This window comes from Acinonyx jubatus, chromosome A1, assembly GCF_027475565.1.
Source record: "Acinonyx jubatus isolate Ajub_Pintada_27869175 chromosome A1, VMU_Ajub_asm_v1.0, whole genome shotgun sequence".
NCBI lineage: Eukaryota > Metazoa > Chordata > Mammalia > Carnivora > Felidae > Acinonyx > Acinonyx jubatus.
Genome location: NC_069380.1, coordinates 156,996,251 through 157,068,339, shown reverse-complemented (window position 1 = coordinate 157,068,339; position 72,089 = coordinate 156,996,251).

Genomic DNA, 72,089 nt, shown 5'->3' with positions numbered 1-72,089 from the left:
GAGCATTGAACTAAATGAACCCTAGGCCCTGGGTATCTGCCCTACTTGATGCCATCACAGTGGTTAGCTTCATGGCTCTAAGAGCTGATATTTAGTCAATAGGCCCAACTGTGGACACACCAGGTATTTAAACCAGTTTCTGCTGTCATCAGTCAGTGCCCCATCAGAATAATCCATTCACCCAACAAATATTTACTGAATTTTTAATTTGAGCATGATGGTCACTAGGCCTGAATATGGCTGGCTCTGCTGGCAACTTAATGTGTGACTCTAACCCAACCATTTAACATATCTGGGTTTCAAATCTGGAATACTCAAAGTCCTTTTTGTTCAATTGATCTGAGGCATCAATGATTATACTGAACTCAGTGAAATTCACTTTTTAAAGTTAAAGGAAGTAATATTTTTATAAAAGCCATAGAAATTAGTTTTAAATTATAAATAAAGATGAGTAAAGCCAGTTGCATGAGGAAAAGAGTACAGCCATTTAGTCTTTGAATAAATGTCCAGTTATCTGTATAATCTCATTTTCCAGTTTCTAGCCATATTTATACATTCGGTTGATTGGAATTTGAGTCTTGAAGAGAGATCTTGATTTGACAGAGCAAATATAACATGTGATCTTGGAAATAAATAATTCCATTGAACACTGCCAACCACAATTCCACTCTTTTTTCAAAGCGCCAGTCAGGCTCTAACTCCACAGCAAACAGATGAGCATGTGCTCTGTGCCAGGTCTGGGAGAGCTCCCTGGCACACCAAAATGTGTCAAAAATTATCCTCACCTTCAAGCATTTTAAAATGCAGGAGTGTGACAGGCACAAAACCCCAGCAGGTCTATAAAAGGCCATGGCTTGCTGAGTACCTATATCAGTGGCATCACAGGAGCAGCCACTGTGCGGTTACACAGAAAAGGGCTGCCAAAGGAGACGGGATCTAAGTGTCCTTGATTTTTTTGAAAATCAAAAGCTAATATATACATACACCATAATATATACATATATTATTATACATACATATAACACGCATTTTATTAAAAATCAAGAGCTAATACATACATGTATGTAATAAATATGCACATGTATGTTTATAGGTGTATGTATACAAGGTGAGTGAGAATGAAAAGACATGAGGACCCATTCTCATCATTAGATTAAAATATTTAATTTATATGAAGTGCTTTGAACAATTCCTGGCATATAGTATGGACCACCAAAGGATGAGCTATTAGGTTATGGGAACCTTCTGATGCTGACAAAGTCCAGTGCACTGGTGAAAGCAAGTGATGACTGAGCTGCATCATACTCCCAAGCCTTAATTCTCCTGCCCCTCTCTCTGGGCATATCTACCTAGCAGAAACTCAATGGATGGGCTTACTCTTCTGGAACACAGGGTGGACATATGAACCAGTTAGGTCAAAGCATCTCACTTTCCTATTTTGGGGTCCTTCAAATGGCCAGTAATACTGACCACACTGGATTTCTTCTCTACATTTTTCTCAAATCTGTCATTGTCCTACTTTTTTCAACAGTGCAAAATTATTTTTTATGCAAAAAGAAAAAGATCATTGATAGAAATGTCATTGTGTGAAAAGAGATAATGTCTCTGAACAAATTGGGTAAGAACCTTAGAATGAAGTCATTAGGGATTTTTAAGTACTTTAATATATGTTAACAACAAGAATTAGCTGTAATTTTATTTTTAACATGTGATCTGTTGAGTAAATTTTGAGATTTATGCATACTATTTTTCCTGTGAAAATTTTCTTGGAATTCTAACAATATACAGTTTCTGATTTTGTCTTTTAAAAGCTAGTTGCAGATAAGATTTTGCTCTCATGCAAAAGGTTAGCATTTGCTCAATTAAAGAGAGTATATTCTTTGCAATCTCTAACAAATTCCTTTATTAATTTCTCAAGAAAATTCAGTAGTAGGTGTTAGGAAATAAAACTTATTTTATTCTTTTTAAAAAAAATCTATATAGGGAGTTAATAATCTTGTTTTTTGAAAAAAAAACTTAAAAGGAAATGATACTTTTACAATGAGTCTGAAGACAGAACAAAAAAAAATTAGTCTTTCGTAATTTAGAAGAAAAGACAGAGGGAGATGTATTTTTATGTTGTCGAGAACAAAACCTCAAACATTCCATCCATGGCACAAATCTCAAAACCTTTCAAAAAACAATTAAGTGAAGCACATCTGAATGTGCTGTGTTGTGAAAATGCTGAATGAAAAATCTGTGGTGTATCCCCACTTCACTGCAGGTGAGGGCTGCTGCTGCTTTTCTAATGAAGTATCTTCCATCAGAAAGCTTTCAGCCAAAAGTAAGAGTCCTTTCTCTAACTGCAGATGTGTGGCAGTAGGCATTATCTGAGCCAGTAGAGAAGCTGTTCACCAGATTTTAGGAGCTAAATATTACAATAAAAACCAGTCAGTCCTGCAGTCACAATTTCTACTCAGCTTTGACTAGCAAGCGGGAAATCCACTTGCAGGGTCCTGGTTCCCCTCTGGCTTCTTTCTCAGCTTTTGCATTACCATCTCCACTGTTATTTCCATTAACCAATTATTTCCTGGGGCAGAAGAAACCTTAAACCAGCAACTCTTTCATGCTTAATCTGTTTTCAATTGCTCGATGGTACAGCTATAATGGTATTCTGTGCTGTTTATTTGTAGACTTTATTAACCAATTTTTATTAGCTATTAATTTGAAAAGCTTGTTTGTTAGTTTTTGTAGGCCTGTAACTAACCCATGCAAGATTTGCAGAAGGGGAGATAAAGACAAAGGAAGACCAATGCACTACAAGAATGGGAAATAGATGCAGGATTACACCCTTCAATCAGGAGATTGCTGACTACATCAGAACAGAGCCCCAGTAAATAGAATGGTTGTGATGAGACCTTGTCATAATCAATGCTGTGAAAGGATTACTGAAGACATTAATTCAGAAATGAGAGTATCAAAAGTGACCTGAATAAACCAGCAGTACTCTGTAGCAAGATGAGCAACCAAGAAAAAGCCAGACAAGTCACGTTCTACTTGTAAGACTTTATAAGTACTTCTCAGTGCCTCCCTCCACCCACTAAAACATGGCCCCAGTCCCCAAAGAAAAGCAATGACCCTTTATAATGTTTTAGTTACTCATCGAAACACAGGCTTGTGACTTTATGCTTAATGCCTCTCAGTTTGTGAAAATCTGGGGAATTGGCTTGATGTTTTTTCACCAAATGTGAGAAGGCAATGCTTTTCTGTATTTCCCTCCCAGCTTTGCTGATTTTGCAAAACTCTCTCATCCTCTGTTTCTCCACCTGCACATCAGGGAAACTGCAGCAGCCACCAACCTAATTCATGGGGATGTATGAGTTTTTAATGAGACAATATTTATATAGTGCTTTGAGCTTCTAGGGAAACTCTGCTATATAAATACTAGCTATTCTCAAGGTACTATTAGCATAATCTACTGAGTAAAATGAGGACTTTTATTAAGGATAGCAAACAAGAAAAATGGTTCTTCAGCAAAACTATCGGGGGGGATTACCCTTAAAAACATTAATTTATCCTCTTTCTCAAATTCCTGTTTTAGTATGAATGACAAGTGGGGAGTAGGTAGGAATAGGTCCAACTCATTTAAGACTCACTAGACCCCGGAGCACATCTAAAACTGGGTGCCTACTTTAGATTTGACCTCTCAGCAAGGAAAGAGACACTTGACGCTTCTTATTTAGATTTAAAATAGAAGTTGCTAAGTAAGCAAACACAATTGGAGAAATACCTGATGGTATAGCTCTTTCACTTTTGAATTAAATAATATTTTCTTTAGGCGTCATGTTCCATGTTGATGGCAAAAACTGGAGAGTGTAATGAAGAAGGAGATAAAGGAAGACCAGTAGACCATGTGTTAGGGAGAGACAAATACAAGTTGGCAGCTATAGGAATAACATTCGCTTTATACTTCACAGTTAACTAACATATCAAATTCATTCATTCCATAATACCATCTTTGAAGTCCCTGTTATTATATTAACCTCTGCATCAGTTTGCTAGGACTAACCACAGGCTGGGTGGCTTAAAAAACAAACTTATTTTCTCAACAATTCTAGAGGCCAGAAGTCAGATATCAAGATATTAGGGCTACCTTAATATCTTTATTTCATCTGACATCTCTTTAAAGGCTGTATCTTCAAATACAGTCAGTCTTAGGTATCAGGGGTTAGGACCTCAATATATAAATTTAGGGTTGAGGAGAACACAATTCAGCCCATAACATCCCATTTTACAATAGAGAAATTAACATAAAGAGGGTAAGTGATTTCTTTAAGAGCTTTAGACCCCTTAAATCAATTATCTGATGGCTCCAGTCTTGAGTCTTGAATTCTGACTCCTGAGTCCTCACTCTTGTGGGATGGAAGGGCTATAAGGGTCTTTGTGTGGGAGAGAAGCCATTCTCAGAAGTCAGAAATGGTTTTGCATGCCTTCAGGAGACAAACTAATTCAGCTGAAGCCATTAATTAAAAAAATATATCTATACCATTTTAAAGGGAAACAAGCATAGTCAAATATTATTTCTTGTCATTCAAAAGTATTCCTAAATAGGCTAGTCATAGGCTTATAAAAATAACTTGGGAGGATGGCAGGGAGGGATTTCTTGGAGATGGCAGGGGCAGGTTATCATTATTCCTACTTAATCATACGACACGTAGAATTTGCAGTTACTCCTTAAAATACTTTTCCAACTCTATGCCCATTTGATAGTTCCATCATATTTCCATATATAAGATTTTATTCCCCCCAAAAGAGTAGTTATTTCCATCTGTTTCTTCCACCACCTCAACACAAGACGTAAGGAGGCACCTACTGAGAGGGTCCAAACATCTGGATAAAGTTTATCAACCAAATGTTTCAGAAAATGCAAAAGAAATGTCCAAAGAGTATTAAGGCACGGAGTGTTAAGGTATGGCAGGTTTAACAGCAGTGAGCTGGATCGCATTTTCTCAAAATTCATTCTTTACTACTTGTCCAAAATGACCCCCTATCCAACTTGTTTAAAAACAAATGTTCCCTTCCTGTGAGCATTTTACATTTAGTCTGTATCATTTTTATTCATTTGATCTTGAAAATCCTTGAGAAAAGGGACAGAGCCACCTTCTAGACCAGAAAGACAAAGTAGGCATCATCAGACCTGTTTCTACTCTTAACCACTAACCAAGTCATTGAGCCTTGTTTTTTCATCTGAAACTTCCAAGTAATAGCGCCTGCAGGGCCAGTTTCATGGGTGTGCAATAACATAGGGACCCAGTCTTAAAAGGGCCCCATGTTTGGTTTAATGCTCTGCTGACATTGTTTTTGAAATTCATCATCATTCTTTTGAACAAGGAAGCTCACTGCTTCATTTTGCACTGGATCCACAAGTTCTGTAGCCAGTCCTTCATACCTGTTCTACCTGCTTCACAAAGCCTGAAAAACTGCTTGGTAAACTAAAGAGCTCTAACTGTATAGGATAAGTCAAAGTTCACTTTCACAGTATTCGAATGAAATAATGAAGAAGTACCTCCAAATGAAACTAGTGGTGGGAAAAAAAGCCTGGAAACTTGGCATCCAGCCCTGGACTTGTCACTGTCTTGGTGGCTTGCACAAAGCATCTACCTCTTCATACCCTCAAGAGTTCATCTGAATGATGATTTTTTTGTTTCTCTTCTCTGGTGACATTAGTGGCGTAGTGCCATCTGGGAAGATTTAAAAAAAATTGTACACACACACACACACACACACACACACACACACAAACCAGTTCTTGCATCTTACCCTCAGAAAGTCTGTAATTTCATTGTTCTGAGGTAAAGTCTGAGTAAACTTTGGGTATTGGCATTTTTTAAAGATCCTAGATGGGTTAATAATGTGGAGCAACTAGAAGCTGAGTATATTTTGGTATAACTACTTGAAAAATGAGTCGTTGTATACACTGAACACACACATGTACCATGGTTCAGAAATTCCACTTTGGATATATGCCCAACAAAATATTTACAGCAATATTTATGGCAGCACTATTTGCAATATCTAAAAACTGCAATCAACCCAAATATCCATCAATAAAAGATGTAAATAAATGGTGGCATATTCACATACGAAGCATACGACAATAATGAGAATGAAGGCATTACTGCTACTTACAGACTCTCACAAACCTAGTGTTGAGCAGGAAAAAGAAAAAAAGACACAAAAGAATATAAAACAGTATTATTTATTTCATGGATATACATTTCAAAAATATGCAAAAATATTTTACAGGATTCAACATCAGGACAGGAGTTACTTTTATAGGGCAGTAATGACTAGGAGGAGTAAGAGGGCTTCTAATAAATAGGAATGTTCTGTTTCTGAATTTGGTAATGGTTACATGGGTATATATTCATTTTATGAAACTTAATAGAGCTAAACACTCATGGTTTGTACATGTTATATTTCAATAAGTTAATATTAAAAATACCTGCATAATTTTAACATGCAGCCCAAGGTTGAGAATTACAAGACTAGACATCTACAATGTTCCTTACAACACTGAGCATTTTTCTTACACTTTTCTCAGATCTTTATCTCTTTTAAGATTAACAGTAATAATGCCCCTCATGTTTCACTGGTACTTGTTTCTTTTCACTCAATTCTCACATGTTCACCTTCACTACAAACAGGTCCCTCCATGTGCTGGTTCTGTAAGTTTTTTAATATGATAGTTAAAAGGTCAGTGATTCAATCATGCACAAACTGTTTGATCACAGAAACAAATATCTCTTTATATCAAAGTGTTTAGTTACTCATTTGTTCATTATACATTCCACAGATAATCAATAAAGAGAAGGAAGAAGGTCTTGGTGCAATAACCTGGTACCGCTATATGCACCAGGCTTATGCAAACACTGTCCTGAGGACAGCAGAGTAAGTGTGCTTCATTTTGTCCAGTTACCCTGGAGATTGCCTGTCTCCTCAGCAACTCATAGAAACAGATAACAGGCAGTCCACTTGCTCTCTGCTGATGAAGAACATGTTGGAGAAATCTATTCTAAAAACCAACAAAACACCTAGAACTTAGGGATGAATTTATCAATAAAGATCAATAGTGCTGCTTGCATGTTCTATAGCTCTGAGCACCCAGTCTAAATGTGCAAGTCAGGTAATGGCTGCACTGCTGGCATCAGACCCTTTCAGCCTTTTGCTCCTTAGAAAACAGAATCCAAGAGATTTGCATGAATAGGATCATAAACACAAAGCCTCCACTTGCTGGATAGCACTCAGAACTGCAGGGTACTCAGCTACATTGCTGTCTCAAAGGGGTTCTATAGCCTCACTGAGATCCAAAAACCCAGGACAACATGAACATGTCATGACCACAATGAAAGTTTTAGGGATTTTTCTCAGAAAAAAAGAATATTAATAAAAGTATATCTATTGTGGCACACTAATCGCAAATTTAAGGTAATTTTCTTGTGAATTCAAAGGCATGGAAATAAGAAATGAGGCTTGTGGCTGATTACATTTTACACTTTGGTAGCAGAGGTGGCATTTACACTTTAAAGAAAAGGGGATTGCCTTAAAGGCAACTAGAATGTTTAGAGTCTGTTTAGAGTCCCATGCTCCTCAAGAGGAAAGGAATACCATGTTTATATACTCAAGCTGCTAAGGTTGAACTCAAAGCAGTAAGAGGTGCGATAAAAACCTTAAAAAAACCACATTTTTTAAATCAACTATGTTCAAGTCCCAAAACACATGGTTTCCTGGAGAAATTGTCTAAAAATTATGTAAACTTTGCATACACTTTTGTTAACAACACTCTCATTCTAACAACCCTTCAACCAATAAAATGAAAATCTCTCCAAAATGTTTTGAAATTTATCACAAAAATTCACAATAGATAGGAATGTTCGGTTTCTCAATTAGGTAATGGTTAGATGGGTATATTTAATTCGTGAATCTAAGAACATATATTAAATAAGGGAAAATTCTCTTTCTCCCTTTCTCTCATTGTCTCTCAAAATATATGTATTCCAAAGCAAACAAAAAACTTAAGTATTTTGGCGTGCCTGGGTGGCTCAGTCAGTTGGACCAACTGTTGATTTTGGCTCAGGTCAAGATCTCACAGTCATGAGATAAAGCCCCTGCAGTGGGCTCCACACTGAGCTTGGAACCTACTTGAGATTCTCTCTCTCCTTCTCCTCTCCCTGCTTGCACTCTGTTGAGTGCCCTCTCTCAAAATAAATAAATTTAAAAAAACTCCAATATTGCCCAATAAGTTTTTAAATTTGTAATTATAAACTTATAATTGCAGTTGACTAAATTTTTATACAGGTATTATTAATTTGCAGTGGGGATCAGTATTGAGGAATGTCTACTCCATTGATTTAAAATTATTTTTTATGGGGCACCTGGAGCCTGTTTCAGATTCTGTTTCCCTTTCTCTGCTCCTCCCCTGTTCATATGCACTCTCTCAAAAATAAACTTAAAAAAAATAAAAAATAAAATAATTTTTTAGGAGCACCTGAATGGCTCAGGCAGTTTAGCACCCAACTCTTGATTTTGGCTCAGGTCATTATCTCACAGTTCAAGGGTGGGAGCCCTGTGTTGGCCTCTGTGTTGACAGAGCAAAGACTGCTTGAGATTCTCTCTCCTCCTCTCTCTGCCCCTCCCCACTCAACTTCTCCGTCTCTTTATCAAAGTAAGTAAATATACATATAAAAAAAAAACTTTCAAAATTATTTTTTAACTCCAGATTTAGTAATATCAATGGATCATATTACTCTTCATTAACAAAATGTTCAATGAATACCTACTATTTATAACACTCTGTCCTTGATGTTATAGGAGATAGAAAGATGCCTAAGCAAGGCCCTTACCTTCAAAGTACCTACACGTTTTAATGGGTGAATACCAAAGAAATAATGTGATACATGCAATGAATACTTTAACACTTCTGACTCTGAGTAGCTCTGAAGTTAGGCAGTTACAGACAGGTTTTTTAAATAGACTTTATAGAGTGATCAACTTAGATAACTGAAGTGTCTTCCAGAGAAAGGGAATGATATGAACAAATTCACAAAACGATGTTCTTCAAAATGGGTCCATTAACAACCTGCATCACAACCCCTTTAAGAAATCCCTTCTGGGTTGAGTAAGTCATTTTAAAGTTGAAGAATATACTATTTTATTTTAATTCCACTTTGGTTAACATACAGTGTTATATTTTTTTAGCTGCACAACATAGTGATTTACAATTCCATGCATAACCCAGGATGCATCACAAGTGCACCACTTAATCCCCATCACTTATTTCACCTATCCACCCCCCCACCTTCCCTATACATTTTTATATAGTATGTCAAGCAATCACTAACAACAAGAATAAAATGCAAATAATATACTCAAATTAAAGACTAATATAGAGAAAAGTCAAGGAGGCCTGGGGAAGTGGCTTGAAAGGGTTGATTGGAAAAAGAGCATGGACTTCTTTTTGTAAACATGGGAAACTTAATTAATTTGAGCAGTGGAACAAGGAGGTCAAAGCATTGTTCACTGATTCAGCAATGGTGTGAAGGACAGAATGGAGTATGTAGAGTAAGAAATGCAGAGTAAAAAGTGAGATGACCACTGTTGTTGTCCAGACATGAGGGACTATGTTCAGTTGGGAATGAAAGTGAGGCAAAGGAGGGAAATAAATGGATATTAACACAATTAGAAACAGACTGCAATGTTCACAACAGAAATGGAAAACTCTCATGTCAGTCTATCACCATGTTGAGTGCAAGGCATAGGCTAAGCTACTTGACCACAAAATAGCTGTTTCCCCTTATCTGATTAATATTTCCTTTCTTTAAGGGTTGCTATTTCTTTACCAATGATAATTCTATCAGCATTTAATTCCCCCTTTCAGATAAAAATGATTAAGAATCCCAATTACTGAATGCCATTGTTTTTTTATTGAGATGTAATTGTCATACAACCTAAGTTTAAGAAGTATAGCTTGTGAGTTTGATATATTTATGTATTACAGTATGATTACCATCATGGGAATAGCCAACACCTGTTAGGTCCCATAATTCATTTTTTTCCTTCTTTCTTTTCTTTCCCTTTCTTTTTTTTTTTTTTTTTTTTGGTGGTGAAAATAAAATCTAGTCTCCTAGCAAATTTCAGTTTTATAATATAGTATTGTTGAGTATATTCACTATGCTGGCATTAGATCTCCAGATCTTATTCATCTTCTAATTGCAAGTTTTTACCCTTAAAAAAATCTGCATAATCTTTTATACACACACCCCCAACTAGCCCCCAGTAGCCATCATTCTACTCTATTTCTATGTGTTCACCTATTTTTAGATTCCACATATAAGTGAAATCCTACATTTTTTCTTTCTATATCTGACTTATCCCACTTGATGTAATTAATGTCCTCTTCTTGATAGTATTTGAGAACAAGAGTGTACTTCCCTAATACCTCCTCAGAATCATCCAGAACAAGCCCAAACCAACAAAAAACCCATCCAACTCCCTTCACTAAAATATTTCTGAAGTTTTTCTAGAGTCTCCCTTGCTGCAAAGTAAATAAACCTAACTTTGACCACAGTTATGTTCCACAGTGGACTTCAATATATAGGATATCAATAAAGACAAATCAACAATAAATGATTGGTCAATTGAATAAAGAAGATAAAAAATAACTTCAATGTATGAAGACTGAGCAAATGTAATAATACCTTGAAAGAAAAAGATATTAGAAGTATGAGCTAATTTTAGACTTGACAAACTTGAAGAGACAGCATCACATTCAGAGAAAATTTTAAGGACATAACACCTTTATGGGCCACTAGCAGTGGAAAAGATATTGAGAAGAGGAAGAGATAAAGCACCCTTATGCCGAGGTGTGCTTCATCTCCACCTTCAGCCCGACACAATACCCTCCTCCTTTTCCAACCCTGTATAGCATTCAAAGATTAAGGCATCCTCAGTTGTTTCTGACTAAGCATTTTTTTGCACAGCATCAATGGAGAGATCAGTAAGTCATTATGTAGATTATGTTATTCAGCCTTAAAAAGGAAGGAAATCCTGCCATTTGCAACAACACAGATGAACCTGGAGAACATTCTGGTAAGCAAAATAAACCAGACACAGAAAGGAAAGATAAATATTTCATGATCTCATTTATGTATAAAATCTTAAAAAAGTCAGAGTAGTGAGAATGGTCATTATCAAGGACTGGTGCTGGGATAAACGGAGAGATTTTGGTGCAAAGGTACAACCTTTCAATTGCAAGATAAGTTCTGAAGACTTCATGTAATGTATAATACATTGCATTATAGATCTCCAATGTTCTTAACACACACAACCAAATGTTAATTTCCTTAATTGAGGTTATCATTTCACAATATATACACCTATTAAAACATCACATTGTATACTTTAAATATACATATAATTTGTCAATTTTATCTCAGTAAAGAGGGGGGAGGGGGAGAAAGTCAATGAAAGCAATGAGCTAGTCTCTTTTCTCTGCTGTGTTCCAAACACCAGATCTAGCACATCACATAAGCACTCAATACATATGTGTTTAATGAGTGAAGGAGAACAACAAATGTGCTAGACCACAGAATGCTGAGAATTTGGTTAATTCCCATCACTGCTCTAACTGTGGGAGCAATGGATAGAGTTTCTAGTGACAAAAATAAATACGTAGAGTTGAATTCAAGTATTTTATAACTGAATCCAACAGAAACCTGAAAGACATCAGGCACACAGGATCTGAGGGAACATCAGCATTCAAAATATGCAACTCAGACAAACAGATGTGGATTCAAATCCCAGTAATACCGTTTCATGTCCCAGGATGACTACTATCAAAAATAATCAGTGTTTAATGGGTATAGAGTTTTAATTTAGCAAGATGAAGCGTTCTGGAGATTGGTTACACAACAATATCAATGTACTTAACACTACTGAGCTATATACACTTAAAAAAGTTTAAGATGGTAAATTTTATATTACATACATTTTACTACAATCAGATGGGAAAAAAAAAAAAACAATGGCACCTGGCTGGCTCAGTTGGTTAAGTGTCTGACTTTTGATTTCGACTCAGGTCATGATCTCTTAATTCGTGGGATCAAGCCCTGCATCCAGCTCCTCACTGACAGCAAGAAGCCAACTTTGGATTCTCTCTTCCTCTCTCTCTTTGCCCCTCTTCTCCCCACACCCTTCTTTCTCTCAAAACAAATAAATAAATTTAAAAAAAAACAGCAACAACACATGACAAGGGAGAAGGATGAGTTGTGTCCACTAGAGATTACCCTGACTCAGAACTAGGCCAGCTTCCATACTGTCCAATATGTAGTCTCTTTAGAGTAGTGCTCTACAGCTATAGTTTTGTAGACTGTATAAACAGAGTGACCAATTTAAGGTTACTTTAGTAAAAGCTGTTGTCCTCAGAATTATTTCCCAGAAAAAAGGAGTCCCTGGCTTAGTACTCCCAAACATGAAGAACAGACAGCTGAGAATGTTCAAGTAGTTAAAGATGGGCAGGTGTCACAAAAAAGAACATGATCCAAAAAAAAGGTAAACTTCAGGAGAAAGCATCAAAGCAAGAATCAAAGAATTTGGTTGTTGTGGTAATAAGGTATGCAAAAATAACATGAAGCTCTTAACAATTAGAAGGAGTACTCCATGTAAAATAAAGTCATTATTCCAATCTGTCCAGTACTGGTTAGATGATGCAAGAAAAGGTAAACTTCAGGAGAAAGAGTTTGAAGGTAGAGAGTTTCAAACTCACATAAGGGAAATAAATCATCAGGAAAGTATGCCACACTTCTACAGGAGTGGAAGAGCAGGTCATCAAGAGGTGAGGAGGTAAGTTACATCTGACAGGGAATAGCAGCCAGATGCTATATTCTGACCTAGGCATCAGGCTCCATTCTTCCCGTCTATTATGGAAAATATGTACCAACCTGCTAGTTTCTCAGGCACATTGACACACAGAGGGGAAAAAAAATCAAGTTTGAGACTAAGTGGTCAATGCAGGACTTGGAAAAAACATTTTTAGTATGTTCATGGAATTCAAAGTTATATTAATTAACGATATCAAACACTGAGAGTGAAACGAAAAATAGAGGAAACAAATAGTGATAATTCTTTTAAGAAAGTTGTTTTGAAACAAAAGAGAAAAATAAGGTGTTAGTCTTCGAGGTCATCAGGGACAAGCTTTAAAGATAGCAATGTTTTCTTTCCTTCTGTGGTAGGCCTCCCTTCCCAAGATACCGACATCCTAAGCCACAGAACATGTGAATATGTTACCTTTTATGGCAAAAGGAACTCTGGAGATGTGAAAAGGGTCATCAAGGAGCTAAGAATGGGAAGATTATCCGGATAGACCCTATCTAATCACATGAATCCTTATAAGTGGAGAACTTTTCCAGGCTGGGTCAGAAATGCTACATTGCTGGTTTTGAAGATGGAGGAATGGGGCCATGAACCAAGGAAGGCAGGTAATCACTTGAATGAAAAGGCATGGAAACAGAATCTTGGACTCTTTCCAAAGCCCTTACAAAGTATTTTCTGCTCATGAATCAAAAATGAATTTCTGGGTTCTCTTGATAGAGAAAAGCCTCTGAAAAACTCCACCCTAAAGATGTATTGGGTGTATCTATTCCCTCTGTTAAAAACATAGTGGTGCTTTTCCATATGACATCAGCTTTGAAGCTTGAACAAAAATTTGGAGGCAATAACAAAAGTCCTTTCCTGGATTATGGGAAATATATATGATATCATGTAAAGAACAAAATAACAATTATAAATTGAAAATTTTAATTCATTAATTTAAATTGATTAAATTTACAAAGTGACTTATCCTGAGGCATCTCAGTGGCTCAGTCAGTTAAGCATCTGACTCTTGATTTCGGCTCAGGTCATGATCTCAAGGTGCATGAGATCAAGCCCCATGTTGGTCACTATGCTGACAGTGCAGAGGCTGCTTAGGATTCTCTGTCTCCCTCTGTCTCTCTCAAAATACATAAACATTTTTTAAAACATGATTTATCCCTCAATGTAAAAATAAAAATATACCATTTACAAAAGAAATACTAATATATAAATATGTAATAATTATATGAAAAATATCACAATATGAAATGAATATAAGGCAATAATGTCCACCTATTAAATTGGAGAAGATCAAAAGAATCACCCTACTACTATCATATGCAACATGGGGTTGGAGTAAATTCTATTAATTGGTATGAACTTACAGATTCTACAGATTAATTTTTTAAAAATAAGAAATGAAAAAATAGTCATAGGGATTTTTATTGCAGCATTATATAAACATAAACATTTGGAAGCCATATTAAAGGCCAATAGTAGAGGATTGGTCAAATCAATTATAGAATGCCTGTAAATAGAATCCTATATATTTACTAAAATAATACCTATATACACATATATGTAAAAATATTCATAGTGTATTGTTAAATTATAAAAAGCATATTGCAAAATAATGACAATGTGATCACATATATGATATACATAAAGAGATTATAGAATTAGTATAAATTTATACATGCAGACACTACCAAGCATCAGTAGCTTTTATTGTCTTTATGCTCTAAACTTTTCTATAAGTATTAATTTTGTTGATAGAAAAAACATCAATAAAAGTTACACAGATGTTGTTTTCAGATTTATGTTGACTTAAGAAAATGTGGGATAATGATAGGAAAATAAGGAGAATACATAATTTTATACACAGGATGACTACAAAGAAGTAGAAAATTTTGAGCAGAAAAGGGCTATAATACATTTAAATAGTCAGAATAGTAATCTCTTGGTTACTTTTTTCTTTTACAGTTTATAAATTTCCTATAAAAAGCATATATTATCTTCATTAAAAAAGTTATTGTGTTTATCCTTTTCTGACTTACTTCACCATGATTTCACTTATATGTGGAATCTAAAACAAAACAAATGAATAAACAAAAATTTGCACAAACAGACACATAAATACAGAGAACAAACGGTTGCCTGAAGGGAAGAGGGCTAGGGAGATGGACAAAATGGGTGAAGAGGAATAGAAAGTACAGGTTTCTAGTTAAGGAATGGATACATCATGGGGATAAAAGGCACAACACAGGGAATATAGTCAAAGGTATTTTAATAGTATTGCATGGTGATAGATGGCAGCTACACTTAGGTGAACATGGCATTATATATATAAAGATATGAGTCACTATGTTGTACACTTGAACCTAACATAGTATTGTCAACTAGAGTTCAATTTTTAAAATGTCATTTTAAGGCTTTATGTTGTTGCTATTGTTATAGTAGTCTCTCTAGCTGCGTTGGTTTGTAAACTGAAAGTTGAGAAGATAACAAGATTTTTATTGTTTGCTTCCTTTTTTTTCTCTTATATCACCCACTGCTACAATTGTTAAAAAGCTTGCAACTAATTGATTTCCCACTTAATCTTTGCTTTTCTAACAAGCCCACGTTCTTTTCTTCAATCCAGCCCCTATTATTACTTGTTTCTATCTCTTCTATTACAACCTAGCATGGGTTTCTTTCAAATATGATTCATTATTCTGAAATATGAGCATTAATCACAACAGAGAAAGAGTTACGTAGGTCAAGTAGCAAAATCTATGATTTTATAATGCATTGTCTAATATCAATATCGACAAAGGGATTTCTATGTGGAAAGGATATCATCTAACAAAAGACACAAAGATGAGGTTTCTGACATCCCAAGGAAAAAAAACAGGAGCCATGATTATTAAGACTTAGCAGGAGGGAGATACAGCTCTGAGTCACCAAACTAGATTAGGTCCTCAAGGAAATCTGTAAAATTAAGTCTATAAAAGCTGGTCCAGCTGGTTAATTAGCACACTGTACAGCAGATTATGTTTTATAGTTTGATTTTTAAATTCAAAGCTACAACCTAATAAGTCAAGTCAATTATATTACCAAGGACTTGATGACTTCTTCCTTCTCATATGAGCTCACCAACAATCGCTAAACTTCTATTTATACACAGTCAGGGCCATTTTTGTTATGTGCCTGAGTTCTCAAAGCTCCATGTTAAAGCACCATCAGTAGACAGGGAAATGCTTCCAGAACTGCTAACCCACAGAATGCTATGCTCAGACCCCAACTAGTGCCAACTGAAGGAAATGATTCATTAAGGTTGTAATTACAGCTATGAAACAGCTGGTTATGGGTTCTTTCTCCAGGCCTGAGCTACTTTCTAACATCTGTTGTTAGTCTGAGTGGAGAATGCATTGGCATATTCTTAAGAATTCTTTCCTAGACAGGAAAAATGTATTTGAGAGGGCTTAGGGTGATCAGCTTAAATAACAAACAAGAGATCAAATGTTGGGGGGCCAAGATGACCGGTATGAAAACTTGAACATGCCACTGTGACATCTCTCAGTCAAGACCAAAACCCCCATGTCATGCATATCATACTAAAATGGGCTCTATTGCCCATCGGTTCTTAGCTGCTGCTGCTATTCTCCAATTGCCTTGGCTGTCCACTTCCATTTCATTACAGAGCCTGTGTGTTTGCTTTATGTAATTCATAAACATTTTTCTCTCTCCATCCCCCCCACACTTCTCATTTTTTCCTGAATATGCTCTGTATTTTTCTATTTTCTTATATTTTCTCATGCTATTTCATTAGCTCAACATGCCTCTTATTTTTGCCCTGCCATCTCCTTCTGTCAAAATCTTATTCAGTCTGACTTACAATCCAAACTGGATTTTGTTTTAAGATGAATCAGTATAGTATAGTTGTCAAGAAAGATTGTTTGGTCCCCTTTGTAAAAGTTCAATTGTTTTGGCACTTCTTACCTGCATGATGTTGGGCAAATTACTGAACCTCTCTGTCAGTTTTCTTACCAATAACATAGGATAATAAATGGATCTTCTATAAGAATAAAATGAAATAATACTTACATATTTCCTAAAACAGTGGCTGGCAGGTACTAAGTGCTCAGAAAGCTGTTTTTTGTTAGTTTCAACAGCACAAAACTCTACCCAAAGGAGTATTTGTGGAGAAAATATTTCAAGACTGAGATCACATAAAGAAAAACTGATCACATCTTTTCTGATGCTATCTTCCAACTAGAATTAATAAAGATATTCAAGATTCCATTCAAGTGCTACCTATCTCAACTATAAATATTCATCCACATGTTCCTGAAACAAAATGGTAATTTCATTGACTCTGGGTGATTTAGATTATGTGTAAGTCCTTTTACTGTTTGGTCATTCTGTGTCAGTCCTATAATTAGGTGCTATCTCACTGCCACACAGCTTTCCCTCACATTTCCATAGTATAACCTTTAAGAAGGTATTTAACATATACAACATCCCCAACTCCTGACATTAATCACACGATAGGAGGTACAATGACAGGAATGAATTAGGTTTAGTTAACGTTATTAGGACAATTAGCAGTAATTACCACTGTTATACAAATGGAAGGATCTTACCATTGCTTAAGGAGATAGGTGAGGAGAATGATTCAGAATGAATTTTAAGGATTAGATTTTAATCTGAACAAGTTATTTTGAAGATGCTAAGCAAGGGACAGAATTTTGATACTTCCATTACAAATTGTTTCATAACAAAAGCATAGTTTCGAGTTTTGTTTTTTGGAGGTTTGAATTTGTCTGACAGTGGATTACCTCATCTTTTAGGATCAATAAACCACTTCAAGCTTTAGAATTAGGTTCCTCTTTCAAGCCATGACTATAATGAGATGACACAGCAAATTGCCTAAGGAAGAAGATAACACTAAGAAAAGCAAAGTCATACCAACTGAATGTCAGTACCATTAGCATATGTTAGGGATGAAAGGAGGCACTGTATGACTTTGCTTTGTAGATGCATCTAGTAAATAAATTCTTATATATTCTGACCTTTCAAGTGTTCTACTCTGGAGAATAAATGAATTAAAGAAAAATATAAAGGGCATAGATTTTGCAGAGTATGTTATTACTTATACATTCTGAAAAAGATATTTTCTACCAGGTTCTGATATTTGCTAAATTTCCAGATTTCATGCCTGTGCTTGTTTTTGAAAATTACATGTTTTGTTTTGCTACTGTAATTGAGTGGGAATAAAATTCAATTGCTATTTTATTGTTTAGTTGAAGTTAGGGTCAGTACAGTGATCTAGAATTCACAAATTGGCATTCCTTACTAGAAAACTGCCTATTTGCAAATGTGCATCTATAGTAACATGGTGAGGCTCTCCAATACCTACTACTATTTTTTTATGGTAGAATTGAGCAATTAGCCAACTAAAAAACAGCTTGATTTTGTTCTTAAAGTCTTAAGTTTAGCGTCACTTCTGGGACCAAATAGATGGAACTGAAATATTTTATCTGCCTGACTCCTTCAGATACATGACCATCCTTCACCCGGAGACTATCATGTCCAATCAGGCAGAATGGCTGGAAATGCAATACTGGTCTGTGAAAGAAGTTTTGTCCTTTTTACCATGAGCTGCACATATCAGTGTGGATAGAAAGGATATTTGGGTAGTCTGAGGGGGACAGAGATGTATTCTAAAATTACATCATATTTTATAGCCACTAAATCTAGCCTATGGATTCATCTTGAAACTTGAATGTTAATCTCAATAATCTCTCTCCCTTTCTCAGTCAATTCCTGTCCATTCTAGCCTCTAAATAGATCATGATTCCATCCCTTCCTTTCCATTCTTCTCTGGGGAAAGAAACCCAGTTTATGCCACTGCAGCAATCTTAATGTATTTCTGTCCAGGTAAAGAAGATGAAAGCTTTTTGAGGATGGGCAGTTATGTTGACATTTGTAAATGAGGACACAAACCATCACTCATAGGCATGAATTATGTAACATCCAATGCCTGTGATACAGTAAAGGCATTAAATTCTAACAGCCCATTTTTAGAAATTTTAGATTCAGTTATTGTGCTGAACTGGCTTAATAGATTAACCCCTTGAGTACTCAGGGATTATATGTTGGGAAAGATGAAGACAGGGTTGCTATAGGGAGTATGGGACCAGGGATGGGGAGAGATGACGGCAGAGAGAATGACACTTAGTCCCATGTACCAAACAAGCGACAATAGTTTTACAGAAGATATAACTTTCAGATAAACATTAGGGAAAGCCTTTGGAAAACAGATACCCGTTTCCAGTAAGAGAAGCTTTATTCTGTGTTTCAAGAATCTCTTTTTTAAAGGATAGAACCCAGATTTTCCTCTTACCTTCACGACTACAGACAAGCTATACATGTGGGTATAAGGAGGCTGGCCATCACCCACTGCAGCATTCTGAGGGCCTGTAAGCAGCTGGTATCTTCACAGCAGAGTATGGCCGAGGTTCAAGGAGATGTCACAAGTTACAAATGTTCTTAAGACTTTGGTACATCAAAATCTTCAGAATCAAAATACAAATTCCTGGTCCCCACTCCAGATTTTGAATTACACTTCTATTATTTGAAAAACCATGGATGAAAACCTTGGTTCCAGCTATAACTACACAGATGAAGTAAATAATAATTGCCACCTCTCATTGAGTACCTGCTCTATGTTAAGTACTTTACTCAGTGTTTTATATGTGTAGTCTTATTTATTTTAATGTTCATTTATTTTGAAAGAGAGGAGAGAACACACACACAAGTGGGGGAGGGGCAGAAAAAGCAGGAGAGAGAGAATCCCAAGAAAGCTCTGCCAGTGCACAGCCAGACATGGGACTTGACCTTGTGAACCATGAGATCATGACCTGAGGCATAATCAAGAGTTGGATGATTAACCGACTAATCCATCCAGTTGCGTGGAGGTAGTGTCATTTAATATTTAATCTTCACTATACTAGCATGAAGTAGGTGTTGTTAGTGCCATTTCAGCCATAAGGACTCTGAAACTCAAAGAGTAACTTGTAAGTGACAGAACCAGAATTCAACCTAGCTCCTATTGATACCACATCCAAGCCTACCACAACACAATACTTCCTCTTTAAGATTCTGTCACTGTTGTAACCCTTACATAGATACTTACTTAATGAGCTTGAATGGGGAGTTAGGGAGAGGCTGGATCAGCAAGCCTTACTTCCTTTAAACTCTTATTAGAAAACTGACGTTTCTCTTTTTAAAAACCCCTCAAGATAAGGCTAGAATGAAGTTTAATGAGCTCACAACAACATAACAGAATTTTTGTCTGTGGATTGCTAATTGAAACTTATTTTAGGAAATTCCACCATTTTAAATGGCTTCCATACCCTTCCCAGTAGTTGATAAGTAAACAGATTTCTTGGATTCATCCTGTGCCCTGAGGCCCACTTAGGGATCCTCATCTCTTCATTCTTACTACATCTTTCAGATCTGTTTCTAGGCCCTCCAAGTTCCAAATTAGAGGTTCATCAGGCTTTTCTGTGTATTTCCTACTTTGTGCTGATGCCAACAGTAAATTTTAATTAACTTAACTGATCAGGACATACCAGCTCTACTCTTTCATCCTTTTTTCCCCACTCATTCTCCTCAGGGTGAAAAACTAGGTTCATCATTACTGGAATCAAGGAGTAAAATCCCCTCAGCAGAGCTCTGTTAGAAATCTTAGAGTTAACCCCATGGTGGGCCCAGCTTTTTAAAAAGGTACTCAGAAACTCCACATTTTTGCTATATATTATATCAATATCTATGTGCCAATTCTTAAATGACATTTCTAATTAAAAGTGATAAAAAGCAGTATACCCTAACAGTCAACATTAAAATTAATCATACATTTTAAAGTAATAAATAGGGATTTACTGTCAAATTTAGAAGTCAGCAACTAGTGTCCCAGATAATAACCAGTGGCTCATCTTTTTTTTTTATCTTGCCATAAGATTCTGACACAAAAGCAGTTTGACTCCTCTTCTAGTGTCCTCATCCCCAGATCTGATCATCTCTTCACTCTACCCTGGGCAGAGATTTATTACCTAACTACGGATGTAGCACAATAGGAGCCAAGGACTGATAAGCACAAAGCCTACCCACGTCCTCAGAGCTAGGAATTCACATAAAGCAGGGTATAGTTAAAAATGGAAATCTATTTTAAAGTTCTAGCCAATTTCCCTCTAAATTATTATCTGAGAATGATGTAATAGAAATTTGCACTATAACTTGCATGACAAGGAGGATTGTTGCACATTTTGTAACCTGAAATAATGATCCTATGGTTTCTTTAAGGCACATGTCTATAATAAGAGATAGATGAGAGACGGGAAAATAGAGAAAGACACCGTATCTTTTTGTCACAAGTAACTGGCATGTCAGATGACTAATCTTCCCTTGTTTAGAGACTGAGAAACTGCAGGAATGCCCCATTAACCATGAAATGGAATTGCTGTGAGTATGAAATGAAGATAAAGTGAGGATTCTGCAATCCTATTGGTAAATGAGAACTAGTTGCACTACCTAACATCTTTCATGATGTAATCATGGAGGATGGTAATTCACCAAATTTTAAAGCATTATAATTACCTGGATTAATATGTCTGAGAACAGAGTAACTTGAGCACAGTTGGTGATAAAGAATTTAGAGATAGTTCTTTCGAATACACCAGGTTTTTGTCCTATAAATTGGTGTTTCTACTACATTTCAAGTTTTACTTAGCCAAGTTTAAGTGGAAGGAATCAGGATCTTATATAATATTGTTTTCAAACATGGATTGCAAAGAAATAAACCGGCAGTGTAACAAGGCCTCTTCCCTAAAGGCCAGTCCCTTATTTTAAGCAATGGTAAGAAAAATGTTCTACCCTGGTGTACAAAAGCATGCAGTTTGAGATGGCAAAAACCATTCATGGCAACTAAACCTTAGAAATCTGAAAACCCATACATTTTTTTCTCAGTGGCATCTAGCTTTAAGAAAAAATTTTGAACACAGCAATTTTGGTTTTTAACCTTGTAGAGGATAACTTTTTATAATAATAATACATTACCTACAAAGAATGAAGATTTTTCAGGTAATAATTACTGTTAATAATTACTGATTTTTTCTTGTAAATGACATAATTTCCCATTGTTGTTCAGATTTTAACCTTGTTTTGTTTCAGGTGACAGAAAATTCTGTTCTATTTTAATATTAATATTTAGTTTACAAGTCTCATTTCTTCTAACAGTTGTGGTCTATAAAGTCACCACAAACACTGAATTAGTCAACAATGAAACATGGTTCCTAGGGGAAACATAGGGTTATGTTCCTACAAGCCTCTGGTCATGTTATGTTTGCCAACATCTCATCTTTATGTAGAAACACACAGAAAACAAGAAATTAACACATGTATTAATTAACATATAACCCTGTTTTATGTGTGTTTCTGTATAAGACACCTTAATATATACTAGTAATTAAAAACATTCAACTCACAATAACTACTGTCTGAACAAAGCTTATCTAACAGATATATTTTCTCCACAAGACACATCAGAATCTTCTTGTGCTTAGGAGCATCACAATACATTTTAGCACTGTGCACTCTTTCAAAAGTATCACCAACAAAAAAGCGAAAGAGAAAGTAAAGAGAGAATGGCACTACATAGAACTGCCCCCAAAAGGATACTTATTTGCTGTAAGAGAACTAAAACAAGAAGGCAGAGCAGTGCCTTGTTCAAACTCAGAGAACATAAGCATCTGGGACTTCATTTTTTTATGGCTCTGTACATGTCTGTGAATGACTACAAAAGCACTAAAAATAGAGAGTATGGATTTGTGGGTCACAAATAAATTTTAGTAAATTTGTAAATACAGAACCTGTGAATAATGGCAATTGACTATATAAAATAAATGTACACATCATTTCAATGGAGTCTGAGGGAAAATGAATTAAAATATAGACTTGATAGGACATTACAAATTTTATCAATTGGACCATTACTTCCAATACATGTAAGAATCACAAATGTGTTTTATTTTAAGCTTTAATGAAGATAAAATTTAGTCAATTATATAAAATAAGGAAACTATTATATAAAATAAGGAAAATATTATATAGAAATGAAATGCCTGGTTTATCATTTATTTGTTTCAGTAAGTGTAAATTAGAGAATTCTGAGGCCCATTTATCTCAGTCCATTTGCCTTACCCTACATTATATATGCCCACCACATGCACGCTCTTCAAATGTTTGGTTGTTCTCCATTCTTAAAATTTGCAGAGATGCTGTGGTATGGCCATGTGAGTTTCTTTGGCCCAAGGGACATGGGTAGAGGTAATAACCATGTGGGAGCATTTGAGCAATAATGCTTAAACAGGCTACTACTCCTTTTGCCACTATAACTCACAACTTTCCCAACAATGAAATTTCGACCAGTTTCAGTCACAGAGAGGATAATATAAAATAAAACTTCCCACTGCCCTGTTATTATTGGCATGCAACAGACACTTGGTGTGAATTAAAGAACAAAACTTTGTTGCTTGAAGCTGTTGTTTACTGCAGTAAAATCTATCCTGATACGAAACACCTAAAATAAGATTCTCTTTGGTCCTTTTGGAAATAGTGACAGTATTCATTAAATAATATTTTTGAGGAAATCATTATACATGTTTGTCTTTAAAATGGGTCATATGCTCAATTACTAAAATTAATGTTTGAAATATGTTACTTTTGTTCCAACCATTATTCAAAACACTTTACATCTATTATCTAACTTAATATTAAGATTGATACATTGAGTATTTCAACTTTATGCATGCGGGAAATGAGAATCAGATCATTTAATTCCGATGTCCAGTCCATACACATAGTTAAATGGTGGTGCTATTATCTTGCTGAAGTCAACGCCTTTCCTTTAAATGCTATGAAGCTTCCTGAGAGTTTTTTTTGTTTTGTTTTGTTTTGTTTTGTTTTTTGTCTTTGTTTTGTTTTTTAACACAATGCATATACTTGTATCTCTGTAAATAAAAAGACTTCATTTCAAAAATAACTAAGTAGACATTGCTGCCTGGGTAAAGTTTTTAGATCATCTCATAGCTTGGATCCTCATAAAATTTCTGAGTCTGAGCTTAATTACCATATGATGGAACAAAAGTTAATATTCTAGACCTACACATGTTCTGATTGGATGAATCAACTGAATTTTCTCAGCAGTTTTATAACATAATTAAACCCTAATGTCCTAAAGTAACCAACCACTGAATGTGATGAATGAACATCTCTCATGAAACTCCCTTCATACTAGTTATCTAACAGCCTCGTTAGAATTGAGAAAACAGTCATTTAAATAACCATCCGTAGCTCAAAAGAGGAATCCTAGTTGAAAAAGGTTGGTAGCAGTCTCATTTTTACTGTACTTAAACACCCAATTTTATCTTGTAACCCTGGAAATACTTTCAGTTTTGCTTCCAGATATGATTTACTGAGTAGAGATTTGATATCCTGACTATCCAGCCTATAAGGAAATTGATGTTTTGTCTCTATATAAAAACATGCACACCATATACTTTACATATGCATATTAATATGTACATAAATATACATACATGCATATGTATTTATGCATAGATTTACACATCTATATAATACACATGTAATTTCTCAGTTAGGAGTGACTGGGTGGCTCAGTTTGTTAAGCTTCCAACTTTGGCTTAGGTCGTGATCTCATAGTCTGTGAGCTCAAGCCCCACATCTGGCTTTGTGCTGACAGCTCAGAGCCTGGAGCCTGCTCCAGATTCTGTGTCTCCCTCTCTGTCTGCCACTCCACCACTCACTCACTCTCTCACTCACTCACTCTCTCTCTCTCTCTCTCTCTCTCTCTGTGTGTGTGTGTGTGTGTGTGTATGTGTGAAATATTAAAAAAAATTAAATAATCTCATTTAATCCTAATATCAATCTTAAAGAGAACTGTGTAACACTTATTTTTCACAGTAACTTAAGTAATACTTCCTCTGACCCCTCTTCAAATCTCCTGACCCTCAGGTTATAAACATGTTCAAGCTATCTTCTATGAATCCTCCTTCTACAGCTCTCAACCTTAAGTTTTGTTAGGCTTCCACCACCAAGCTTTTGAAAACAGTAATCCATATTTATCATCTCCAGTTAGGGAGTGGCAAAGTCAGGAATCAAACCCAGATCAGACTGATCTCAAAGCCTATGGGTCTACGCCCTATACCTCACGCACACTCATAGATTTGTATTTCTACTTTTTTTTTTCTGGGCGCAGGTATGTAGGGTGTATTTCTATTTTCTGGGTGCAGGTATGACTACATAGCAGGTCTCTGGTATGAGACAGAGCTCAAACTAAAGAGAGTAGTGGTCTGTGTGACAAGTTTGCTGCAAAACTGTATGAAACCCATGTCCATAAACTCACTCCTTATTCCTCAGAGTGCTATTACATCATTCAACTTCCCTTCAATGTCATTTCTCTCTACTCACTCCTCCCTCTTCACAAGAGTGAATCTCAGACTCAGTCATCACACATGTCAGTTCAGAGGTGTTTCCCACCACTTGGAGGGAAGAGGGGAGAGAAAAAAATTGTTTGCTTTCCAAGTTAGTGTTTCTGGATTCAGTCAATGGGTGCTTACCTTGAGCAAAGTTATACTTTTGTATTAAACAAAGACATCATTTATATATAAATCTTATCATGAGACACAGTGCAATCTAAAATTTCAGTACTCCAAGTCAGAACACTCTGACCCACATAGTGAGACTGCTAAAATCATGGAGTAATTCTAGACAAAGTGTAGTACAGTTATATATCTAATGTAAGAGATAATTTTCTTTCAGTCAAAATTATTTTGTATTCCTACTCAACTGCTTTCACAGGTATGAAAATTTAACAATGTAAATTAAAGGCTAAAGTTTTTAAGAAACTAAAATTGTCTTTCAAATTAATACATCTTTCAGTCATAAATATTGAAGTTGGTGGGAAAGTTTCAAGGAGGAAAGACTTTGGAATTAATAATAGAAGACTGAGCATATACTATGTGCCAAGTACTTCACTATTCTTGTTTCTAATTCTTACAACCCCATGAGGTAGACATATGTTCCAGAAGACTTTTGACCATTTAAATTCTTTTGTAAAACTAAAGTAACCTTAATATTCACCATACCTTTAAGAATATGTTTTCCATTCTCTTGGGGGAAAAGTAGAAATATATATTTTGACTGTTAAGTATTATTCTTAGGTGCATCTTTCTCAAAAGGACAAATTTTCCATTTTTGTAAAAAACAAAACATTCATGTACTTAGCATTCTTGTGACCAATCTTATTAAAAATTTTTGACTTTTTAAAAAAATACTATTTCCAAAAAGACAGAGACTAATTACAGTTGGGGGCCATTGTAGTGGGCAAGAGGCAAAATTGATCTGAAGCATCTTAAAGGAATTTTACCAGAAAAAGGGAGACAATGGGATTTCAACAGACAGTCTGACTGAATAGGTAACAAGGAACTAGAGGCTAAGTTGGGAGTCATAAATGGCACTCACAACAAACAAGAAGTACTAGAGATGAGAAATTTGCAACAATGTGGAATGAGAATCTCACTCAACATTTATGATAAGCGCAGTATTTAAATATATGTCATGTCCAATGGAAATTCAATGTCAGAACTTAAAAGGTGAAGGGAGACCTTTCATCTCTCCCTGTAATCCTTTACTCCTCTCAACTCCCATTTGTACTCTGAAGAATCAGAAGCCACAACAAGTAACGGGACAGGTGGGAGGAGATAGGTGACCCATTTTAAAACAAAAACTCCCATGTCCCAGCAGCCACCTCACACCCCCTTCCAGACATTTTGGGATTGTTGGTCACCTTAGAGAGTACCTAAAATAAAAGAAACCAACCATGTTCCTGTTTCTTACTTAAAGTTTCTTTCCATCAGTTTACATAAGCTTGGAGAGAGGACAGGCTTTAACTTTGAATGCTATTACATATTGTTATCATCCCCATTATTGAAAGGCTAGAGACTTTATACACACACCCACACACAGATAATATATACCTGACGAAACAGATTATATTCTTCTTCCAAAAAGTAACTAGTAATATTATAGCATTTAGACAAGTTGCTAACTTAAGAAAACAAGGAGAAAAGATCCTATCAAGTATATTTGTAGGGACAGCTTTAAGGAAAAATACAATTACTGAGAACATTCTATAAAATATTCTTTCAATGTACCACTTGCAGAAAGTATAATTCTTTACTTTTCAAATTTAATGTACTTAGAACTTATATATCAGGTGAGATAAAATAATTTTTCTAATATGTGTGTCCATTTGTTGAATAATTTCTTTCTCCATTAAGTATGATTTCATTTCTGTCATTTAGTAACTTTCCATGTATACGGAAGTCTGATAATGAACTGAATATTCTATGGTACTAATATCATCCTAATGTAATTACTATAGCTTTTTTTTTAAGTTTATTTAGAGAGAGAGAGAGAGAGAGAGAGAGAAAGTGTGCATATTGGGTGGAGGAGCAGCAAGAGAGGGAGAGAGAGAGAGTCCCAAAAAGCACAAAGCCCAACACAGGATTTCAAACTCATGAAGCTGGAGACCGTGACCTGAGCTAAAATTAAGAGTTGAACACTTAACCAGCAGAGTACTTAACCAACTGAGCCACCTGGGTGCTATAATTACTACAGTTCTGTCACAATTAATATTGTCTTCTAAGCTAAGTCTCCCTGTTATTCTGAAAAATCGAGTTTTTTTTTTCTTTTTTAATCCAAATAGGTTTTAAAATCAACCTGTTTTACACAAAAAACACCTTTTGGTATTTTTATTGAAATTGAAATAAAAGTAACATTAAATGGGGGGATAATTGACATCTTCAGGATAATAAATGCTGTATCTCTAACATATTTCAGAAAATATTTATTATCTTCTTTACACAAGATTCACACACCTTTGATTTAAATCTAGATATCTTGGGGAGACTGGGTGTCTCAGTCATTTAAGTGCTTGCCTCTGGATTTTGGCTCAGATAATGATCTCATGGTTTGTGAGATTGAGCCCCCAGTATGGATGGCTTGGGCTCTGCTCTGATAGAGTGGAACCTGCTTGGGACTCTCTCTCTCCCTCTCTTCCCATCCCCCTATTTTATTCTCTAAATAAATAAACTTTAAAAATAAATAAAGAGGCACCTGGGTGGCTCAAGTGGTTAAGTATCTGACTTTGCCCAGGTCATGATCTCACAATTAGTGAGTTGGAGCCCTGCTTAGGGGGCTCTGCTGTCAGTGCAAAGCCTACTTCAGATACTCTGTCTCTCTCTCTCTCTGCCCACCCCTCCACTCTCTCTCTCTCAAAAATAAACAAACATTTAAAAAATAAATAGATAAATCTGGTTATCTTACCATTTTAGTCACCAATTTAAACAATGTATTTTAATGTATATTTTTTTTAAGATTTTATTTTTAAGTAATCTCCACACCCAGCATGGGGCTCAAACTCCCACCCCCAAGATCAATAGTCACATGCTCTACTGACTGACCCAGCCTATTTAAATATACTTTTAAATATTTGCTACTGGTTTTAGAATTTTTTTTACATTAATCCTAAAACAGCATTCTGATAAACTCTCCTACCAATTTTATTTGGTAGATTCTCTTGATTTTTTCTTTGAAAACAATATTCTCCCCATGTTTCTACTATTCTAATTATATACTTTTTATATATGTTTCTAGTCTTCATGTCCTAAGACCTCCAAAAATGAATGGAAGCAGTGACAGAAAGCACTGTAGCTTCGTTTCTGTTTTGAAAAAAAAAGAAAGATTCAATCATTTCATTCTTAATTATGTGTTTTGCTGTAGTTTCAAAGATAACCTTGATAATTTTTAAGATGTGTAAGAAATTTTCCTTCTATTTGTAGTATGATATTAAGATTTATTGTTGTCCAATCTGTTTTTAAGCATAAGTATTAAATTTTATTAAATGCTTCTATGAAGATGACCACATTCAAAGATGCTTTGTTAAACCCTCTTCAAGTTCTTGTATGCACCTGAATGGGCCTTAATGTATACATGTATGTATATGTCTTGTTAGATTTTGTCAGCTTATTTTGCTTTCATGATTTTTCATCCATCTTCATGATGTCCCCTAAATTTTTAATTTTAAATTCTATTATCTGGTTTTGGTATCAAGATTATATTAGCCCGATCAAGTGATTCCAGGAATATTCCCTTGTTTTATTCTGTGGAAGGGTTTGTCTGAGATTAGAATTTTCTCTGAAACAATTTGTAAAACTCTCTTTAAAAATAATCTGGTGGTAAAAAAACATCTGGTGATTAGAAACTTGATACATTAATATTTAACCACTGATAAAGTTGTTAAGTGATTATAGGATGATTTCAATATTTTCTCTTTCATCAGTTTGATATGCACTATTTTGCTAGACAATGCTCATTTTGTACAAATGCTCAATAAATTGTTTTCCCTTTTTTCTTGTTCACTAAAGATAGGTATTTAATACTTACTCATAACTTTTAAAAATATACTTTGTTGTTTTTATAGTATTGCATGTTAAATTAAAAGCATCTTGACATCCATTCCAAAAAACCTAAGTATTCTACTCTGAAAATAAAAAACATTTATTTCATGCCTAACAACATTATCACAAGTAACAGATTAATAAGTCTACATATTCCGTTTTTGGTACTTATTTTTGCACTGCAAAATATAGATAGAATAGTGCATAAATTATGTGTATAGCTCAGTGAACTTCTGAGAATGGACACATACAGATAACCAATATCAAAATAAAGAATATTACTAGTATCCCAGAGGAACTCCCACTTGCTCTTTCCTATTACTAAATTCTCAAATGGAAACCACTACTATACTGAATTCTCACACAATATATTGTTAATTTTTAATACAATTTTTTATACAATGTGTACTCATCTCACTATATACATTCATTTTTATCTAGCTTTTTTCATTCAACATTATGTTTGTGAGATTTAACTACGTTGTCGCGGTAGGAATAGTGTATTCATTTTAATTGCATGAATACAGAAGAGATACAGAATATAACACTGTGAAGAGTTTTTATTTTTCCTTTACTTTCCTTATCTGCCTAAAAACAGAGCCTCCTTAAAGAATTCAACCATCATAAATCCTCTCTCAGAGAGTCACAATCAGGGAAAACAGACTTCTATCACCAGAAACAACTCAGGATAAGAAAGCACCTAAGTAGACATTGTCACAAAACTATTATATTTACCATCTATTCTCTAAAAGTCATATTTGTCTTTTTTAAAACCATTTTTTTTCTTATAAACACTCTTTCTCCCCCCTTCACTTTCCCTATTAAGATAATAGTTAAGCCACCAATCTAACCACCTGAGCCACATTTTTCTATGAACTCCCAGTTACATATGTAAATAATAATTGTCTTTTCTCTTGCTGATCTGTCTTTTAGTTTAATCCACAGTCTTGCAAATACTGAAATAAAAGGATATAAAGTAAGTTTTTCTCCCTCACAAGGCTACAGCACAATTTATTTATCCATTATATTTAAATGAATAAAGCTTCTCTGAATGTTCTTGTGTATGTCTTCCCATGCTTATGTGTATGTGTGTGCATGCGTGCAGGTATGTATATATACATACATATATACATACATATGCATACATATACATACATACATATATACATATATACATATATACATACATATATATACATACATATATATACATACATACATACATATATATATATTTTATTTATTCAGGGTCAGGAAATATAGACATACAGTGTTCTAGAGTAATCATGTTAATGCACACCATCAGCAAATCAGTCGTGTACAAATTCCAGCTATTTCATAGTGTCACCATTATCAATCTTATTTAAATTTTAACTATTCTCACAAGTGTATGCTGACATCTCATTTCCAGTTGAACTTACATAGCCCTGTTTACAAAACACATTTGTATATTCTCATTGGATACTTGGGCATTATCTTTGGGGAAAAAAAAAATCAAGACTCTTGCCCATTTTATTTTTCATCTTTTTTTTTAGAACTTGTTTTGTATGACCTTTTTTTTTTAAATATATTCTGGATATAAGTACTTTTTTGGTTATTTATGTTGTAAAATATTTTATCTTCTTTATTGTCTTGCCATTTCAATCTCTTAATGATGTCTTCTGATAACCCAAAGTTCCTACTTATGTTTGATGTGTCCTTCCTTTCTCACGTTTAGTGGTATATGTAAAGGCATGTTGGCTTTTTATTCAGTTTTTTTTAAGTTTTTTTTTTAATCAGAAGGATTTTTCAGTTACCTGCCATCTGCTATTTGCTTCCTTTTTTAAAAACATAAACCAATTTTTCTGGAGACAAATTATCAATATATAAGTCACCTACTTTCCCTTTTCGTAGGTGCCGTGGCTAAAAAATTATGATCAGAGTTTTTTTAAATATGTCTCATAACTACAGAGAAGGTTCCTGGATCAGATTTTTTTGTGTCTCCTAAAATCCTCTTGCATCACTTGCCTCTAAGGTCCCGGGCCACATGTTTTACTCTAGTCATTGCAAAGGCAACAAATATTGCATGAGCTCCACAGAGCCACCAACTTCAGAGGAAAACAAAGTTGCTAGTTTCCTTTGTATCAGAGGACTCTGGTTTCCTGCCCCAGGGTTTCTCTATTGCTGGTAAAGTATGCAGCCTAGAAATACAGGAGGATTGATACCTATAGGACAAAGTTTTGACCACTGAGAGATAAAAGCCAGGGGAAAATTTCATCTCTTCTACCCCTGGGCAGACTGTTTTCAGAAACATTTGTTCATATGTCCTCTCAGAATATGGTCCTGCAAAATCAAGCAATCAGTTTAACTTGGTACCACGAGATGGCTATCTGGGTAATGCATTCCCTCCTGCTCTGCTCTTCTCCCACATTTGGCTTCCCTGGGATTGTACTCCTCCACAATAAATTAGTATCACATAAACATTTGCCCCTGGCTCTATGCTTTCTGGGGAAGTTGGAGAAACAATCACTCTACAAATCAGATTCTTATGTTAAACAAGACAACTGTAATACATGATTTCCATTTCCTTCTAAGGTTCAATAGTTATTTCTTTGGGGAAAAAAAAAACATGTAATTCCACACCTGCTTGTTACATGCCCAGCTGGCTCTGAAAAACCACGTAAGGAGAAAACCATGTGTCACCTTTAGGGTTTGGAGGGAATAACTGCATGATGAAATGGTGCAAATTGGCAATGTTTATGACAATTAATCTCTTCAATTATCTATACTTCTCAAACACAATACCTCTAATGCCAACCATTTTTGATATATCAACAAGAACAAAAAATGCCAGCCAGGGACACCTGGCTGGTTCAGTAGAGCAGGTAACTCTTGATCTCAGGATTTTAAGTCCAAGCCCCATGTTGGGTACAGAGCTTAATTAAAAAAAAAAAAAAAAAAAAGAAAAGAAAAAAAGTAAAAGTATCTGCATTTCAAAACTATCCCTTTTATGTTCCCTGTCTTCCTTCTCTTTTAACCTCAAATTTTGGCTTGGTGCCAGCTCTAAGTTGAAACAATCACAAGCAAGCATACTATACTGTAATTTCTTTCTTTAAATAGACCTAACTTTAACTGGTTACCATGTTGTCAAAGAAATGAATAATTTCATTAGTAACTGAATAAGCATTCTCTACATTCTCAGTGTGGTTCCTGGGACAGCATGATCTCTTGGGGGTACTTAATATTCTCATACTCTCATCCACATCTGCTGGATCAGCATCTTTGCTGCTGGGGCTTGAAAATACTCATTTAGCAACATCCACAAGTGACTATTTTTGATGAAGGTCAAGACCCAGTATCCCCAAACATGGCACCTTGGCATTCAGGAAGGATTCTTTGACCTTTCCCTGAAATAGATCATAAGATCCTCATCCTTATCTCCAACACAAAAGGACAGAAAGAACAATATGAATGCACAGACCCTGTTAACTTCCTCCCAGTTTACTACATTTACCTCATACTCTTTTCCCTATCATATTTCTCCACAACTGTCCACTGTTCATCAAACCTAGTGTCAAAATAATCACATTTAACCATTTCTTCATTTACTTAAAAAAGCTTGTATGTCACGTACAACTTACATTAAATATATTTGTATGCTTTTTTCCTGTTAATCTGTCGTTGTCAACTTAATTTTCAGACCCAGCCAGGGACCCTACTAGGATCAAGGAAAATTTTTTTTACAGCTCCCTTATATTTTTATAAATTTTGAGAGGTACCAGTTTTTTGAAACCTTCCTTCTAACGCACAGGTTCTTATAATCTTAAAACTGTCACAAGTAAAAAAGTGGTTTCTCTTATCAGAGACACATCTTCCTTCATAAGTCTGTATTTGGGGCAGAGTAGGAAGAGGTACTTGTTTGACTGTCAACAATTACAGTGGATCCCCAAAAGGCTTGGAACCTTGCATCAAAAGAAACTAAGTGCAGGGCATTTTTGGAATCACTTCACAGGATTTTTTTTTAATAAATCAAAAGAAAATCACAATGTATTGTATTATGAAGTAGATATAATGTGCTGGAAGAATTAGTATTTTCAGAGAAAACAGGTCTTCTGTTAGTCACATTAATTTATGAACTGGTTCCTTAAGATTTTTCTTTCAAAATAAACTTTTACTGTCCTGTCACATGTTTTCTATTTAAAATTTAATTAAATCACAAAGATTTCTAATCATATAAAGAGAGAGAAACACACACACACAAAATATAAAATGATAGAAGAAAATTTCAAAGGTCATTTTTTTCCCTGATTAAAACTCATAATAAAGTTACAACAGCTATGTTTTTCATCAAGGAAGTATTTAAGCAGCTAATTTTTATATAAATATATTCCATGCTAGTTCAATAAATTAGAAAAAGGAGCATAATCTTGTTAAGATGCAATTCAGAGGGAACAGTGGGTGGATAACCACTAACATGTGAAAGCAATGAATGAATGTACTGAATAAACCCTATAAATTACTCAGAGCTAACCAATAGAATTTACATGATCTTTTTTTCCTAATTAGGTGAGATCTAAAAATTTTTTTTTTAAACATGCTATGCAAATTTCCTTTTGCACATGCCAGTGGCAGTTGAGTTCCATAGCAGGTTGGGAATAAAGGCCAAGGCCACATACCTACCTATCAGGAACCAGTGATAAGGTCCTGTCATTATGTCAGGACTTGATGTTCTAATAAGCTTTGCTAGTGGCTCCTTCAGAAACACCACACAAAGGATTATGGGTTCCTATCAAGCATCCACGGACAAATATGTTGGTATGTTTAGGGGGTTTTTGTTTGTTTGTTTGTTTTTAATTATACGGTTTTTTCTCCCTCAAAAGCTACTGAATTCAGTTTTCGTAAGTAATAAAATGCTTAATTCTGCCATAAAAAATTCTTGTAAATTTCAAGTTGCTGCCCTTTCCACTGTGGTTTATATTTGCCCCCAGAATTAAGGGCAAAAGGAGCCTATGTCTCCCACTTCTCAGCTAGAAGGCTTGTCCTGAGAACTTGGCCTAATAAAGGTGGTTATATAATTTGATCTTTCATATGTAACATCAGGGCCTTATTAAGTTGAGCCTAAATGGATAAAATTACAACTGAGCCAAGGAAGCAGTGCTTGTCATAAAAGGAAATATCTCTAGAGATATTCTGGGTTTTACCCTTTTTCATGTTCAATTCTTTAATGACTGCTTATCACTCCTAAGTAGGAAGCACTGGTTCTTATTAAATGATAGCAGATAGTGGAATATTGACATAACACGAAAGATGGAAACCACTGTGCAGTACAACTGGTTTTTAAAAACAGTTTTATTTAGAATTTTTTGAATGATTATTTATAAGACGTGGATGTGATATGGGGCAAGATTAAAAGAGGGAAATTTTCTCACTTTGATAAGATCAACTGAGCAAATTAATTGCTGCCAGTCATTGGAATTTTTTATTAAGCGATCTTGATATTGGGGACAAAAGTAATTATTACACTGTGAGAAATGGAAAAATAATTCAACGTTTTCAGAAAAGACTTTGAAAATCTAACAGATCCTGTTCACAGATGTAGTTGCTAGGTAATCTTAGTAATCTGGAGCTTTTTCCAGATGAAGCTGCCTATAAAGGCAGATTTTGCTTTGTCTTGTTTCCTTTATCAGGTTGAAAAAGATTAGCATAGCTAACATGTGTAGTAGCTAAAACCCAATGATGTCGCATAAAGTGACTGAATTTCAAAAATCTTGATGCTTTATATGGGGGCCATATAAACTTAAAGTAAACAGTAATAAGTAAGCAAGAATTGGGGTATGCTAAGAATGCTTTACTCTGATATACCTTACCAGATGCTTGATCGAATTTAATACATACGGTTAAAAGAAATCCATCTATGTATAGTATGTCTTATTCTTCTAAATACTACTAATATGATTTCCTTCGGTTGGTCATTTCTTATAGAAAAAACTTAATTTATACATAAACTGGAAAGGAAAAAATATTTTTATAACAAAGGACAACTGCTTATATGCTACGGCTGCCCTTTATCCCTACATTGCTGTCTGATGCTTTATTGGAAATTGCTGTTCTAGAGAGTTAAAGGGCCCTTCTACAGTTTGCCATTAAAATAATCCATTCATTCAAAAATGAAATTGATTCAGCACCTATTTATATGTCAGAACAGTGCTAGGCGTTAAGAGTGACAATGTGAGTAAGGCAGACACAATTCCTGACTTCGGGGAATGTACAGTCCTCAGGGAAGGTAGGCATCATTTAAATAAACATATTAGTAGGGCAATTCTCCCAGATGGCATGACCCTGGTCCATGCCTGTCCCGAACAGTCAGCACTGAAATCACTACTCAGAAGTCCCTCTGGAGCCATAGAACTAGCAAGGACCCTCCAAGTCAAAGAGACTTAACATGAAAAGCTACCTTTGGGTATGTAAGGTACTTGAGTATCCCCACATGTAGATGACTATTTCTTGGTAAAGGATGCCAGGTAGGACTAAGATTCTTCAGTGCAGTAAAGTCTTATTCAGCCTAAAGCCCCTAAGACAAGTGTAGAGACACAGGTTTTTTTTATTTTTTTTTCCTCATATGAGAAATATAAGGGGTGGGGGACTGTTATATCTGTTCTAAAGATACATTTAATATCATTTCTTTTCCTGAGAATAAGATCAGTGGGCTCAAGTGACAGCAGTGAGGCATCTCAGGACATGGTAAATGTGAGATTGAAAATAAGTGACAAGAATTGCAATTGTCTCTTCCCACCCTAGCTTACTACCTACAGAAAAGCAGAAGAAAACAGTACATGGGGAAACAGTTTTGTCTGCTGAGTAGCAGAATTTAAGAAATGAAAGATCAACCATGTCAAATTGAAATTAGAATCTCCAAAAGATATCTGCACTCCCATGTTCAGTATAGCCAAGTTATAGCAACAACCTAAGTATTCCTCAACAGATGAATGGATAAATAAAACATGGCATATACATACAATCATACATTATTCACCTCAAAAAATAAAGAAATCCTACTATTTATGACAATATGGATGGGCCAAAAGGACATCATGCTAAGGGAAATAAGTGAGTCACAGAAGGACAAATACTGCATGATTCCATTTATGTGAGTTATCTAAAAGAGTCAAACTTTTAGAAACATGGAATAGAATGCTGGTTGCCAGGAGCTGGGGGACAGGGAAACAAGGAGTTGCTATGTAGTATGCAACTATATACCTATATACTATGTACATACAGTTAATGAATAGGTTCTATATATTTGCTGTGCAATATTGTGCCTACAGTTAACAATACTGAATTATGCACTTAAAAATGTGTTGAGTGTTGCCTGGGTGGTTCAGTCAGTTAAGCTTCTGATTCTTGATTTCAGTTCAGGTCACAATCTCAAGGTTCATAGGATGAAGACCTGCTGCATTGGGCTCTGTGCTGAAAGTACAGAGCCTGCTTGGAACACAATCTCTCTCTTTTTCTCTCTCTCCCTCTCTCTCTCCTTCTCTCCCTTTCCCTCCCCCAACAGGCACACGTGTATTCTCTCTCAAAAATAAACAACAACAAAAATTGTTCCAAGGATAGAGCTCATGTTCAATGTTCTTACCACAATAAAAAAGAAAGGAAACTAAATTAAATGATTGGGGGCACCTGGGTGGCTCAGTTGGTTGGGTGTCCGACTTCGGCTCAGGTCATGATCTCGCCGACCGTGAGTTCAAGCCCCGTGTCGGGCTCTGTGCTGACAGCTCAGAGCCTTGAGCCTGTTTCAGATTCTGTGTCTCCCTCTCTGTCTGACCTTCCCCCATTCATGCTCTGTCTCTCACTGTCTCAAAAATGAATAAACGTTAAAAAAAAATTTAAAAAAATGAAATGATTGGATAAAAGAATAAGGAAGATAAAACCTATTTTGAAAAAAGGAAAGATTTGGGGCACCTGGGTGGCTCACTCAGTTGACTGTCCAGATAGGGTCATGGTCTCCCAGTTCCAGAGTCTGAGCCCCACATCGGGCTCTGTACTAACAAACAGCTCAGAACCTGGAGCCTGCTTCAGATTCTGTATCTCTCTCTCTCTCTCTCCCCCTCCCCTGCTCATGCTCTGCCTCTCTCTCAAAACCAAATAAATGTTAATTTAAAAAAAAAAAAAAAGGAAAGATTAACCACAAACACTAGTCTCAACTCACTTCTTCCACTTCCTATACTAGAAATTAGAGGTGAAGTTGAGGGCAGACCAGTAGACAACCAAATCTGAATTTCTTCTCCTTTTGTCAGAGATACTTTTTATTCCCATTGAACAATTTCCTCATTTTGTTGTAAAAGTTTTCAGCATTTTATCAAGCAGTCAAACTACACAACTACAAAAGTTGCTAGTGTTTAGGGATCTCACATGAGTATTTAACTTGTCCTGGTAGGTCTAGCAAACATCAGCGAGAGTGGGTAGTCCAGGACACATGATCCATAGCTGTACAAGATATTCTAAAATTTCCTTCCTGGATCAAGGTAGAGGACCAGAAAGTTATAAGCATGTTTCTCACAAAGGTAGTTTAAACATTCTTTCAATAATAGTTTAAACCTCATTGTCTTCATTTTTTTAATCAAATGTTGCTATTAGCAGTACTCATCCAAATAAACAACATTTTGTAATTTCTACAATTGTTGTTGGAAAACATTGTCCATTGTTCTGACTGGTGTTTTTCATATAAGGTCACACACATGACATACTGAGTAATAGCTGTTCCCAAGAGAAGTACTAGTTATTCTGCTCTTGGCTTTCCCTAGTAAGTCTCAGACATGGCACTAAAACTGACCCAAGCACAATGTCCACCATGTGGAACCACCCTTCCCTAGGCCTTTGAAGTTAAAAGATGAGGAAATACAACAGGGCAGAGTTTGGCTCAGGCTCAGAGACTACTTTTCTCTGCCTTTCTGTTCTTCTTGAATAACAAATGAACTGTTTTTTGAGGTGTTCAAAAACACAGAGGGCAGAGGTCTTTGTTCAAGGCGCATCTAGTATTGCTAAAACACATGAAAGTGTTTAATAAATAATTGTACCCAAAGGGAGTATCCATTAAAGTACTCAGGACTTAATCCTTAGGAATAGAGTGAATGGGTAACAGCCACTCTTCAATTAAAAAGAGCCCGCTCTGTATGCTTGTCACCATGATCACTGCCAGGGCAAAATGGGAGTCCTCAAAGGTGTATATGAAAATGCTGAAATGGTAGCACCCCAGGTATTTGCCCAGACTGTTTTATTTACCTGTTTTAAAAGGGATTCTCTTAAAATTGACAAAAAATTTTCCTAAGTAAATGGAGAAGGAGAGGAGTAAGTGAAGACAAAAAGGAGAGAAGCACCAGCAACAGAATGGAAGATAATAATAAATCTGTAGGTAAATTAAAAAGGTATTAGAATTTAGAAGCTCAAAATAAGTTATACAAGAATGAAAAATAGCCACTGTAATTACAAAACTAGAATATTTTTTAACTTAAACTCAAAAAAATACATCCTTAACACAACATTAACACTATTAGAAAATAGGGATGTCAGAAAAAGTAAGATTCTTAGGAGGTTTTTCCTTGTAAAATAGAAATGTTAATATACCTTAGTTGTTAATTCAGAGTCATTTAGACACTAAGCAAATTAGTAATATAGAGTGTATCAGTTTGGGATTAGATTTCACTATGAGTGACAAAAAAACCAAAATATCCACATGATAAAGAAGATGGAAAATTTATTTCAGTCTCATGAAAACTTAGGTAGTCCAGAGCTCAATTAGCTGTTCCAAAATCACAGGGAACTCCAGGTTCCTTCTATCCTATCGCTTCTATCTTGTGGTCCAGGATGGTTGATCTAGGTTAGTCATCATGTCCATATTCCACTCAATACAATGAAAAGGACAGACAGAAAGGTGCCCTATCCCATTAAGGACACTTTCTGCAAGATTATTTCCCCTTGGCCAGACTTTAGTCTGGACCCACCATGTTCTAAGGGAAGTTAGCCATCTGTCTTCATGGTAGCCATGTGGCCAGCTACCATTGAAGATGGGATAGCTCTATTTCATAAAGATAGGAAGAGAACAGAGTCTTTACCACAAAAGAATTATTTTTATCTTCAGAAGTCACCATAAGTACCTCAAAGCAAAAATTATCTACAAGAAAATGTAGGACAGGACAAAAAATATTTTCAAAATACCACATTGACAAATGTGTCTTGGATGAGAAATTCTAGGATCTTAGTAACTTAGGGATAGTTGGAAAGAAGAGAGGAATCTGGAAATGTTCAGAGATCTGCTTCCCAGATCTCACTAGGGAGGGTGTGTGTGCGCCTTTATTCAACCAGCAGAAGCTGGCCTGAAAAGAAGAGCCAGTGGGGTCTGCAGCAGTATTAACAGGCATGGCAAAATCATGCCTCATTCAGGTGATCATTACTATGTGGAGGTCCAATTTTGCAGCTGGAGCACAGTAGTTACTAGAACATAGTGGTAGACACTCCTGGAAGTCGAAATGGTAGTAGAAATCCAAAGGACTAGGATATCCCAAGAAAGGCAGGATGATGACTGAATGGGGAACAAGACAAAATTTAATCCAGGGGAACTGGGTTTGCTACAGAAAGTGCTGGTTAAATGCACTTCTAATTAGTCATTAGTACCAGTGAAAAAAGTTCACTGTGAGTCAACCTACTGTCCTATCATCAGCCTTGATTTCTTCCTTCCTCTATTGTTAAAAGATATAATTCTGCAAGATTATCATTTGGTAAGTGCTATTTTTACCACTTTTATGACACCTTATGTCTTTTGTAATATTTTCCATTTTACTGGGCAATCAATTTGCCCTACATTCATATCATATTGACAGATGAATATTGACAGAAAGAATAGATGGTCTGGTGCTAGCTAGTGCGAGATACTAGCTAGTGTTTTGAGGAGAGAGGTGGTTAAGTTTTCAAGTGCTTGGTTTGTCAGTTGTAATTTTTGTAAAGTGACACTAATCAATATTGTGGCTACAGCAATATAGATAATAAATAATTGGATAACTTAGATATATATAGATTATCACATTAAATAAAGACCAAGGCAGAGTCTCCCGCCTATAGCAGGCTGACCCAGGAGGTAGAAAGCATCCATATTTGTTGGGCATTGAAGGAGAGACTCTATCACTGTCATGACAAATTATCACAAACCCACCAACATAAAAAATAACCATTTATTGTCTCATGGTTTCCTTGGGTGAGAAGTCTGGACCCAACGTACCTCTACTGGGTTCTCTGCTTAGAGTCTCCCAAGGCCCAAGTCAAGGATGTGGCCAGACTGGGCTTTTATCTGGAGACTTGGGGGTACAAGAAGCTTCCATATTCATTCACGTTGTTGGCAAAATTCAATTCCACACAATTTTATGACAGAGGTCCATGTTTCCTTGTTAGCATGTCAGCTAAGAGTTGTTCTCAGCTTCTACAGTCTACCCCATTCTCCAGTTTGTGGCCCCTTCCATCTTTAAAGCCATGAACAGTATGTGGAGTCCTTCTCATGCTTTGAACCTTTCTGCCTTCCTCTTCTACTTTTAATGATCATGGATTTTAAAACATTTTAATGGATATTGGATCCAGATCGAGAATCCAGGATTAATTTCCCAATTTTAAAATCATCTGATTCATAACCTCTACCATATCTTCAAAACCTCTTTTGCCATGTAACATAATATAACCACAGGAGTAACACTATGGGGTGAAAAAGCCCTGCTACTGGTCTAACTGGCCAAGCACTCCTTATCACTCTCTGGTTACATTGTTTTATTTCTTCCATTGCATTTATCACTGTGTGAAATCACCTTGACCACTAACAAGCATTTTTTTTTAATCTGTGTCCCCCTTCTACACCACAATTTCACTTCCAGGAGAAGACCTTATCTCATCTCTTAGATAGGTAATAGTGAGTGGTACCTTAAAAATATTTAAGTTATTTTTATTGAGTAAAACTTGTAATCTCTGAGAAAAATTTTACTTGTAATCATAATTACCAAGATTATTTTAATGACCTTCTTTCATATGTTAGGAATATTCTCCTGGAGAAATATGTATAAGCTTTTGTTTTGTTTTCCTGAATTCCTTCTGATAATACTACTCAAATACACCAGTTCTGGGGAATTCTATAGAAAGGTAACATACTGCTATAATCTGAATGTTTGTTCCCTCATGAATGGGATTGGTGTTCTTTCTAAAAGAAATTCCACCGAGTGTCTTACATGAACCAGGAAACAGGTCCTCACCAGACACTGAATATGTTGGCACTTAGATCTTGGATCTCCCAGCCTCCAGAACTGTGAGAAATAAATTTTTGTTGTTTATAAAGCCATCCCATCTATGATACTTTGTTACAGTGGGCCAAACGGACTAAAAGCAATGAAGATGAGAGAAAGTATTTTCACTGAGTCAAAACATTTTTAATATATTTTAAGATTTTGAATGTGTGAATGATCTATGACAACTACTGGTTAATTTTGTGACTAGATATCTTTATATTTCTAAAAGCAATTACTATTGATAAAACATTTTACTTTTATTTGGATAATAGCAATTGTTCAGTTGGGACTAGTTCACAACCTCATTTTAAGTACATTGCTACATTAAAGTTCTGCAAGGGCTGAAACTATTTCGGGAAGTTCTTATGTGGCTTTACCATGGAGTCGTTTTAAATATTTTTTTTCTTATAGGACTTTTTCATTGGACCTAAAGTACTGTATGTTTATTTGTATAAACAAATGTAGTGTTTCATGGCTATGATTCAATCTCAGATTTCTACCTGGTTGAAAAACATTATATGTAATCAATTTACTCTGGGATATTTATTATGATAAAATGTTTTGGAACCATAGTTATTATGTCTCTAATATACCCTGACGTTTTTCAGAGTTGTGAAATGAGACCATGTAATGCCCCAAATATACATTTCAAAGTCAGTTTGACTAATGACAAATTACAGGATGTCAATGATTTTCCTTTCTCTCTCTCAATTCTTTCTCTGTACACACACACACACACACACACACACACACACAGCTATACATGGTTACTCATATATACCAGTATCTAGATATTCCTGGACTTAGAAAGAGTATTTGTTGGCTCCCTTAATGAAATCAAGTCCAATACCACATAAAGAGGAATACCAAGAGTTTATAGTTAAAGCTTTTGTCTGCTGAGATTACTTATAATCCTAAAGGGTAGGAGTTTGATTTCACTCAAAAGGTACAGATTTCCTTGTATGTAATGACAGAAGTGGTATATATTCAGGGAACAATGTTCACAGGCATGCCAAGCTAATTAAAGCCAATTATACAACCAGAATATCTGATTGGCTTTATTTATTTCCCCTGTTATTCCTAGACCTTTAGTGAACTCCAATTTAAATGTTCTTGCCACTCTTCTTACATCAAGACTGTCCCACTGTGGTAAACAATGGGACTTACCAGCATCCATTCTGCTGACTCAAAAAAGATCAGTTTTAAATCAATTTCAGTGAGTGGCATGCATGAAGAGGATTTAACAGACCTTCTGGGAAAGAAAAGCTACTCTGTCTCTCTCTCTCTTGCTGGACACTAATAAGGAAGCATCTAGACACAATAGCCACTGGTAGCCATCTTGCAACCAAAAGGAGTACCCATCCTAATAGGAAGTTGACCCTGAGGATGACAGAGTAAAGAGAAAGGATTAACCTGGATACTTGAAATGATTTATTTTAACTATTAGTCACATCATGTGTGGAGCCTTCCCAACTCCTGGACTTTCAGTTAAATGGGAAAAAAAAGTCCTTATTTTTAACCACTTTGAGCTGCAGTTTTTACTTACTTTCAACCTCAAATATATGAATGATCAACAAACAATAGGGTCTAGAAGGAGCAATAATGGTGTTCTTACAGGCTATCAAAAGGATCTAGTGCTATCTCCACTCAATCACCTAGTCAGTGTAACCAATGATATTCAGTGACACTGATATGTAACTAATTCTGAAATAATCCAGACAAATTCATTTTTTTGCAGAGTGTAATTTCACTGGATTCTATTTTTTAACTGGTAGGTTCTAAAATTTAATTTTGAAATAATATTGGTATTAAAAGAAAATAATGCTTAATATTCTAAACAAATGTTTAGCTCTGATGGTGTCAGTGGGTTAGGGATCTTCAGGGGCAAAAAGCTACCTTAGTTTAGGAGGGACAGGCCACTACTGAATCATTCATTTGCTCCTAGCTAAAATATCAAAGCAACAGAGAAAGATCTTTAATTCTGCACTCACACATGTGTATGTTTTAGTATCATTGCACAGAAGGAGAGAGAGGGTGGGAAACAGGAAGCCAAACGGTCTCTGGTATTCAAATATTGTTGTTCCTTCTTACTCAGGGAAGCATCAATGTTGAGAAGCAAATGTTCAACAAACACAGTGACCCTTCACGAGTAGCTGGAATGAACACGAAGGAAAAAGATTCCAGAACACTTTTTTTTGGCACTTGATGCCCAAAAAAGTTTTTTTAGGTAAAGTTCAAATTCACAACCTCATTCAATAACTCCCTTAAAAAGAAATAATGTGATGAATATGTACCCTAAAATACAACTGACGGTAATAATTTTGAATGCTTCAACTATTTTTATGGTTCCACTTGTAGGAATGTTGCTTGCACCTGAAATCAAGCTAAAGAACCACCTTCTAATTGAAGAAATATTTTCAACATAATTCAACAGGTCTTTCAGGTCCAGGAGAGTAACTTGTTCAATACTCTTTTTGCTGGGGACTTGTTTAAATGGGGACTTTACTGAAAAAAATAAAGGCTACCAAATAAAGTTCTAAGAATTCAAAGTATCACCTAAAATGTATCCTTTTAATTTGGATTAAAAGTACTCCTTTTGCTTCTTTTGGAGCAGCTTTGCTCATGTATGTCATTCAGGATGGGCAAGAGAAAGCTAGAAGAGCAATACTGGTGTCTAGGCAAGGGGGGACTTATCAAGGCTGACTGAATTTATTACTTAACCGGGATCCCCAGTCTCAACAGCTCCATTTTCAGCTTGATTCTCCTGTCAGTGTTTTTCTTTTTTTTTTCAACCATATGAAGTTAAGGAGAACACAGTCTACACCTAGTTTTACAGACTATAATATGAAATGTTATATTTTTTCTATCAAATAATTGGCAGAAAATAAGAATAACCAAATAATATGGACAAACACATTGACAAAAAATTTGAAGGGATATCACAAAACTTGAAAGAAATACCTGCATACATTGTTTCAATTTTGGCACAGCCAGAAAGAAACCAAGAAATAAAGAAAATGCTGCTGTTCTGAGATATCTTTGGCTTCTCTCTAATCCCCAAGATCTAGTTAAAATAAACTCACGCTATCATGCAATTTTAAGAGTATGATCTTATCTTAGTTCATGCGTGTATCATTCTTGGTCTACCTACTATTAAAAAGTTTCCTAATCGGTCTAGCTGCCTCCCATCTCCCATTTTCCCAGTCCATACATTGTAATACTCAGATGATCTAAAATGCTTACTACTCATTTACTTTAAAAACTTAAATGAATTTTCACTGCCAAAACAAGTCCAAGCCTTTTCCATGCAATGCCATGTTTTTCACTATCTTCCCTTCCTTAACTTCTCTAGCTTCATTTCCTACCATTCCTTGGTTATACTTAAAATTTCCTAAGTCTCCACATATTTGATCATCTTTTCATGCCTCTTAACATTGTTAGCCATGCCTACCCAATACTTGGCCATAATTCTTCCTGGAAAACTACTTTTGAATGTTTCTATAGATGCTTCAAAGTCCATAAATGTGTCACAATTTCTCTGATACTCTCTTTAGCAAATCCTGGAAGATTGAAGGGTCTTCCAAAAAATTGAAACAGTATTTATGACCTTTATAATCCAAAAAACTTCCTATATGTGCTAAATACTAGATCACATATAGCATTTATATGCTAAATATAGAGGTCTTGTATTTCAATTGGAAAAAAAAAGTATTATCATTAGGCTGTCATTAGAGTTAATTATATACACCATTAAGATGACTGAAATAAAGCTCGATTAATTTTTATGGTGTTTACTGTACCTTGTCCAATTCATCACAATATAAACATGCTTCCTGGAATCCTAACACATTGTATACAGTGATAAAACTATCATTTATGTCAGAGTAACAGAATATCAAATTCTTGAGAACATCTTCAAGATCATCTCCCATAATCCTGTCCTTCACTGAGGTCCAAAAGGTGATATGAAATATCCAAGGTAAGATGGTTTATTAAAGACAAAGCCAACAATGGATTTCTTTTTTTCCCAATCCTATTATGTCTCACTCATCTGAAGCCTGGGGTACACCTGAACATATAACCCTTCTCCAAATGCCATTTTAGACCCTAATATCTAGCTCCTTGTTCATAAGCCTTTCTAAAATCCACCTTAGCTTTTCCAGTACAGTCTCTGTTTATTTCTGATGAATGATTAACTATCTTCACAGGATTTTGTGAACTTCATAGTTGTCTTAAAATCAAGACTCCTCTGTTACAAACATAGAACTAGAATTATACAGAAGAGTTTTGAGAAATGAATTCATGAGTTTGTCTATTTCTGGGAATGTGCATCTGGGTGTGGGTTTGTGTGTATATTTACAATTCAAATTTTTTTCCTTTATTTTCTTGACTTTCGGTCTACTCAGCTCCCATTATTACATGCAACTACCTATTTAGGTTCCAACTAGTGAAATTATTCCTGAAATTTTATGCATATTTAGGCATGCATGCACATAATAAACACACAGATTTATTACCACAGTGTTTATATACTACAGTACCATTCTTCACTTTGCTCTTTTTAAGTAATGTATCTTGGTGATCTTTCCATAATAGTACATAAAAATTGTTTTTACTACTTTTTTACCTTTTTCTTTTACTTTGTACAATATTCTACATGATATGGCAGTATCAGATATTATTTAAAGCAGTCCATAGCTTATGAACAATTAGGTTGTTTGCAATTTTTCATTATCACACTGAATAATGTGTTTAACTTATTTAACATATTAACTTATTTAATATCACAAAATCGACAACAACCACAAAAAAACAATATTTGCAAGCCACTAAAACTAAAATAATCATTGAAGTGTTAGCGGAATAACAACGAAAGGTTGCTTCTTGATTAGGAAAAGACATTTTTATTCTCTTCAATAAATAAGGGCAAAATGTTCAAGCTATGAAAGTTAGCTATTTTGATACCAAGTGACGGAATGCTAAATACTTGTTTTAAGAATTTTTCATTATGGCATTCACAAAACCCAAATCATGGAGCTGGAAGGGCTTTTGTAGATTTCTTATCCCTTTGTATCATTTCAAGATTCAGGCAGCATGATTTGGAAACAAGGAGTAGAAATGTGTACTTAGCAAAGAGTGGTCTATGAACAAAAATGGAAAAGAATGGAAATTCTTAAATACGTTACTGCTCAAGTAAACAAAATTTAAGAAAATGTGTCTATAATCATTTTATTCATGGGCTCTTGGTATGGTGAAATCATTAAGTATTTCTTCTTTTAACTAAGGAGAAAGGATAATAAAGCACAATTTCTCTGACTTCCTACTACAGAGATAATTTGAAAATTGATTTCTAGCAAAAACACATATTTATATATTCCTGAAACAACAGTTTGTAAGTGAGGAACAGTTTTCCTCCTCTGATGGGTACTTCAAAGAATCAGAGGAGCTAGAAAGGCAATTTTTCATGTTGCAGCATTTTGGATTAAACAAGTAAATTGGTACCCTTGTGCTGTTGATTCTCTGGTGGAGCCCAAGTGTCAAACGCATCTTCAATGTGTACAACATTGATTTTTAAAACAATAAGAATATTCTTACAAGGACCATCTGAAGGTGGCACTTTAAGGTTTATATATGAAAAAAGAACATCTGCAGGAGGCAGAGAAGAACATTCATTCTCTGGAGAACAAGACTGTGGCTGACAGCAGAGCACTACCAAAAATAGAAAATTTTTAGCTTTTTTGTGAGACTTTAAGAGAGCTCAGATGTAAATGAGTTTGCAATGTCTCTGTATATAAGTAATGAGGCATGCCTTTGTCTGGGAAATATTAATTACTGTTTTCTAAATTAATATACTACCAATATTTAATTTGATATTTGAATACCTTAATTTGGCAATTCTTTTTTTTCTTTTTTTCAACTTTTTTTTTTTTTTTTTGGGACAGAGAGAGACAGAGCATGAACAGGGGAGGGGCAGAGAGAGAGGGAGACACAGAATCGGAAACAGGCTCCAGGCTCCGAGCCATCAGCCCAGAGCCGACGCGGGGCTCGAACTCACGGACCGCGAGATCGTGACCTGGCTGAAGTCGGACGCTTAACCGACTGCGCCACCCAGGCGCCCCTAATTTGGCAATTCTAAGTAGAATGTCTGTACATAATAAGCACTAAGTCTTCAAAATTCAAGAAAATAGGTTACCATAAAAATTATGTGGATTTTATTTATTTTCTCTCAATTTAAATATGGTCCTCAGATGTGCCAGTTTTTTTTAAGTCCTAATTGTTCAAATATAGTATCATCACATACTTCCATAACTGAAGAATTAGAACTCTCTGGAGAGAGCTGATATTCCAGTCCCATTTTAGAAGATTGTAAAAGAACTCAAGATCAAATTCTTAAGACTGAAGCCTGACGTAACAGAAATCATGTAATAACATGACTAAAATAAAGATACATGTAAAAAGTAAACCAGGTGTAATATATCTACCTACCATCTTTGCCTCTGGGATACTGGCAGCTTGGATGGAAATTATAGAAGAAAAAGTCAGTCAGAGGCAAGAAAGTTTAAGAAAATAGGGGACTTCGCCACACTGATTTTCAGATGAAGAAACAAACCTAGTGTTAAAATAAGTCAACAGTATTTTGGTCAAAAAACTGCTTCTTCAACAGAAACAAAACACAAGAGTAAAGACAAATGACAAAGTAGTAAATGTTCAGGAAAGGAGACCAGTTAGACACAGAGCCCCTCCTCTTGGACTGGGGCCAGGCGGCATGGACCGGATTTTCCTATTATATGTGTTTGTATGTAACATACATATGGGCAAGCTCAAAGGGTATGACCAAGAAATGGTATGCTAAATGGAGCAGCAAGAAAAACTGTTCAGTAAAGGTCTGTGAACACATTTAAGAACCAGGTGATGTGAAAGCCCCTTGGGCCTCTTCAATATCACTAGGTAACCCTTCTGGGAAGCAGATGGAATTAACAGTCTCCAACTATTTTCTACTGTGCTTAAGCTGCATAACCATGTGTGTCTCTTTCATCAAAGATAACATATACAGAGTTAAGAGAAAATGAAACTCCTAAAAAAAAAAAAAAATCCTTTGATCAGAGTTTCATTGTTGGGATATTCTAACAACTGGCTCTCTATGTTTCCATGAGATAATACCATGCCACTTAGGCTGTAACTGAGGCAAAAAGATAATGACTCCATTTCATATGAAACCAGACTCAGTGAGTTTCATGATGTCACCATTGTCTCACCAATTCAGAAGTTCTAAAAATGTGGTTCTAACATGGTACCCTAAAAAGCAGTTGCCTCAAGGCTTTGCAGTGGGATATAGGAAGTCCTTTCATCTACCCATAAAAATCTAATGAATCATGCAAGAGCCTTCCAAGGAACTTCACTTTGACAGAGTTGAAAGCATCATGTATAATATCCAAATGGTGCTTAACATTGCTTTGGATAGGGAATACAATACAATTAGACCTACCATGGAGAATAAAGATTTCTTAATTTCGGCAAGCTCTAAATCAAAGTTCTCCATTCTGGAAGCCATTAGGAAGAAGTTTCCAAGGGCACACAGTGATGATCCCTCTCCCCGTTTGCCTAACTTTTCATGTTCACTTTCAGAGCTATTATCCAAAACAATTTTAGTAAGAGGGGGAAGAAAACATCGAGAAAAAAAAAAGCCACTTAAAAAATCCTGGTCAGTGAACAAGTACAGATTCACAACAATGTGAGGAATACTACTTAGTACATATTCTTTGAGCAGGGATTCAAATTCCCTCCCAACATTTATTTTATATATATATTTTTTTATTTTTCTTATGTTTATTCATTTTTGAAATACAGAGAGACAGCACAAGTGGGGTGGGGTGGAGAGAGAGTGGGACACAGAATCTGAAGCAGGCTTTATGCTCTGAGCTGTCAGCAGAGCCCGAAATGGGGCTCAAACTCACAAACCGTGAGATCATGACCTGAGCCGGAGTCGGCTGCTCAACTGACTGAGCCACCCAGGTGCCCCATATTCCCTCCCAAAATTTAAAAGCATGTAGTGTTTTCAACTGGTGAGCCCTGCTGGAAGAGTCTGGCAAGTTAATGACTGAGTAATGGCAGCAGGCATGTATCGGCATGTGGTCTCCCAAGACCACAGGGTAAAAGGTCCTCCCCAGCCCAAGACTCAACCTCCTCAGCTAATCCGATGTGCAGTTCTTTTTCCTTTCTTAATATTTAAGGCTGCTGCTGGCTTTCTTTACAGATTAAATTATTTTCAAGTATCTTTCATCTTAAAAAAAAAAAAAACCAACAAACAAAAATCCCTAGTTACTGTGTATCGCTGTAGCTCCTTAAATTTTTCTCTCCTTTCCTTCACTTCTAAATCTCCTGAAAGAAGTCTACCCTCCATCTGTTCTCTCTTGCCTCTTCTTTACTGCTCAAACTATTACATTTAGGTTTCCATCCCTGAAACAGTATTTAAGAGTACAACAAGTATCTCCCTACTGCCAGTACCAACTAATGCATTTGACTCACTTTCTTATTTGACTCCTCTTCTACATTTAATATTATATCCCACTTATTTTTCAAAAATTTCTTCTCTAATATTTTCTCCTAAAATCTCCTACCAGTGATGCCCTACAGATTGAGTTTATAAAGTAAGTATTACAAAAATAATAATAATAATAATAACTATTGCAAAATACAAGACTGAGATTAAAAATACAAATTCCATCTCCGTTGGATCCTCAACCTGTCATCACTGCTAAGGAATGAACAGACCAAAATCTGGCTTAACATCCAAGTGTGCCAAGACATTTCAAACCTGTGCCTAGAATGCCCTTTCTAACTTGTCAGCTATAGAGGTTTGAGAAGGTAAATTCACCACCTATTTTATTCCTCTGTCTTAATTGGGAAACCATTTGAGAGATAGATACAATAGCCAGAAAGGTGAACAAACATACTTATTCCTGATAAAATTGATTCTAGACAAGTCGTTGAGGTCAACAGCAACAGCAGGCTTGCTTCCCCTGTATTAGTTATATTACTGGTACAGGGGAATAATCTCAGCCCATACTCTCAGAAGAAGCACCTGATCTACTAAACCTCCATAACAACAAAGTATCTATAGTTCCTGGCACACTGTATACTCAGTTATTTGTTAAATTAATAAATTCATTAATCTTAAGTGGTTTAACATTCCCTTCATGGTGGAGTACACACATTAAAGATACAATTATCTTCAAAGGATTGATCAATTTGCCTTATGCCTTCAAAAAGTCCTTCAGTTATACCAACTTTATAGATTGTGATAGCTCTTATGGAAATTAAGTTCTGCTAATAGAGTATTTAGCAAGAGAATATAATTTTAAAACAGAATCACAGTAAGATGCACATATCATTCACTGTTGCAATGGCAACCAGATGGCACAATCAAATTAATCAAATTAGTATAACTCAAGGAGAGTTTATTTCAAAAGGACTATATTCACTAAGGGAACAGAGGAGAAACGCAGGGCCAAGCAGCCAAGATGTCAACCACCTCTAGGCCAGAAGGGATGACCAGAGGGGAGAGAGAGGTTTTCAGAGTCACATAGAACATTACATTTTGCAAAAAAACACTAATTTGCAGATCCCTGACAAGACAAGCTCCTAGGGAAATTCTATTAAGAAGCCAAGGGAATAAATAAATACCCCAACCTCACTATTCATCTCAGTTTGATCTCCTGCCATCCCATCAAACAAATTCAACCAGAAGACAGAGAGCTAAATGCCCTGATGATGCATCCCTTCAGTTCCACCTTCTAGAGGAGTAGGATGAAGGGTAGAGAGTAGATTAGTGGAGCAAAAAGACATCCAGTATAGCACAATGAAAAAAAATTCCCAGTGAAATTTATGACAACAACACACATAACTGTTCTTCCATATAAATATACTGTAATAATTCGTAACTCATCCCAATTAATGTCACCCATTTTCAACTATTTCTTGACTAATGCATAAAAGAAAAAATACTATCAGTGTTACAAAGATGAATGAGATGGGGTCCCTTCTTCCATAACTTATTGTCTAAAAGAAGACAAATAATGTACAATGTAGCAACTTTTGTAACAAATTAATGGATAAATCATTCCATCACCAAATTTTTAAAATCCACTTGAATTTACTATGTTATCTGCCCACACGAATTCATATACATCCAATTTATAGCACCCATTTCTGTACCAACAGAATACTTTAGCTTAATTCTAAACATTGTTTCTGTTTGAACAGTTACAGTATTTCCTAAGTAACAAAATTACCAATCACCAACTAGAAAAACTAGAGAAAAAAGACCAGAAAAGACACTGATGTAACACAAATTTACTAATTAATTTACTAATAGGAAGGCACAAGAAAACATTAAAATTTGATTTATATTTCCATAAACATCACATATACATAAAATTTAAAAGATTAAAATTTACACATTTTAATGATGTTTGTTAGCTTATAACAATAAAACAGCAACAAAACAAAAATTAATCATTAAAAAATGTTTAATCTAGGGGCACCTGACTGGCTCAGTTGGTTAAGCATCCAACTTCGGCTCAGGTCATGATCTCACAGTTCTTAAGTTTGAGCCCTGTTCTGGGCTCTGCTGACAGCTCAGAGCCTGGGACCTGCTTCAGACTCTGTTTCTCTCTCTCCCTCTCCCTCTCCTTCTCTGCCCCTCCCCCATGCACATTCTGTCTGTCTCTCTTTCTCTCAAAAATAAATACACATTAAAAAGTTTTTAAAAAGTTTAATATACTCATGTACATCTTTAGTTATATTCAGTAATAAAATATTTACAAAAAATGTAAATAAAACAAACATTAAATAAAGCTCCATATGAAGACATAAAGCATATGGCTTGAGTACTTTATAGGCTAAAATAATATATCAATAATCTGTTCCATTTTCTCAAAATGCAATTAATTTAAGGAGGCCACTGTCCAGTTCTCAGAAATAGCCTGTAAATCATATCTAGTCTTGCTCATTACAAGGAGGATGATATATGAAAATATTTTAGTTTCAACCTCACTTTAATAAAAAAGTAAAAAAGCAAATGAAATAGAATTCTGGTGACTAAAATGAATTATAACAATAAGTTTATACTACAGAGGATCAATAAAATGAATCGCAAATTCTCCTCAGAAAATCATCCTCTTTCTTTTGTTATTCCTTCCACACATTTGAGCAGAAAACAAGAAGATAAGCACTAAGACTCAATGTTTCCCTATTTTGCCCTTTGGATGTTGACACCTAAAGTTATCTGGACAGAGAAATATGAACAATTTTCAATAGTGCTATTGATTTATTGTCTATCACAAGCCTTTCAGCTAAGTGCTTTTAAGATTCTAAGATCAGAATAATGGAGGGCAGACCTTCACAGGACCTTGAGTTCTACATTAATTTTATGAATTGCTAATTCAGAGTATACTCTCCCTCAAAAAATATATGCTAGTATGTGTTATTCTAATAATATCATAACCTTTCTATAACCAATAGCTTTCACCACAAAAACCCACTTCAGATCCTTGCTGTCCTTTTGAATTAAACTAACCCGAGAATTAAATGCACTTGAAAGGAAATGCCAAACAAATATACTATTTTTAGAATAACTGCTATTATTTCTGATATTTGAAATCCCTTATGCATCTGGACATTAAAATTATTTCCAGAAAGTGAATAGCCATAGTTTTAATAATCTAATAAATGATTTGTCAAGCAACATTGCTTACTGAGGAATTAGGATGGTGAAGTAGAGAGGGGTCCTTTAGTACAAGATCTTGAATAATAGAAAAAAAATATTTGATTCAGAAATTAAAGATATTGTGTATAAAGGTAAAGAGTCAAAAAATACTTAAAGTTAGAGACTTGTACTGTGTACATGTATGTACCTAGAAATACACATACTTCTAGGTATAAGGTAATAAAGATATGAACAGCCAATTAGTCATTCATTTTTTTTTTTAACTAGGGGCACCTGAGTGGCTCAGTTGGTTAAGCATCTGACTTCGGATCAAGTCATGAACTCACAGTCCATGAGTTCAAGCCCCCGCGTCGGGCTCTGTGCTGACAGGTCAGAGCCTGGAACCTGCTTCAGATTCTGCATCTCCTTCTGTCTCTGCCCCTCCCCCACTCGCACTGTCTCTCCCCCAAAAGTAAATAACCATTAAAAATGGTTTTAGAAATTAAAAAAAAAAATGAAAAAGTTTTAGAGTATATTTACTTATTTAGAGAGGGAGAGAGAGACACAGACAGACAGACAGACAGAACGAGTGGGGAAGGGCGAGACAGAGATTGAGAGACAGAATCCCAGGCAGGTTCCATGCTATCAGCTCAGAAACAGATTCAGGCAGAAACCACAAGAAACTGAGATCATGACTTGAGCTGAAACCAAGAGTCAGATGCTTAACTGAATGAGCAACCCAAGTGCCCCCAATTCAGTCATTCATCTAATAATCATTTAGTGGAACCCTCTTTTCATAGTACACACTATGCTAGATAAGTACCAGCTGTGGAACACGTAATGCAACAGACAAGTTTCCTGACTTCTTGAAGCTTTCAGTCCAATGGGGAATACTGACACAAAAAAAAAAAAAAAAAAAAAAAAAAAATTACTTCAGCATCACCTGATAGGTTCTATGATGTGCTGTGTTTGGATCCTATGGCAGCAATTGGGAAAGGCAACAAAACTGGGCTTGGGATGCCCAAGTAAAACTTCTTGGGGAAGTTCAGTGGAACTCATCACTAAAGTTCACATAGAAATCAGGCAAAAAGCAATTAAGGATGGTTTTTGAGGCTGAGGAAACAGAGCATGTCAAGGTCCTAGGATATAAGAACATGGTAGTTTCTTGGATTTCAACATATTTTAGCCTGAACAGAGCCTAGATTTTAGAGAGTTGGTAGAACTAAAAATGAAAGTGGAACCATGTAAAGGTAAGTAGGGCCAGGTCCTGAGGACCTTGTGTCTGTTGAGGTTCAGTATCTAATAAGGAAAGAGAAGAGTAGAAAAAGCCTTCAACAGAGGTAAGATACGTCAGAAAACCACACCCTCTGGAGCTCCATCACCTCACTTATATGGTGAACAGACAGTGGGAGTTTGAGTCAATGATCTCTAGGAACACTATCAGCTCTGACACTGTGAATCCAAGAATCAGTAAAATCTGGCAATAAAACCAATCTATGAAGCAGAAATATCCCTATAAGGACAAGAACCTGATTACTGAATGAGCCCTTCACAGACATGTCCAATCAAATTTTCAAACATAGCAATCAACATTCTTCATCCATGTGAGGTCTTCCTCCTAACCAAATACACAAATACACTTCTACCTTAGCCATGGTGGTAAGGAAACAAAGAATGTAGATTACTCTATTTTTATTGTTGTTTTCATAGCATTGTCTTATAAATTACTTCCAGAGTTAAGCTGAATACTGGCTTTGAGAAAAGAAAAAAATCAGACAATGAGGTGTGAAATTATATTGGCAAATTTAATCCGTTTGCTATTACATGGGTTTGGTGCTTAATCAGCATATGTAATAATTGGATTAAAATTTTTTTTAATGTTTTATTTATTTAGAGAAAGAGTAACCTATGTGGGCTCGATCTAATAACCATGCGATGATGGCCTGAACTGAAATCAAGAGTCTGACTGAGGCTCAACAGACTAAGCTACCCAGGCACCTCTGGATAAATGGCTTTCATGGCAAATGTATCCAGATACCATGTTGCAAATAAGTATCTGCTACAATGTTGGAGGCCCCAGAACTCCTTGTGGAAAAAACTGCTGTTTTGAGAATTAGGTAATATTAGTTCTAGTTATATTTTTGCTACATGCCAGATGTGTGATATTGGTAAAGTCCTTGCTCTCTGAGGGTTAGCTTCTTCAGCTCTAAAATAATGAAAATACATATAGCACTGGCATCAACTTCTTCATAGCTTTGTTATGAAGTTCCCATAGGAGCATGGATGATAAAGCAGTTTGCAAAGCCTTGAATACTTTAGAAATCTAAGATATTATTATAAATGTTCTACACTTGTATCTGAACAAATAAAAAATACAGAAGGTGTTTCCATTTCTGGTTGAACCATAGCTTAAGAATAGCATGTGCTATCACAGGGAATATATAGGAAGAAGGCACTGAGTATAGTCCTCATCGTTCTTAAAGTACTCAAAGGAAGAGTATTTCTCTGTTATGCAGTTGAGCATGGTCCACACACCCAATTCCAACCTTTAAAACTGAAAATTATGTAAAGGGAATTTTTTACCACATGCACTTGGAAAAATATCAAGTCATTTCAAGCTTCATGGATGTCTGTAAATATTTTAACCCAAATCTATTGTGGCGGTAGCAGCATATTTTTTTTTTAATCTCTGAATAATCCCTGAAAATATATTTTAAAAAATAGACACACAACAAAATAGCAAAACTCAAACTCGTGGATAAATTTACAGTTGGTAACAAAGTATCTCTACCTCCAAAAATAGAAGAAACTACTAACTAACCAAGACCTACACGGTATCATTGGCTATATGGGATGGAAAAAAAAAGTCAAATAAAAGAGCCTGGGAATGACCTATTAACAGGAGGACACCATAATGTCCACCAGGTTGGAATCTGCTGGAAACCTCAGTGGTTAATGTAAGAACAGCTGAAAAGGGGGGTAATTATCTCCAAACCAGTAATAGATGAACACAAGAGCCAAAGTTCAGTCTATAAATGGCTAAAGCAGTAGAATAGAAGCACTTCTGAACTCTCACCACTAACCAGCCATGAACTCTCTTCCCAACAAGATCCTGCAGGAATAAGAATAGGGAGCATATTGAGAAATTAATTAGATAAGAACAAAAAAAGAAAAAGCGTAAGGTAGTGAAGAGAAACAGCCAGGAAATGTCAAAAAACAAATCACCATATTTTAAAACATTACACAAACACAACAGAGGTAGAGCTCAGTGAAGTTATAAAAACTATCTTGAATTACATACACTTTCTTCAAGTTCATGGGAATCAATTTTGCATAAACATGAGCAATTGAACAAGCTCATGGTCAAATCCTGTAAAAATTAAAACAATGATTAAATAAGGAGCAAAAGACATCCTTCCAGAGAACAAAAACATGTCAGAAATAAAAGTACACAAAACAATCAAACCTCTATTTCAAAACAAGCTAAAAGTATCAAGTAAATGAAGTAAGACATGAAACAACAACATAAATTAGAATTGGTTCAGGTCATGATCTCACAGTTTGTGGTTCGGAGCCCCACATTGGGCTCTGTGCTGACAGCTCAGAGCCTGAAGCCTGCTTCAGACTCTGTGTTTCCCTCTCTCTCTGCCCCTCCCCTGCTCACACTCTGTTTTTGAGAGAGAGAGACAGAAAGACAAACATTTAAAAAAAATTTTTTTTAATTAAAGAAATGTGGATTAAACTAGAGAGACAAAAATGAACACAACATATATAGTCTTAAGATAAATAGAAGGTGAAAAGGAAGAAAAATTTTCAACCAAAGAGAGAAAGGAGATAAAGGATATGAAGAAAGTGACAAACATTAAAGATAGATAAAAAAGAGGCAATATATAAACAAGAGTTTCTAAAGAGGAAAGCTACAGTAAAATACAAATAAAGACTAAAAATGCAAAGTAATTTATAAGGGAAAGAAAAATAATCATCATCTTTCAACATCAATGTTTCCATGTCCTAAGAAAATAGAGTAACATATTTAAGATAAATAAGGAATATACAAAGATTTGATCATCAGAGAAATTGAATTTCAATTACAAATAACATAGAAAAAAATCTTATGAACGAGCAAAAGATTCAGATACTATTGCTCCCATGAACTTTTTCTGAGGACTCTTACAGAATAAAACTCAGTCAGCCAAAGTGATTCAACAGCTCTCAAAATAAATTCTCATGGTTACCTATAGAACTAATGCTCACTGGGGTTTAAGAGGGAGGGAATAATAATAATAATGACTGTTTAAAAACTTTTTTTTTTAAGGAGGGAAGGGGGCACCTGGGTAGGTCAGTTGGTTAGGCATCCAACTCTTGATTTTGGCCCAGGTCATGATCTCACAGTTCATGAGTTCGAGTCCCATGTCAGGCTCTGCTCTGATGGCACAGAGCCTGCTTGAGATTCCCTCTCTCGCTCTCTTTACCCCTCCCCCGCTTGGTTCTCTCTCTCTCTCTCTCTCTCTCTCTATGTGTGTGAGTGTGTGTATGTATATATATATGTGTATATATATACATACACACACACACACACACATATATATATAAAATAAAAAGAGGAAAGAATATGGGGAGAACAAATGCAAAAATACAATTGATAGTAGTTGTATTAATATTTTTCTGAGTATGCTTTATGTGTAATATGGGATAAAGCAAATGTGTTATTTAGAGATATTGTATCTTTATTCTTGTCCTTGAGAACCAGTATTCTCAGGGGAAAATACAGAAGCAAGAGAAAAATTTAAGTACAAACACTTGAATTTAAACTGAGAGTATTTGATATGAACCTTCTCAATTATTTTATTTTTACTGGATAACCTCTTTTCCCTAAAAAGGTATAGCACAATGACCAACCCAGGAGGAATGAGAATTCCTAGTGCCCAGAATATAGCCTTGAATCACAATCTTTCCAGGTCTGGGGTAAGAAATGTCCAAGATAGTCCTGGAACATCTTGTTCAGTCCTGTAGCAAGAAACAGTCAAAAACATGTGCAAAGAACTCAACAAACAACTTAAAGAGACTTCCATTGCACAAAATTTTAGTTTCAATAAGGATAAGATTTAAACTAGTAAAATGTATTACAATTCATAATGACACTCTTAATAAACTATCACTTTAAGAGGACAATAGGAAACCAATGTATCGTTTTAAAAGTCACTATAAGGGTGCCTGGGCAGCTCAGTTGGTTGAGCGTCAGACTTCGGCTCAAGTCATGATCTCACAGTTTGTGAGTTCCAGCCCCACATTGGGCTCTGTGCTGACAGCTTAGAGCCTGGAGCTTGCTTCAGATTCTGTGTCTCCCTCTCTGGGTCTTAAAAATGAATAAATATTTTTTTTAAATATTAAAAAATAATAAAATAAAAGTCATTATCTTAAAAACGGTTAGAAGGAAAAAAAGCATTATCCTACCTTTTTTTTTAAATGAACTATACCACTAGATAACCAAATAGGTGAAGCTGTTTAGCTTTATATTAAGGTATTATATTCAATTTAAAAGAAATGATAAAATTGGACTATCAGCATTTTGCAACATTAAATCTAAATTGAGCATCAATGATCACTACCATCATAGACAGCCAATCAATTTGTGCCTCTTGATTTAAAACAAAACCTTGCCAAAGGGACTCAACCTGTGTCTGATCAAACCTGAGGATCAGGTCCCCATATGGTAATACAGAGGAGAAAAAGAAAACAAAATAGAGAAACAAATTGAACTATACTGTAAGTATGCAATCAGGAACATGTATCAAATGTGAGAAACTGTACAAATCAAACAGGCTAGGATTTTCTAAGATAAATTGAAAAGAAAGTGATAGAAGGGCAATCTTTGGATTACTTCAAGGGTGTATTGCTTTTTTGTATTTGTTTTTGCTTTTTTATTTTTAATGAGCAAGACTAAGGTAGAGGACCTAAGGATATACCCATTGGCACTAAAAAAAAAAAAAAAAAAAAAAAAAAAACTAAGTGCAAAGGAATGATTTCTAAAAAGTCAGAATATAAGTTAATTTTGATGAGAAACAGGCAGATATGAATGGGATAAGGCACATGGAAGACATAGGTTGTCTGAACAAGAATTGATTCCTTAATGTGAATTGTGGTTACTAGAATACTTTAAAAAAAAATGATGTTTATTTTGAGAGAGAGAGAGAGAAAGAGAGAGAGAGAAAGTGAGAAAGAGAGAGAGAGACAGGCTTGAGTGGGGGAGGACCAGACCGAGAGGGAAATACAGAATCCAAAGCAGGCTCTGGGCTCTGAGCTGACAGCACAGAGCCCTACATGGAGCTCAAACTCACGAACCATGAGATCGTTACCTGAGCTGAAGTCAGAGGCTCAAGCGACTGAGCCACCCAGGTGCCCCTGGAACACTTTTGATAATTCACTAAGGTATGCATTAATTTTATATGATCTCTTTTATCTATTTTATAATTTAAAAAGAAAGTCAAGAATTGAACCCAACCATTTATAACTGCATGATTAATTGTACACTGATAAATTTAGTATGAAGAAAGAAAAATATTTTAAGGTATTTCAGTTACTTAATAAATGCAAGATAATTGGCCATTTGACCACTACACATTCACATGTAACCAGAAAACTAACTTATTTAAAATAAAAACTTATCTGTTTTACCTTCAATCAGTACAGTATTTTGCAAAGATGCAAAGAAAATAGTGTGATTTTTAGCAAAGTTCAAAATTCAACTACAGCAAAATTATACTTCTGAATTTCAAGCTTCCAGGACTGTGGTTGTGAAAACTTTCAGCCACTACTAATTCCCTTATGAAGCTGCCTTGTCCCTCAGAGTCAGTAAGCTCACTAAGTGACAAACTATGCACTATTGAATTATTTTCAAGTGTTTGAAAAATACTATTGGTATTTTACACTTAAGCTACATTTTAAGCCACAATCACAGTAATAAGATACTATCACAAACGCTCATCATGAGGATTTAATTTTAAAAACTGCTTTAGTTTTCACCAGGGTGTTAACTGGGGTGTTTACCAGGGTGTTTACCAGGGTAGCAACTTGCTTTTCATTCCTCTAAATACTTCCAGAAAATAAAATGATGCATCTAAATAGCCTCAAGTTGTCAATCATTCTTTGTGTGCAGTATATCAAAGTCCAATAATGTAGAAAACTATTTCTTGTAAAACTAACCTTACTTTTCATATGATCCAACAATCATGCTCCTTGGAATTTACCTAAAGGACCTGAAAAATTGAATTCACACAAAAACCTGCTCATGAGTTATAGCAACACTATTCATAATTGCCAAAAATTGGAAGTGACCAAGATGTCCTTCAGTAGGTAAATGGATAAACTCTGAATATCTAGAAATAGAAGATTATTCATCACTGAAAAGAAATGAGCTATCAAGCTATGAAGACATGGAAGAAACTTTAATAACTATTATTAAGGGAAAAGGCAACCTGAAAAGGCAATATACTTTATGATTCCAAATATGTGACATTTTGGAAAAGGCAAAACTATGAAAATAAAATGATCAGTCATTGCCAGTGAGCAAGGGTGTAAGGAGGTGGATGACTAGGCAGAACACAGTATTTTCAGGGTTTTACTACCCTGAATGATATTATAAGGATGAATATACATCATTATGTATTTTTCCAAACCAACAGAATATAGAACACCAACAGTGAACCATAATATAAACTAGGGACTTTGGGTGGTTATGATAAGCCAGTGTGTAGGTCCACCAACTGTAACAAATCTACATCTCTAGCGGAGAATGTTGATAATGGGGGAGGCTATGTTATGTTTTGGGGCAGGAGATGAAGCGAAGCTCCAAAAAAATCTTTTACGAAATTGAATAATGTACCTACACAAATTGAGAGGACAAGATTTGCATCAAGAGGATCTCAACTAACTAAACACTGGTTCTTGAGTTTCCATTTGTATAACCTGGGCCTGTTTCTGATGTATAAAATAGGGATAATTCTACGTATTTAAAGACCATAATAAGAATTAAAAGGAGACAATGAGTATAAAGCACTGATCACAGCAAATACTATGTAAACATTCAAATATTTTGAAACCATCAACAAAGGCAGACAATGTATTTTAGAGGGTAAGATGACTTGTTACAGAAAACTGGAAGACATGTAAGCCTGGGTGCTTTTTCAGTGTAGAAAAACAAGTAACGTCAAGATTCAGACACTTTAGTATATAATTAAATTACTAAAATAAAAACATGCAAAATGTTTTCATTTGTAGAATATCGTTTTTCTCCAATTGACTATTTTTATCATTTAACACACAGTCCTCTTTTTTAAAGATTTAAAATCTTATTTGTAGTGACTCAGGAAAGTTACCGTCAATTTTGACATTAGGTAAGTACACAGATAACAAAGTAAATATTAAATGTACAATAATAAAGTTCTAAAGTACTCCAGATTAAGTATATTTAACTTCAGATTTAAAACAAATTAAACGAAGAACTAAACTATATGGTAAAAATAACGTGTCCAAGAGAGTCTAAACCTACTGATAACAAAAGAGCTGTAAGAAGAACTGTAATAAAAAGAGAAAGACCAACAAATATATAAATAACTTACATAACTATCAAGACAGCTATGTGGAAAAAGGGGTGCAGGTGTGGAGGTCAGATCAGTCCTTATTTTAAATCCTGTTTCTACCACTTCCTGTGTGGCAAAACTACTTCAGTCCTTCAATATTTGGCTTCCTCACACATCAAATGAAAAGGACACAAGCTTTACAGCACTGCTATTAAGAATAAATGTGTTTGGGGCACATGGATGGCTCAGTTGGCTAAGCATCCACCTCTTGATTTGGGCTCAGGTCATAATCTCATGATTCATGAGATAGAGCCCTGCATCAGGCTGTGCACTGACCGTGTGGAGCCTGCTTAGGCTTATCCCGCTCCCTCCCTCTGCCTGGTCCTTCAAAATAAAGAAAAACATTAAAAAGAAAAAAAAAGAGTAAGTGTGTTTGAATATGTCAGCACATTATAAGGGCTCAATAAACTGTCAAGTTAACATCGTATCAAATAATGCTGTTATCTTTCAAAAGTAGCATGAATGAATCATTCATGTTATTCTGGGTACATATGTAACTTCACAATATACTGCACATGGATCAATTTATTCTGAAGACGTGAATGCACAAAGCATGCTATGAACATTCTAGATGGGTTTTGTTAATTTTCTCAGTTGTTTATTTTTTATTTCATTGCTTTATGCTCTTAGTTTTATTTTCTTTCTTTTCCTCACTTTGGGTTTAAATTACTTTCATTCTCCAGTTTCTTAAGGTATAGATTTACACCATTGCTTTTAAACCTTTCCTATTTGAATCTGAGCTTTTAAAGCTATATAGTGTTTCACTATAAACACTGTTATAGCAGCATTCTACAATTTTTGATATTTTGTCTCTTTATTATAAGTTAGTTTCATTTATTCTAAGTTTCCTTTGTGATGTCTTCTTTGACCCATGTGCTGATTAGCAGTGTTTTGTTTGACAAAAAAATTGGGGTTTTTCTATTTCTCATTTTGTTATAGTGAAAGAACATACTCCGCATGATTTCAGTCTTTTGGAATGTATTGGCACTATTCTTATGGTTCGATATATGGTCTATATTATTGAATATCCAATGAGCTTATAAGAATAATATGTATTCTGTAGTTGTTGATGGTTATGTTCTGTGAGAATTAGGTCAAGGTCATTGACAGTGCTGTTCCATTATTTTATAGACTGCTTTTTATTTTTAATGACTGAGAGAAGGGTATTAAAGTCTCTATTTTTATTTCTGTCAGTTTGTGTGTGTGTGTGTGCGCGCGCGTGTAAGTTCATTACTTTGAAACTCTATTAAGTACACATATATTTACAGTTAGGTTTCCTGATAATCTTTTTATTATATGGCCTGTATTTGTCCCTTAAGTTATTTCAGTAATTTTAAAACCCATGTATTATGTGCCTCCCTATATCTCTGGCAGTACTCCTGGCTTAATTTTACTCTATGTGGTTTAATCGAACCACATAATACTATTTACACAGCACGTATTTTCCATTCTTTTATTTTTTTATTTGTCTCAATCTTTGTGTTTAAAAAGACAACACAAAGTTCCTTTTTTATCCATTTTGACAATCTGATTTTAGTTGCAGTGTTAGTTCACCTGCGTGGCTCAGGTGGTTAAGCCTGAGACTCTTGATTTTGGCTCAAGTCATGATTTCACAGCTCATGAGATTGACCCCACATAGGCCTGAAGCACAGGTGCTCTCTCCTCTCTCTCTGCCCCTCCCCTTGCTCGAAATAAATAAACTTAAAAAAAATTAAAAATATTATCACTTTATGTAAAATAAAAACCTTAAAAAATAGTGTATTTCCATTTAATTGCCTTCATTTGTGCTTCATTTCTTCAAAAATAATTAAGAAAATTTTTTTCAATACAAAGTCTTGTGTAATTACCCATATAGTTTTCATTTCTAGTTCTCATTTTTCTTATACATTAAATTTTCAATCTAGTATAATTCCTTTTCATACTGAAAAGTTATTTTCAGCATTTCTTCTTTTATAGGTCTGCTGGTAATGAATTGTCTAAGCTTTTCATCTAACAATGGAACTATTGGCTAATCTTTTTGGAGGGTATTTTTGGTAGATACAGGATTCTAAGGTTACACCCTTTACTTTCCTCTCAACACTTGAAAGATGTTAAATGTGTTCTGTCTTCCATTGTTCTTGTTCAGGTGTCATTCTTTTCATTGTAATCCTGTGTGTGATTCACACGTCTTCTCCTATGGGTGCTTTTAATACTATTCCCATGTATCAAATCATCACATTACACACTTTAAACTTACACGGTTTTCTATGTCAATTTTATCTCAATAAAGCTGGGAGGGAGGATTTTTCTCTTTTTACTTGGTATTCAGCAGTTTGCAACAATGCCCTCAGATATGATTTTACTTGCATTGACCCTGCTTATATAGATCCCAACTTATGGCTTCTCAGTTAGTAAAATAAACAATAAACAATCTTCTTCAGAGAGTTTAACTTTTAGCCAACTTTTTACTGCTAACCAAAAGCCGGTCTGAAATAAATGAGATAATTGACCATAGTTAAAACCTCAAGGGAACACATGAATTCAGTTTTGTATCATCCATATACTCTCAGGTTTCAGCTAAGATTGCTTGAGTGAATTGTCAGGTGATATAAACTAGGTAATTTTACTTTTTAACTTTGCTTGCATCTCTCCATGTCCCAATGGGGAGAAGAAGGCCTCAGATGAAGAAAACCTGTTATAGAATTTACTGTCAAGAAAAACCATAGTCGCTCTTGAATAACTGTTTTATTCACACTAATAGGGTAGCCTGAAAGTTTACCCTGACAGCTACATTATGTGTATTATCATTCCCGCCTTAGTAACAATTTTTACTTTTAACAAACATGAATCTAAGAATGGCATTTTGATATGGCAGAATACCAGTGTATCAATGCAGAAAATACACACACACACACACACACACACACACACACACACACACACACACTATAATTACAGCATTCCTTGGAGGAATATGTAATTGTCACAACTGGGAGGGCACTACTGGTATCCAGTGGGTAGAGAGCTGCTTAATATCCTACGATGCATAGGACACCCAACAACAAAGAATTATCCATCTCAAAGCATCAATAGTGCCACCGTTGAGAGTCACTGTATAAGGCTATTTCCAGTAACTACTTGTCAAGCTATATGTTATCTCAACTATACATAGAAACAGATTATTACCAAGCAGTACACAAATAGCCAAAAATTAAGAGGCTGACTACTCTCTACTTTGGAAGCTAGGCCTATATTTGAACTAATTAAGTGTATACAGGTGGTACTTTCTATTCTCTGAATATAGACCCATCTGTTGTTTTGTTTTTTACTTCTGTTTCACCAGCCTGGTAAAACATCAGTTTATGTGTGTTGAATGTTATTACTGGACTGACTTGAATAGTTCTACTCCAAAATATAATGGATAAGTCATTGAAGAAAAAATTTACAAGGTATGAATTATGGCTAAAATATCTAGGTATAACTGATAATCTTCAAATAGAATGAAAACATCTCATACGGGTGCAACAGATCTTAATATTCTTTACTGCTGACTCATTTGCGAAGGTGTAAATACCTCTGGTTCAGAACTAATAATTATCCATCTTACCAAAAGTAAATTGAAATCATTTAGGATTACTTTTTATCATTTACATTGTTAGTGGTTATTATTAAAAAAAAAAAAAAGACTATACTGACTCTAACCTCTTTAATTAGCACATTCGTCAAAGGACACAGAGAATAAGGTTTTGAGCACTCCAGTGGGCTCAAGTTTAAGTGAGTAAAGAATCTATTTGCTCACAGTATGTTTGGTCCTGTAGATAAATACACTTCATGAAAAATGTGTCTAATCTCATCTGTTACTGCCGGAAGACTTGGCTAACATCCTTATGTAGATGCACTGGAAATCAGGTCCCACTGAGAAATCATTCTCAAAGACAGAATGTGCTACTTCAGAATACTGGCTTGAAAATGCCACAGATTTTTCAATTAAGTTCTTAAAACAACATTTTATATAAATGGCTCAGGACATTTTTCTCCCCAAATGGTAACATAAACTGACTGACTAGCATTCTAATCACATGGTGCTAACAAGTCAAAGTTGAATTGAGTAACATGGTCTTAATCCTCCTCACAGAACCACCATGAAATCTGACTAATTAGCCTCAAACGTGCAAAGTCCATAGATTGATGAAATAAATAACAAAGCTTTAATTAATGCCACGCTCCTCCAACACTATGTTTAAGAGAATTGGCAACTATAAAATGTTGACATCCTGATGGGCTTCAAATCTGAAAAGGTGCTAATTTTTAACCTTAAACTTTTAAAAGATTTCACTGTGTATAAAGTTATGTTGCACACCTAAATTGACATTCAGCCACTTTAAGATTGGACTATGTTCCACATTCCCAGAAAAATTATACTGCCTTTCAATATTGTACATGTAGTTCAAGTAAACTTGCCTCAAATTCTACATCAAAAGGCATTTAAAAAATTGCTTGACAATTATACTGTGATGCTTCTTATGGAGCTTCTAGGTTTAAAAAGATACCATGGTTTAGGGGTGCCTGGATGGCTCAGTTGGTTAAACATCTGACTTTTGATTTTAGCTCAGTTCTAGGGATATGTAAAAAGACAGACTCAAGTAAAAGTACGTGTGTGTGTCTGGAGGATTTTATTCACAATAAAAACATATGGCTGTTTAAGCAGAATACAGCAGCTATCCCAATTACCATAGCCTGAAATTATCCATCTTCCAAACAGTATTCTATTTAAAGGTAAGTAACTGTTTACGATCCTATATGGTTGTCTCTGAATTGCTACTCAAATCTAGTTCAACAGTGTTAATTTATTGTGTTCCGCCCCCCCCATCACCTTCTATGTTCTTTCAAGTTAAGCCATATTTCTCCCCTGCAATTTTTAAATGACTGTCACAGTCTCCTGCACAGATTTCTGTGAAGAACTGGGTGCTCAGAGCATCTAAGCTCTGTTTGTTAACTTTCTGCAGTATGTCTGGTTTATTCTGCTTCCAGAATCCTGCGACTTCACACTACCACATCATTCAGGGTAATTTCTCCATTACAAGATGATGCCATTTTACTTGTTGTAAGGATTTCACAATTTCTGATGGTGTTTAACAATGTGAGATTAGCTTGAGACTTGGATATACTGCTTTTTAAAATCAATCAAGAAGTGATTAATCATAAACGGCCTTTGTTTGAAATTTTATTGTTCATGGATAGAGTATCCTCCAACTGTTTATTTTATTGCAGGCATAGTTCTGATAGGTATTAGCTACGATATATTAGCTTAACATTGATTACAACGTTATGGGGAAAGGATTATTATTATAACTGTAACACAAATGAGTTAACATTATTATTATAACGGTATCAGAAATGAGGTATAAAGAGGTGTCTTGGTCCCATAGTTAGAAAGGGGTTGAAGCCAGTTGTCTTTCATTTAAGTCTGAAAGGTGGGTACACCTTGCCCTGAATGTAAATTATACCTATTGCCATCAGGAAAGAAGATAATGCCTGAAAAATACCCTTGAGAAACATCTCCCTACCCTAAAATTTTAGTTGTTTTCTGTTTAATATATTTACAGTATTTTAAAAATACTGTTGGCCCAGTGAGTTGTAACAAGGAAACATACCAACTATGAGGGAGTTAATGACAGGGTTCTGACCACCTCTCCCCATTCTCAGTCACTCACGTGTGCCTTTACTATTTGTCTGTAGGTAGTAAACCAATCTTTCTAGGTCCACCCTCTCAAATGAAGTGTGCCCTGAAATACTGGACAATATTATGCAAAACATAATATGCCACTTACTGTTTTCTTTTCACACTAGGGTTAAAGGGTGGTCATTAGCAGTTCAGTATGAATTGCAGATATGGATATGTGCCTTGTACATGTGCCTTGCACATGTGCCTTGCATGTGTGCAGGGCAAAGGCAGAGGGAAAGTGGAGAGAGAATTTCAAGCAGGCTCCATATCCAGCATAGGGCATGACTTGGGGCTTAATCCCATGACCCTGGGATCATGACCGGAGTTGAAATCAAGAGTCAGACACTGAACCAACTAAGCCACCCAGGTGCCCCACAATCCATTTTTCGGAATGGAGACCATTACGTACCTTTTTATTTAGTAATTCATTGTATTGTTTTACTTAAGTGTCAATAATAGATTGACAATTTTTAAAAAAGAGACTACAAGAATAAAGAACATTCCTTTCTGTATGATTACCATAATTCTTACAGTATCTGTATCAAGTAGCTATTAGCCACATCTTCAGATGAACATACTAAGGCACAGAGAAGTTAAGCAAAGTTAGGAAGTTAGTAGGTTAACTTTAGAAATTCAATCCCAGGCATTCTGGTACCAAGACATGCCTTTAATCACATGATAGATAAACTGCCTCTCCTAAGCCCATCTCTGGGCTTAAAATCTACTACTGGAATATTTAGAATCCTAGATTCTATAACTCAGCCATGTAATAAGCCACTCATTGCAGACAAAGTTTCATGATAGAAGTCATTTACAATCATGGAACAAACATATGAATTCAATGCCCACTCTGTGTAGTCACTTGCGTTCTTTTCATGTGTATGCTATACCTTATTCTTACTGTCCTACATTTTAAATACATTTGATTTAGATTAAAAACTCTTACACTTTAACTGACATATTGGATATTGGTTTAGTATTTAATTTTTTCCCTTTCAGTCAATAACAAGATCAGTTGAATCTCTTTGTTTCTCATGTGGTTATCATTCTCTTCGTCAGGCAAAGAAGTACAGTGGATATAGCACAGAATTTGAACTAAAAGTTTGGGATCTGATAGGTCCACTTAACCATCGATTCAACAAATAATGAGAATCTACTATGGATGAACGCACTTTTCAAATTGCTAAAGATATAGCAGTGATTGAGAGGACAAACTCGCTGTTCTAATGGAGCTTACATTTGAGGAATCAAACATTAAATACACTAATGAATAAGAAAATAGTACTAAGTGCTATTAAGAAAACAAAACAGTATCTAGATAAAGAGTGACTGATAGGGGTGTCTTAGACTGTATCAAGGAAAGGCTGTCTGAAAAACCAGCAGTTGAACTGAGATCAACACCATGCAGGAAGTAAACATTTAACAACTTCAGGAAAGAATTCCAAGCGGAAGAACCTTTTACCCTAACAAAACAAAACAAAAACTAGTTTAAACAAAAGAAGGGAAGATATTGGCTGAGTCCCATCTATGGGACTACCTCAACTCTCAGCTTGAGGCAACAGAGTTGACAAAATCCTAGGCTTTGCCTGGAATATACAATGAAGAGATGGTCTCTTGTTGGAAGGAAACAATTCCCAGAAACCTCTAGAAAGCTTTTCCTGTGTGTCACTAACCTGAGTAAAGTTACTTGCCCATTCCTGGCTCAATCCCTATGACTGAGGGATTATTTATGTTGCCTGGCTTGAGCATGGGCACCTAGATCAATGCCTAACAAAAAATTGACAGTATCAGTATTGGGTTTGACTACTGAGAATTACCCCAAGGGCAGGAGTCAATCCCAGAAATTATGTGGCTACAATGTAATCAGGCAAAGGTGGCCGCTTGAACAAAAAAGTGAAGCTATGGTGGAAAGGCTAAAAGGTGAATGGAAGCTACACTGCAAATCAGTAACATCCAGTGTGAACAGCTCATACAAAACCCTGCATTCATTAGAGAAGAACCTAACTAGGGTACTACTGGGGAGGTGAAAATGATAGTTTAGATTTTATTTAAAGTGTGGTAGAAAGCCATCAAAATGTTTAAACCAGAGTAGCAGGATGGGGCTGGAAGGTGAGAGAAATCATGCTTGCCTTGGGAGCAGAGCAAGGTGGTGCATCACTGGGTCATTTAGGTACAAATTTAGTTCAGGCTGCCCAGACCAGCCTCATACTGACTACTCTTTCCCAGGGACTCCTGTGTTGTTTCATGGCCATAACAAATCATTTTAGTCTTTTTTTTTATATATATAATTTTATCAGAATAGTATATGTATAATACATGATAATTTAAAAGCATGATCAGGGGCGCCTGGGTGGCGCAGTTGGTTAAGCGTCCAACTTCAGCGAGGTCACGATCTCGCAGTCCGTGAGTTCGAGCCCCGCGTCAGGCTCTGGGCTGATGGCTCAGAGCCTGGAGCCTGTTTCCGATTCTGTGTCTCCCTCTCTCTCTGCCCCTCCCCCGTTCATGCTCTGTCTCTCTCTGTCCCAAAAATAAATAAATGTTGAAAAAAAAATTAAAAAAAAAATAAATAAAAGCACGATCATAGATCTTCAACCACATCTTAAGTGCCATCTTAATCTTTGGGGTCCAGCCCCCTACTTATGCTTGCATTGTGTTTTTCCCTTCCCTAAGCACTTTCTCTAGCAGGAAAAACAAAAAGGAGGCACTTAGTCATTATTCACAGAGTTATATACTCATTTAAACAACAAAATTTGACAGTCATGTTAAAAGGGACAGAAGTAAATGACAAACTCTAAAAATAAAAATAAAATTTTCTCTTGCATAATCATCTTGAAATCACTAGATTTTAATAAATTCTTAACTATCACTTCAGTTCTTTCCTGTGAGTTGCTATTGGAAAGGCTGAAAAAAAGAGCTAGTATGTCGTTCAAAGTTTTTAGGCTGAGGAAGACAAAATAATCCACAGAAAAGAGCCAATATTTTTAGCTAATTATTCAGAAATGCAATGCATTTCAAAAACTAGAGGGCAAAACAAAGTGCATGTGCCAAGGAATGAATCATGCCAACATATCCACTGCACCTACTGTACATGCTCAGGGAGTTTTAGGCTCCGACTTTCCCATACACTCCAGCTGAGACATCATAACCTCAACATCCTAGATGAAACAGTTGAGACCCTAAATCATGTTAAGCCATGTAAAGCAATAAACCTTCAAGATAAAAGACCAATAAAATGCCAGAGTTCGCTGAAAAGCCATGTGCAGATCATGTTTATGTTTGATTTATTGAACAAAGGGTGAATGCTAAAAGCCCCTTTTTTACCCTTCTGTGGGAATATTAATACAGAGTTAGTAAGATCATATACTGCATGGTGCTAAGATATAAACATTATCAATTTTCTTGACATTGCTGAATGCAGCCTAAACTCAATTTAGAACAATTTTCAGAAGAAAAGCTAACAATTACTAACGAAATAAAATAAGACCAAAATGTAATACAAATATAGCATTATTCCTTTACAAGTTCAGGCAAGGCTGAAGGCTTACAATTATGTAATATTTAATGCTTAATTTTATTTTCTGTGGTACTTCTACAAGCCCCGAGTCATGAAAAATATTGAAGAGCAAACATTTCAATACCACGTAATTAAAATAAATGTGAGTTGCTGGATTTTGCTTACTTTGCATTTGTGATTTATACATTCTTCTGAATACATAGTTAAGGGAATATATGCTCAGTAGGAGCAGTAAGATTACCACTACATGCTCAACAAATCATCTACAAAAGTGTTGCAGGCACTACCATTTACTTAGAGCAAATGGCTGTTTTTCTATAAACATATTATTTATGAGAGTATCAGATGCAATCTGCATACTAATGTAGTCTTGTATTTCACAGAATTACCCACATGATTTAGTGATTCTCTCTCTCTCCATAATAACCCCCTCCCTCCACCCCCAATTAGTTCCATCCTCAGATCTCTACCATTCAAATATCTGTCTTAGGTATACCAAAAATAGTTGACAAACAGACATGGAGAAATAATTCAAATTATAAAAACATTCTAAGTCCTAAAAATCCCTTTCTTGATTCAATCACTTTATTTCTACAAATAAACAAATAGATCCATCATTACCCAAACCATTTTAAAGGCCTCCAGTGTAGATCTATACAAAGTAAGCAATTAAAACAGACTACGAAAAGTAGGCTGACAAACTTAAGCAAGTTCAAAATAGTGAAAACCTAAACGCAAGGATCTAGACTGTGTGA